The sequence below is a fragment of the Monomorium pharaonis genome, chromosome 1 (assembly GCF_013373865.1).
Source record: "Monomorium pharaonis isolate MP-MQ-018 chromosome 1, ASM1337386v2, whole genome shotgun sequence".
NCBI lineage: Eukaryota > Metazoa > Arthropoda > Insecta > Hymenoptera > Formicidae > Monomorium > Monomorium pharaonis.
The window spans coordinates 29,509,774-29,581,353 of NC_050467.1; the positions used below are offsets into that span (position 1 = coordinate 29,509,774).

The 71,580-nt window shown below is 42.3% G+C and overlaps 6 protein-coding genes and 1 long non-coding RNA gene across 7 annotated transcripts; 2 read left to right on the forward strand and 5 right to left on the reverse strand.

Moving 5' to 3' along the window:
* The first annotated feature begins 4,821 nt into the window (after nucleotides 1-4,821).
* LOC118648791 lies at nucleotides 4,822-6,976 on the forward strand. Its single transcript, XM_036295204.1, has 4 exons — nucleotides 4,822-5,052; nucleotides 5,375-5,554; nucleotides 5,983-6,201; nucleotides 6,416-6,976. Exons 1-4 carry the CDS (start codon nucleotides 4,965-4,967, stop codon nucleotides 6,925-6,927), a joined length of 999 nt encoding a protein of 332 aa, XP_036151097.1. The 5' UTR covers nucleotides 4,822-4,964; the 3' UTR covers nucleotides 6,928-6,976.
* Nucleotides 6,932-7,431, reverse strand: LOC105830155. Its single transcript, XR_001138546.3, has 3 exons — nucleotides 7,320-7,431; nucleotides 7,111-7,235; nucleotides 6,932-6,995 (listed from the first exon to the last, which is right to left on the reverse strand). It is a non-coding gene; the product is annotated as an uncharacterized LOC105830155 (long non-coding RNA).
* Nucleotides 7,432-7,804: 373 nt separating this feature from the next.
* Nucleotides 7,805-9,328, forward strand: LOC114255264. Its single transcript, XM_028193545.2, has 4 exons — nucleotides 7,805-8,124; nucleotides 8,241-8,483; nucleotides 8,564-8,727; nucleotides 8,800-9,328. Exons 1-4 carry the CDS (start codon nucleotides 8,077-8,079, stop codon nucleotides 8,969-8,971), a joined length of 627 nt encoding a protein of 208 aa, XP_028049346.1. The 5' UTR covers nucleotides 7,805-8,076; the 3' UTR covers nucleotides 8,972-9,328.
* An 18,987-nt stretch (nucleotides 9,329-28,315) lies between these two features.
* Nucleotides 28,316-29,290, reverse strand: LOC118646802. The gene has a single exon (XM_036290481.1). It carries the CDS (start codon nucleotides 29,288-29,290, stop codon nucleotides 28,316-28,318), a length of 975 nt encoding a protein of 324 aa, XP_036146374.1.
* Nucleotides 29,291-29,607: 317 nt separating this feature from the next.
* On the reverse strand, nucleotides 29,608-33,591 carry LOC118646804. Its single transcript, XM_036290487.1, has one exon. The coding sequence runs from the start codon at nucleotides 33,589-33,591 to the stop codon at nucleotides 29,608-29,610; it is 3,984 nt and encodes a 1,327-aa protein (XP_036146380.1).
* Nucleotides 33,592-34,854: 1,263 nt separating this feature from the next.
* On the reverse strand, nucleotides 34,855-35,829 carry LOC118646805. The gene has a single exon (XM_036290490.1). It carries the CDS (start codon nucleotides 35,827-35,829, stop codon nucleotides 34,855-34,857), a length of 975 nt encoding a protein of 324 aa, XP_036146383.1.
* A 317-nt stretch (nucleotides 35,830-36,146) lies between these two features.
* On the reverse strand, nucleotides 36,147-40,130 carry LOC118646806. Its single transcript, XM_036290501.1, has one exon. It carries the CDS (start codon nucleotides 40,128-40,130, stop codon nucleotides 36,147-36,149), a length of 3,984 nt encoding a protein of 1,327 aa, XP_036146394.1.
* Between the last annotated feature and the right edge of the window lie 31,450 nt (nucleotides 40,131-71,580).

Here is a 71,580-nt window from a genome sequence, read left to right on the forward strand (position 1 = left end):
TGAGTTTTGCCAAATAAGTAGCATCATTCGTAGGCAAAACAAATATTAGTAATTTGCAATAGTCTTACATGAAGTAGAAGTCTATCGTTAATAGTATGTGACGTGACGTTTTTCGTCAGTCACAAGGGCCGGATGGCCCGGCCGGGAAAAGGTCATTTGGGGCCGCTCATTACCCCGAACGGGGGAGGAGCGGCCTCTCCTTTTCTCAATAAGATTTTGTTAGTTTTTAAGGCACGTAGGTATCCGCCAAGCGGAAGTCGCGATCCGCGGGAGAGGTGGTGCGCCAAGATGACCTTTTGTGATTAACGGAGCAGCCGTCGAGGGAAGATGAATGAGAAGCATAGATGACCGAGCGGCGGGGCTCCGGACAGCCGGAGGACAGCGAGCAAGGGCAAGTAATTGCGTACAGTACTGAGGTACGTTGTAAAAGTCAGGGGACAGACACTGCCGTTATACTGTATTGTAGAGAAAGGAGCAGCAGTCCTGTGCAGCCGGAGGCGACGCCGGGGAGGAAGCATGCGCCCCTACATCCGACAACCAGGGTGGAGGAAGCCCCAGCCGGCGCAGTAGCCACGGCCCCGAGAAGTAGGCCGGACGGGGCCTGATCAACCCCGAGCCGGCTCAGCGGCAGCCGAGACAGCAAAGGACATTGTGGCGTGCAATCCGCGGCCTTCAAATTACGCGGCGTCATGACCAGAGGCGCCCTCGGACGCTGAGATCCTGCAGGACGGGTGTAGGACCCCCATCGACTAGCGATCGGTGTGCGCAAATCGAAGCGCGATCGATGCGCGGGCCGCTGCCGGCGTCCGCGGCGCCCCCGACCGCTCACGGTTCGTCACTGTTCGGCGAGATAGCAACGAGAGCGGTTCCACGACCATCGACGACGCTACCCTGCTTGTAAGGCCACCACTTCGACCACGCGGTAAGAGCGGAGACGGCCGGCCCGGCCTTTAGTGAGAATTAATTACCCTACCAAGCGTTCGGTAGGCGGATCTATTATTCTCGGGATACCGAGAGTCGAGTCACCGCGTAGCAGGGCCGTGTCGATCTTCGCCTCGTATAGAGTAGCTATTGCGCCTATTGTCTCCTCCCTCGGGGAATATGTCGAGCCGACAGTCGATCTTTGTATTTGCGTAAGAAGTAAAGTCTCGCGACGGGATAGCGCGTAAAGTAATATCCGCCGGGATTCATCTGCCGCATACCGAGAGTGTGAGTCGGTTGCGCGTATTGCGCGCTCGAGGCGGGCTTTCGCAGATGAGGATTTCTGTACGGAATGCGCAAGTTACGTAGCGGCCTATCCCGTTCATCGCCTATTAAGTATTGTTAACGTCGTGTGCCGTCATATTGAAGTAGATTGTATTCTGTGTAGAGTAAGCTTTGAGCTATTGTAAATGTTGAGTTAAGTACGCTATAGCCGTACCGGTCAGTGCGTTATAACGATTAGATTGTAATCGATGGCAACGCAGTTGCCATTCTAACTTCAATACATGCTTATTATATTTATTCAGTCGATCTAGTTATTCACGCGAGACCTCTCCTCTCCTATTCCGCGTACCGAGAAAGAACCTTGCCCCTCTGCCATTTCGTGTGGAGGCGGGCTAGCCGGCATTCGGCCGTCGTGCGAAGTACCGAGAGTATTGCGAGTTTTGTGCGGCGCGAATTACGCGCCTGGCGCCCAACCTTTTGTTGAGAAGCACGGCGAAGTTGCAGACGCGAAGAAAATTAACGTCGCAAGTATTATCCTTTGATCTATTTTCATGGAATAAATTATCATTGATAAGAAACGGTAATACATGTGCAGGACAAAGCATTTGAGCAGCTGTTTGTTTCAGATTTGTGTTAAGGTGACTAGTTTTGATTAATGACGGTTTATCCTTCTGTAAATGGCCATAGTTAAATGAAGCTGTGCGATTATTTAACGTCTCTAAGGTAATTTTTTTTTCTTGAATACAAAAATTAATAAAAAGCCTCGTTTCAACTTCTAAAACACCCTCACACAAAACATGTATTATGTCCTATACAAGACACGTTGGTATATCAAAATGTGGGATATCAATCAATTTACTTCTCATGTTAACTCCAAAAAATTTTTTCCAATATTCACGAGTACCTTGAAGCATATCAGATTCTTCAATTATTTCTAAATGATTTAAATGGCTCTCCATATTTCTTAAAGTAAAAGCTTTTTCTGTAAAATATATTTTCCACCTGTCTTGGTCAGTCATACATGTACGACATGGCTTATCTGCACTAACAGACATTTTAAATCCACCTAAAAATGCTGAAGCAGGCGTGTCATCTGTAACCATTAAGAGAGATTCTTTGTATCACTTTTCCGTCCCATTAACAAGTACAGTAATACCTTTATTCTGCATTATTTTTATTTCACTGACTAATTCATTTAGAATTTTATCGAGACCTCCGTTAACAATGTAATATGCAATAGCAAGAAGATTAATAACACGAAAAGAGGATCTCCATTCTGGATAGATGTTAGCAAGGGACCAATAAAACATACCAATTTTATGAGTATGTGATCCAAGTGGATTAGCTACTTCTAATTCATCATAATACAAGATAATTGCAAGAGAATTAGGAGTTTTATTGAAAAAATTATGTGATTTATAGTACTGACCGCGTCCAAGACAGATTTCATAACATCTCTATCATTTCTTAAGTTATCGACGCAATAACGCACTTGTACATTACCGAGTAATCTTTGTAAGCTAGAAAGCAGTGGCACATAATAGCCATAAGATATTTTCTCTACTAAATCAGATTTAGGTCTGTGTTTCCAAAATAGTTTGCGACTTAATTCTATTTTTTTCGGTGTAATCATATTTAGATTGTCCCTAAAAAATTTATTCATATAGTAATTGAGGAGTACCTCCTCGCCAAAGATTAGTTAGTGTTGACTTCGTTTTTAAAGAATATTTATTTCTCTACAATTGTTTTTAATTATTTTAGTGCGCCTTTCGGCGCGGAAAAAATGGGTTTCCTTATATTCTTCTCTCCCTGTAGGAGATATGTGGCTTCGTTAGGGTGACCAAAATTGGTCCGTATTTCTCTTCTGGAAGGTCTTCCTCTTCTGTTGAAGATTCGGATAGATCTGTTCGTGAAGAAGTCTCTAGCCTAGTCTTCTCAGCTGGAGGTTCTAGAAGATCTGTTTGTGTCGATATTTTCTGATGTGTCGTCTGGGTGAAGGCATCGACGAAGAATCTCGGTCTTGGGAAGTCAATCGGGATGAGCTTCTAGGGAAAGTATTCTGTATATCGCTCCGTCATCAGGAAAGTCTTCGCTTGAGAAGAAGCAAATACATTTGCCCGGAGAGAGCGAAGACATGTCATTTTGCTCCTTTATATATATAGTTTGATTTGTCATATTAATTTCGAGTTAATTCGTAATGCGACGTCTATCGGCAGGAATAATTTTTAATAACTGTATCTATTTGAAGTTGATTTCAGAATTTATGTGCGACTGTCAATTGTCGGTGATCATAGCCGACTTGTTAATACTCACAGTCGCCACAGTAATTATTATAACTTGTCCAAGATTTTGAATTATTGACAAGAGTTTATTCAATAACTTCAAAACATTTTTCAATTGTAATAACTCCCAATTCAGGATTAATATTTTGACGAAGTTTACTCTGAAAAAGAATATTACATATTTATAAAAACTCTTGCTTACTATTAAAATTAACGTTAAACTTACTATTAATACAAAAGAAAGTTGACTAATAAAATATTGCAATCCGCTGGCTATATTTTCCACAGCTGTTTGAGAGGTTTTACAGAGGTATCTCTAATAAAGAGAAGGAATTTCGCTATATGCCAATTAAGATCATCTGTCTCATTGATTACATTACCTGCTAGCTTTAAAATAAAAGATAATTAAAATACAATTAAAAAATTATACGAAATAGGTAAAATTAAAATTTATTTATACCTATGTTTTGTTGTAATATATTATTTTGATTTGGTAACATGTCATTATTTTCATAAACATTTGGTTTACATTGAAACGGAATATCTGTTAATAGTTCATCATGTTGTTACGATGCTTTCTTATAATGTGTTTTTTAAAGGAACACCATTTGATAAAAGTGGCTATACAATCTGCCACTACACATCTTACAGTAAAATTTGGATCAAATTTATAATTTCTTATGTAATGAGACATTAAACTTCTTGAAATTACAGTGAAAAGAAAACACATTGGACATTTTAAACGTGTCAATCTTCTCTCCATTTCAAAAAACTATAAAATGCACTCTAGAAAAGTAAAAGCATATTTTAATAACTACGTATTTTTTAAAACAAATGTTTAGAACAGAGCACATAATGCACATACATACAAGAATTGACATAAATGTAAAGGCAATTATACCGAACACAATTCACGCAGCTCGTTAACCTCTTATAACCTCTTGGCATGCTTTGAATCTAAAAACCTCCTTTGAATCGTGGCATACACTTTTCATAAGACGTAACAGCATAGCAAAGAAAATATACTAAGCAGCGTAGTAAAATTGGCAAACAGTCGGTTTTTCCGCGCACGACATACGCACACACAGCCAGAGACGCACACACAACGGCGCGACAATCCCACTTGCTATGCGCGCAGCACCCTCGCCTCGTGTGCTTACACTCATGTATGTACGCGCATGCGTCTCACGTTCCATGATTCTTCCTTGTTTATCGCCGTGAACGTGAACTCCGTGGGTGCGTTCGTTTATGCAGTAACTGCCGCAGTTGTCGTTCGTTTACTTCGTCTGCGAAAGTTACTGCGGCGCAGTTTGTCGTTCGTTTACGCAGTGATACATCTCATCTGAGCAGCTACCTCGAAGGTCCTGCTTTGGATGCTCTGCTCGCAGTACTGCATAAACAAACGCAGTATCACGCAGTATTTTCATCGTCGTATTTTCACTTATTTACGTGAGATTGTGCCTGAAAATTTAAAAAATGTCAAGTTACTTTATTAAAATTGAAAAACAAAAAGGTGGAGAACAACTCCTCAAGATTGATCCTACAAAACTAAAAATAATACCAGGTAAATTACATAATAAAAAGCTATAAAGTTTATTAATTTGTGTTTGTTTCGTAATCAAATAACCTAAAAATTTATATTTATTAAGAATGTAAATTGAAAATCAATCCGCAACATATTAAAAAAATTGATTATGTTCAGAAAACACAAGTGCTCAGTGAGCAGTCAGTGATTATTGATTCTTACTGTTATATCTCTAAATTTAGACAAATTATATAAGCAAATTACTCAATTGCTGTGTAACGGTTGTGTTTTCTGAACGTAACCATTTTAAACTTGCAGTAAACAAATTATAATTTTTTGTGGTTTTATAAATTTATCTTAGGTGCAGGTTCTACTGCAACTATTCCTAATAACACGACGTCGTCTACGATAAATATAGAAAAACAAGAGAAGCCTGAATTTGATAAGAATTTGGATCCGTCATTACTTTCTCAAAATGTCTTGTGTACACCGTCAATTTTTCCAAGGCTTTTATCCGAATCAACTTCACCAGTAGTCCAAGGTATAAATAAATAAATTTTTTATATATATACTTATTGTATTATAAAAAATTTATATTCATTATAATATGTATAAATATTATAATAAATAAATATATTTATGTGTATGTAATAAAATAGTTGCAAATATCACAGATTCCACCCAGCAAACACAGAACATTGCGGCAATGTTGCAATATTGCTGTAATGTTGCTACAATGTTACAACATTGTCGCAATGTTGCTGCAATGTTCTATGTCTGCTGGGTAATATAGATATAATAAATGCATACTGTAATATTACTTATAAAAATTGATCAATTTGTAATTATCTCATAACTCACATAGGATTGCATTAGTCAACCGTTTTGGTGTTAATATTTATTTGTTTTTATTATTTTTTTAAATACTGCCTATAACTGCATTTATGTTCCTGTGTATTATCATAATAGGTTTGGACAATTGTAAAGTTTTTCGTTTGGTCGATTTGAATACAACGACAACTTCGGGTCCTCAATCTGCTATTCCATCAACGATAACTTCTGAACTTCCATTTTTCACTGTTCCATCAACTGTCACACTTTCACAAAGTTCTACGGATGATATGGATAATATGGGAGGGTCATGTCCAAAAAAACTAAAAATGGAAAAATGTTCATCATCAGCGGAAGGTAAGTAACCAAGGATCTTAATTTCTGTTTATTGTTTTCTACTGTGCATAGTGGAAATCAAATTAATTGTCAAACTTCTATTTTATGGAATTTATTTTTGGAAAAATTGTTAGTATTATGACCAGTAAGAAAAAATATAAAGAAAATTTTGAAAGTGTTGATATTTTCAACATATTTATGTGTTCTATAAGTAATTTTTTTGTTTTAATTTTAGGTGTTTCTAAAGAAAACTGGACAGAAGCAGAGATACAGCTTTTACTTGAGCAACGACTCAATATGAATCATAAATTTGAAAACCCAAACACACGAAAGACACCATATTGGAATATAATAGTTAAAAGTTTTCAAGAAAAGGGTTACAATGTAAAAGCAAGTGATTTAATAAACAAATGGAAAAATCTCCAAGTTACTTACAATCGGAATGTAAGTAAACTGAAAAGAACGGGCGAAAGTGCTATTACTTGGAAATACTTTGAACAAATGCATGAAATTTTTGCGGAGAAGAAAAGTGTAAATCCTGTAGAAGCATCACTAGGTTCAACTTTCAAACCAAAGACACTTACCTTGTCAGAGGATGAATCAACTGATGTATGTAAGGAAAATATAGATGTTAAAGAAAATATTTTACCAAAAGAGAGAAAAAGAGAACAATCAAAGAAAACGCGATTTCAAGAAGAAATGTTACAACTCTTGAAAGAACCTCTCGTGAGACGAAAATGCGATTGAAATGTTTTTTCGTGCATTCTAAAAATTATACCGCAAAAATTTTCAACTTTCGGTACTTGTCTATGTTCCTATAAACAAAAAATAAACAAAAATATATACTTCTAGATTTATTATATATATTAATATTATTTATTTAAACTTGTAAAATTTTAATAAAACTAATAAATAAAATATACATAATACCACATCATTTAACAATAGTAGCTCTTCATCAGAACTATCTGTCCATAAATCAGAATCATCTGATGAGCTATCATTGATCAATTCTATTGCACTATGAATAATATTATTTGTATCCATTGTGATTTCTAAAAATAGAATTTTTTAAATAAATAAATTCAAATACTTAATTTAAAAATTAATTAATATTTAAATTTTAAACAAACTATAACCTAGTTTTCCTAGTCTTTTAACTGGAGAAGACAATCCGAGCAGTAGTTCACGCAGATATTCATTCGGTAAAATGTATCACGTGACTGGCAGATGAGATGCGCAGTGGATGCGCTAACCGCTGCGTAAACGAATGCACCCCGTGTGATCCCCGAAAAACGGTTAAATATTAACGGTTAAATATTTCACAATGGTTAAATATTTCACAATGGTTAAAAAAGAAATTTATTTGCAATTCGGAAATAAACGAAATAAATGTATTGAATTTGAAAGTAAATCATCAATGTCTGACTGGGACAGTTTGAGAGAAATTATGCAAAAAAAGCTGAGAAAGATGAAGATTTGAAAAGAAGACTGCAGAATTGCAATAATATTATATTTCAAAAATATAAAATAAAAAAAAGTGGAGAGAAAATATTAGTAGACGTAGACGAAGAGGAAGAGCCAGAAGTAGAAAATGAGACTGATTTGGCTGTAGTTTTTTGTTACGTAGACGATATAAAAAACGAAACATTGGAAAATGAAATCCAAATAGAAAATATTTTTAACAAGCCTTCTACTTCTACTTCTTTATTCATAGACTTATTAAATGATGTACCAAAATGTCATGAAATTTCATACAAAAAAGAAAATGATGTAAATATATCATTTGTTCATGATGAAAGTATTGCGACGTATGAAATAGAGAGAGAAAATAAGGAAAATGAGGAAAGCGAAATTGAATTACAAAAGATAAAAACTGAAAGTAATTTGAAGCCAATGGAAAATTTATTAAAAAGGAAGTCAAACATTAAAAAACTAGAAAAGGTAAAGTATTTATATATTTTTTAATAATATTAATGTAAAATAATATATGCATTTACAACATTATTATACTTATTAATATAAGATCGAGTATATATATATTTTTTTCCTACGTATAGAATACCAAGAAACCAAAAGGGTTGCCTTTTCATGTTCCTAATACGCTACCTCATTCTTTGTGTGAATATGAAAAATGTCCAAATGGAATTATAAAGCATTCCTCGGAATTTATTAGATATTACGCCACAATATTAAGAACTGAATTAAATAATGAAATCACCAGAAATCATTATAAAGAAATGGCAAAAATAATCGCGGACAGACATCCCGTGTTAGCAGATGAAGGAGAAGATGTACCTTATGTAAGATTTTTATAATTTTTTATTTATTTCTTCCTGTTTTTTATCATTGATGGTTTTTTACATTAATTTTTTTAACGCAGGGCAGTATTAAAAAAAGCTTAAGTGAATGCGTTAGAAATTTAAGAGCTCGGGAAAAGAGAAAAATTAAAGAATTTATTAAAGAAGCTGACTCTTCCTGCACTGACAAAAAAAAAATTCTTTCTGTGCCAAATCTTTCAATGGCATCAATTCATCCTACAGAAAAGTTAGTAATTATGTGATCATGTTATACATATTCTGTATATATATTTTTTCATTTTTATTGTCTTTATTTTAGTTATTTACAAGAAACAGACAAAGAGAAAAAAAAGCAGGAGGAGATGATAAAAGAGTTAAAAACCTTAACCGAAAAAGTTGGCCTGACTCCTCATGTAAAGGTTTTAATGAAAGAAACATTTATAAAGAGAAAAGGAATTATTGCACTGAGAAAAAAATTTACTGAAAAATAAAAAAATTTGTTTAATTTTAAAAAATCATGTGTTTGCATACGACTATGAGCATATTTTTTTTAATATAGCAAATGTATTTATTAAAATAAAGCAAATAAATCTTATATGAAGCAAATTATTTATTAAACTTAAGAAATATTTTCTATAATATACTTAATATTTATTAAGATATAACAATTATTTTTTACAAATAAGTAATGTACTAATTGTATTTGTTCAATTCAAGAAAATACTTATTTCAATTAAGCATATCATTAATTAAATGCAAGAAAGATTTGTTAAAATATATCTAATATTTCGTGCAATATAAATAATATTTTGTTTAAAGTAAACAAATAATTTTTCTATTAAGTAAATCATTTTTAACTTATAAAAAATATTTTGTATAAGATAGTCAATATTTATTAAGTTAGAATTTTTTATTGTTATAATGTAATTAATATTTACTGAAAAAGAAAAAATATTTTCTTTTAAGTAAGCAAACAATTTTTCTATTAAATAAATTATTCTTATATTGTAAAAAAAATTTTCTATAATATCACTAATATTTATTAAATTGCATTTTTTATTTTTTATTAGTTATTAATTTTGGATATCAAAATAAAAAAACATTACCTTAAATTCAAATAATAATTTTTATATGTAAACGGCAGGTTCAGAAATTTAAAAAACTTTTATTTAGTATAAATTAATATTTCGTTAAAGATAAAAACATGTTCTTGCATTTAAAGATGGTTATCTTAAATTAAAATACATGTCAATTATACTTAAAAAAAGCATTATTTGTACATACATATGTATCTAAAACTAAAAAAAATTTCTTCAAATCTAAATAATGACTTTTTACAAAAAGTTAAAGAATATATAATTGCTTTACTTAGAAACAATTTAAAATTATCAATAATAAAACCAATAAGAGCTAGATCGCGGTTGTCAGGTGCGATTGCAAAATTATAATACACGGATTTCGTTATTTGAACAAATCAAACGTACGCGCCGAATATTCACAAACTTTATCCCATAATTAAGAGTTCGTAGAATATTCGGCGCGTGAATTTAACAAATAGTATTTGAGATCCATGTATATTAATTTCGCAATCGCTTGGCAATTGTGATCTAGCTCTTTTTGGTCTTAACGTGACTTTAGTTGTTTCTAAGTAAAGCAATTATATATTCTTCAACTTTTTATACAAAGTTATTATTTAGATTTGAAGAAATGTTTTCAGTTTTAGATATATATATATATATATATATATGTCCGTACATGTCCGGGTACTGGTACTTTTATTTTAAATGTTGTCAAATAATTGGCATATTATAAAATAAATAAAAGACATAAAGATACATTATTATAATTTTATTGCACAAAAATTTTTTTACAGTTCAAACAAATTTTCGCAGAAAATATAATTATCATTTGTTATAAAATAAACATGGTAATCTATTAAGTCTTTTTGTTTAATACAAAAGAATTGGTCCTGTTCTATTATTTTGTATGCACTTTTGTGTCGATTAAAACTTGAAGTCGAAAGTTTTACTAACAAAAAAAATACTTCTTTGCTATTATTTAAAATAATATATCGTATCTTACCAAATGAACGATCGTAAATATTGGTACATACCACATTATTTACCTCGTAACGTGTACCATTTACTGTAGCCCAAGATATTGTATCTAAGTCATTATGCGTAATTTCTTGAGGCAAAACATTTTTTTAATCAAGGTATTCTAATATTTCAATAAATTTAATTACTTTAGCATCATGTTGTAAGCGATTTGAAAATCCTTCATTGCAAACGAATCGATTACAAAGTTCTAACTGATGCCTCAGAGCAAGAGTGTAGGAAGGATTTATCCGTGAAGTAGTAACTTTAGCGTAATGTTTCAACTGTTTATGTTTTGCCTCAAAACGGATAGTCGACATTGTATTTAATGGCCCGTACTGCAGAATAATTCGTACGTAATGCAACAAAAAATGGTATTAGGTTTGAATGCAATATTAAATATTTTTTTATGCAAAGACAAATATTTAGTTACAACATGACGAAATAAATTTACACATTCTAATGTAAGAAAATGCAAACATGAGATATTAACAATCTTCTTTAACAGTAAATACAGTTGCCAAATTAAATTGTTTTCTGGTACAAGATCACAAACTATTAACGACAAATTATTCACCAAGTAATACATTTCGGAAGCCGTTATAATAATTTTTCCTGTTTTAATTGCTTCACAATTAAGTGGTGGTGGCACATTATGATTAAATGCATTATTATTATTTAATAATCTGTCATTGAAAACTTCTAAACTAAAAAAGTTCTCCACATAAATAAAATTATTTAATATTTTAGCTATGTCATATCTGCATATGCCTTCCAACAAATCATGCATTGGATCTATGGAAAAATTTTGCAATACATGAAAATTTGGAATCTTATTGAAAATGCACTCTTCCTTTATTCCTAGCGTCGAGTTTATAACATGATTACAATAATCATTTGGTGTTCTAATAAATTTCTCCTCTTCATTAACGAAATTTTGTGCATCTTTTTTAGTAGCTGTACAAATGCGACAATAATATTGACTGTTAAATCCCTTTGAAAAACCGAGAATTACATTTAAGCCTAAATTATCTCCAGCAATAAACATTAAACGAAATAATACCTTTTGTTCTTTATTGACATTAATAATTATTCCATTAACACAAAGTCAATTATTTGATCAACAACATGTGAGAAAATTTTATTTCCTAATCTTTTGTGATCTTGGTAATTATGTAACTGCATAAGTAGAATATTATCTAGAGTGCTGCAATATTGAGGAGGTAAACCTAATAATATAGTAGGTAAAATAATAATAGTTTATTTGATATTAAATTCATTTTCTTATAATAGCATATATTAACCTTAAGCTAGTTCATAACGGCAAGACCGTAACAGTTTATATTCAATATTTTATTATATTTCTCTTAATATTATAACGTTAGGCATGCGTTAGCGGCAAGTCCGCATAAGTTTTGTAAAGTTTATTATACCCTTATTAAGGTTGTTACTGCGACAGCGAAAACCGCGTCGCGTATATATTTTATAAAGATTTACACACCCGTGTTAACCGATACTCATATATTTGTATTAGACAAGCGTCGCGACAGTAAGCGACGCATCGCGAGCGCAACAGCGCATAAATTACATATTATATTTGTCGTGCATGTGAATAAACGCGTTATAGCCCAACAAAGACACTCGATCCGCGATACGCTGAGCCGTGCGAGCATGCGTGAGAGCGAGAGAGTGAATGGCGTGCGTGCATGCATAAATAACTATAAATACATATTTGCGTTAAACGGCAATGCCGTAAATAAAGTTTTATTTAATTATATATCATATATTATTTGTCACGTTCCGAGAAGCGCCAATAGTAAACTCCTGTACTCCTCCTAAACAGAGACAGACATAGCCGAGGACCGCGAGCGGCTTAAGACCCATGAGGATCAGGCAGCCGGCGATTTGACAGGTCGAGGTTGCCCATGGTCATACACACGCGACACGATAATCATGCACGCGAGGCGAATCAATCGCGAGATTACGCTCGAGATTCCCCAAACAGTAGTCCTCTACTTTAATATTTAATGGTGGAATACGATTTACCACTTATTTATAACGATAACAATATCGGAAGGACCGAAGGGAATCGCGACCGTTCTCTGGCAGGTTTACGACGCTACGACAAGCGTAACAGAACATTTTACATAGCAAACGCATAATTCTGCGTTAATTATTAATTTACATTAAATATTAAGTGACGCTTAAAGCGCGTTCACTTGGGAAGTAACGCAGGTCCATGATTTTGCATGACGCGCATATCGCTTGACGCGAGCGCTTATTCTCTTATTATTTCATATTGTTTAATGCCAATTTAGGCAATACATTTAATTTAAACGATAATTAATCGTTTTCGGACCTTAAGCCATTAAGGCAGTCCGTGTGGACGGACCTGTGTTACCAATAGCGTTGTAGCATGGCTCGCTCGACGCTGTGGATTTCTTACGCAATGCGCATGCGGTGCCACAGCATCCGAGCGAGAACAAGAGTGAGTATGAGTGAGATACCATTCAATGCTCACCGATTGGCGACAAACTACAGCCTGACGACAACAAGCCAATCGGGGTGCACCGAGTGGTAGGGATGCATGGGAACAAGCGGCTCAGCGTCCCGACGCTAAAAAAGTCTGCAACGAGACGTCTTGGGAGACGGACGTGCGTGCGTGTTCGTTTTCCCGCGCGATCTTGTTAACGTATAATTACGTGACTAGTGCACAGGCAGTAACGGGCGCGGCTAATTATTGTACGCGACACCACCCGCGAGCCTTGCCAGCAGATTCTTTCCGCGCTGTAATTAATCGCGAGCGCGTAATAAAATCGCGAGATCTGCGTGCGCTGTGCGAGAGGCGACGCGTAGACAAATGAATCGCGACACACGCGTGGGCGATTACAAGCCGCAGTGTGAGTGTGTGCGCGAATGTGTTAATAAATCGAGTTGTGTGAAAACCCTGAAGCCTTTAATTATTCGTGCGATCCAAAATTCCCATCCTGGGCGAGCATCCGTTAGTGACGGGAGATTGCGTCATCCGACGCGTACCACATAGCGAGACGTCGCAGAGGATTCTATTAACGCGGGGGTCCCAGCCAAGTCTGGGCGGACGTAAACAACGAGGACTTCCGCATTCTAAAGCCGTGTAGACGTATTACATCATCCGGCCGACAAGACGAGAGGGCCGTGACCACACCCTGGCGGCGGGGCTGTACACCGACCTGGCGACCGTGTAAAGTAAGGAATCTTCGGAAATACTAAGATTCTCTAAGAATTTATTTATTCTGTGAGCATGTTCGGTCACAACCTAACCCTAACGCTTTTCGAGCGCACCTTCGTTAAGACTTTTTAATTAATAACTTAATAATTACTGCAATTTCTGGAAAATGGTACATGGATTTTTATTTTATTTTGACCCCCTCTCTTTACCAGGAGCTTAAGTTACAGGACATTCTGTATATAAACTTGACTAAAATGTAATTTTTTGTATTTTGTAGATTCCAAAGTTGCAGTTATTATACAATTTCTTTCCTACATGATACCTCCAAAACAGAAGGTTGAACAAAAAGGAACAAAGAAGCACTATATTAAAGCATCCATTGCGTTATCAAGAGATAGCATGATAAAATATGCAGCTGTAAGTATATTTATATGTAAATTTTTTGCTGAAACAATTACATGTAAAATGTTTTAGCAAGTTAGAAATTTTAATATTTGTTCCAGACTTCTGCTAATATAACAAAGATTCGTCAAGAAGTCTGTAATAAAGCAAAAGAATTACAAACGTCAGTTCAACCTTACGTAATAGTTGTGGGATCACATGAAAGTGTTTTACATTCGTACGTCACAATCGATGAAATTCTGTATATGACAGAATCTACGTTAGAAGCTTTAGATATTTGTTTTAAAGCTTTTCACGTCTTAAAAGTTAACTATCCGGATGCCAGTAAACATTTATGGATGCTTATACAAAAGGGATTGTATAAGTTTCGTACAGAGTGGGACATGTCATTTCCAAATACAGAATATTTTCTAAAGAAGCTTACAACAATCTAAAATCTATTATATTACGGCCAAGCGTATAACGAATAACAAAGTGAGTTACACTTTTTTAAATCTAAGTAATAATATTGTTTTTATTTATACAACTGCTTTGTCTTTAAATAATACTATTACAATATATATATATATATATATTATATTTTCATTTATATAGTTTATATATAGATATATGTATAATGTAGATTAAGTGTGGAGTACACATTAATAGTTTTAAAAGATTTTTTTTTCTAAACTATATATTTTTGAAAAGTATATATTAAACAAAAATACGTCACTTACAATTACAAAGTTATATATTCAAAATTTTTTATTGTCTGTTTTGTAATGCGACGTTTTTATATTTAAAATATCTTAAATGCCATGTTAAACTTAAACATATAGAGCATTTATATTCAGATGTAAAATGTAATTTTTCGAATTGCTTAAAGTCATACAGTACTGTATATTCTCTATTTCGACACATATCTACAGCCCATGATATTGAATCAAGTGCAGAGTATAAAATAAACGCTACAGAATGCACATTGTCAAACGAATCGAAACTAAAAATAACAAAGTCTCAGAATGTCAATTTCACATAGTATAAGTGAAGATCCTACATCAAATGAAGATCCTACATCAAGTAAAGAAAAAAATAATTATTTGTTTCTTGAAAAGTTTTGCTGTAAAATATTAAATCAAACGTTATCTTTAATTACAAGACTATATTCTTTGAAAATTTAAATAGGAAGAATGTTCATAAAATTGTTAATAATATTTTTCATACCTATCTGTCTGAAAGTTTTATTATGTTAGAAAACGAAAATTTCAATACAAATGATATCTGTAATTATTTAAACATTATAAAAAACATTATTAAAACAATTTAAAAGTGAGCATTTTACATTAAAATATTTAGTCAATACGAACTGTTTAATCAAACCATCATTAATAACAATTCATTTTTTCTTAGCTCCAAGAAGAAAAAAATTAAAGAAACAATTGATTATTATTATTATTATTATTATTATTCTTTTATTTTGTTTGATTTGTACAATCTTTACAAAAGTTTGTTTTCAGAAACACTAGAGTTCGTTCTCTTCACACTATTCTCTCTCTTCCTTCTCCTTGCTTGCATTCTGTCCTCCTCTCTTCCGAGCCATTTCCGCTACACTCCTCCTCCCTCAGATCTGGCCTCTGTGTCCTTCCTCCTTGCTTCTCTCCTTAACCGTTCCAGCTGCCATAATCTGGGTCTCCTTTCTTCTATTTTTTCCATCGTCTCCTCCCAATTCTCCTGATATCCGACTCCACTTATTTCGCAATCCTCCATTATGTGCTTTATTGTCTCCTCCTCCTTTCCGCATAATCTGCATCTCCTATTTTCTTCCTTTTCCCAATATCTGTTCGCTCTTGCTTCGTTTCCCATTCTGTGCCTTGCTATTTTAATCACTTCTTTCCTACTCAGGTTGTTGTCCTCCCTCAGGTATCCCGGTGTCTCTTCCTGGTTGTTTAATATCCATCTTATCTCCTTGCAGTATTTCGAGTTCATTAACATTGTTTCGCTTTCCAATCTGTTCCTTGCTCTTTCTCTTGTTATTATTTCTTTCACTACTTCCTCTCTCTCTCCTATCTGGTCTTCATATTCATTCTTCGTCCAACCTAATTCCATTAGTCTTCCACTTCTCTCTTCTTCGTGTTTTCCTTTTACATTTCTCCTCGTCCATTTCCAGCATTCTTTCAGTAAAGTTCCTTCTTCTTCTTTCTTGATCCTCTCTTCAAACCTTATTATCCTTTCTAATGCCTTCACACCCAGTTTTTCCCTTCCTGTTTCCCTTCTAATTAGATAACCTGGTGTCTCTCTATCTAGCTTTAGCGTCCATCTCAGATATCTTTCTTGCAAAGCCTCTATATCTTTCTGTTCTTTCCATCCCCATATTTCTACTCCATAGAAAACTATGCTTCTTACCATAGCCTCAAAAAGTTTCATCCTCTTCTCCCAGCTGTTTCTGAATATTCTTTCTCCGAGACTCCATACCTTTCCCATAGCTCTCTTTGCCTTTCCTATTTGTGCCTTTATGTGTTCTTCATTTCCATTATTCCTTTTCATTGCAAAATCCTAGATACTTGAATGTATTCACCTCCTCTATCTCTCCTTCTCCCCATTTCCAAGTTCTTCTTTTTTCCCTTCCTCCTGCCTTCTTGAATACCATTATTTTCGATTTTTCTTTACTCAGGATCAGCTTCCTTTTCTCTAGATATTTTTGTAATTTAATCATCATTTCCTTCAACACTTCTTCCTTCGTTGCCAGAAGCACTATGTCATCCGCGTAGGTAATCACACTCATCCTTTTCTGACCTATCATGACTCCCGCTCCTTGTATTTTCCCTAGTTGTTCATTTAGATCTGCTAAACACAAATTGAAGATAATGGGACTTAGTGGGCATCCTTGTCTTATTCCTTCTTCCGTCCAGAACTCACCCCCTTCCATACTACCAATTCTTATCCTGCTTTTGGTTTCTTTATATATCTCCAGGATCCTGTTTACTAACCTTCCTTTTATTTTTTTTTCTCTATCATCCTTTTTATTTCCTCTCTTCCTAGCGTGTCAAATGCCGCCTTCAAATCCGCGAAGAATGCAAACACTTTACCTGCCTCTCTTCCTATCTTCTTCTCTATCGCCTTCTTCACTAAGTATATTGTATCCACTGTGCCTCTCTTTTTTCTAAAACCTTGCTGCGTTTCTTCCAGCATTTTCTCTCCTTCTAATTTCTTCTCTAATTTCCTTCTTATAATTTCTGTGTAAATCTTGTATCCCGTGTCCATCAGTGTGATTCCTCTATAGTTCTTCACCTCATCTTTTTCGCCTTTTTTAAAGATCGGTACTATATCTCCCGTTTTCCATTCCTCCGGGTAGCCGTTTTCTTTCCATATTTCATTCAGGATTTTTTTCAAACTTTTTCTAAGTCCTGCTGTCGCGAACTTCCACGCTTCGTTCGGGATTCCGTCTGGTCCTGATGCTTTCTTCTTTTTTCCCTTCTTGATTGCCTCCTTTATTTCTTGTTCTGTTATGTCCTCTTCTTCCTCTTCTTTAACTTTCTCCCATTCTCTGATTCTTCTTTGTCTCTTTCCGTCCAGTACATCTCTAAAGTGTTTTTCCCATGTCTGTGTGTCTATCTTTTTACTTATCAGTTCTCTCCTTTTCCTCCTCTTGTTCACTTCCTCCCAGAACTCTTTACCTTCTTTTATTTTCTCTAATCTCGTCAGCAGTTCTTCTCCCCACACTTCCTTCTTTTTCTTCACCAATTCTTTGTATTTTTTCCTCCTCTCTATGTATTCCTTGCTTCCAATCTTGCCTTTTTTTAGCCTCCTTAGCTGTTTTCTCAGTTCTTTTTTCCTAAATTTGCATTCTTGATCGTACCATTCCTCTCCTCTTCTTGTTTTCCCCTTTATCTTTATTCTTTTCGTGACCATGCTCTTCTTAACAATCTCCTTCAACTCGCTCCATTTAATTTTCTCTCCTTTGTTCTCTAGTTCTTTCTCTAAATTTACCTGGTATCTTTTTATGCTTTCTTCATCCCACTTGTATTTGACAATCCATTCTTCTTCCTTTAATTCTTCCTCTTCCTCACTCCATCCTATTGTTATTGGGAGGTGGTCCGACTCCACTCTTTCCTCTATCTTGCATGTTTCTACCTTCTCCCATCCTTCTTCATTTGTTATTACGTAATCTATCACTGAGCACCCTCTGCTGCTGATGTACGTAAAGCTTCCTTCTTCATCTCCTTCCGTTCTCCCATTCACTATGTTTAGGCCTTTATTCTCCAGCCACTCTAGTAGTTCTTCTCCCTCCTCATTTATCACTTTGTCCTTTGAGCGTCTTCTTTTTTCCTTGTATAACTCGCATCCCATCTTTTCCCCTGTTCTTGCATTGTAGTCACCTCCAAACAAAACCATTTCACTTCTTGCCAAATCCGTCATTTCTTCCATCATTTCTCTATTTTCTTTCCTACACTCTCTCATATACGCAACTCCTACATACAGTCTTTTTTCTTTTCTTCTTACCTCTTTACCTATGAATTCTTTCCCTTTCCAACTTTTTGCATTTGTATCCTCTTCGTATATTCCTTTTCTTGTGGCCAGAATTATTCCTCCTTTTGGTCTTCCTTTTCTTGTATCTTTTCTAGCTGCTACCATTTCCACTTTAAAATCATCTTCCAGTTTTTTTCTTACGAACGCTTCCTCTTTATCCTTAAGCCATGTTTCCGTGAGTCCTATAACCTCGTATTCTTTTATGAAATTCCAAAAATCCTCTTCTTTTCCTTTAACTCCTGCCACATTCCAAAAGATTATTCTTCCTTCTCCCCTCCTTCCCGTCTGTTCTTTCCTCCTTCTTCCCTTCTCTCCTAAATCATTAAACTTCTGCTTGCTCTTTATTCCTTTACTGCCCGTCAATCCTTTAACTTCTTCTTCAATCCTTCTTGTCCCAATCCATTTTGCTTTCTCTTTTTTCTCGAAATGTCGAATCCTCTTCCAGTTCTTCCTTTGTTTCATTCCATTTATACCATTTATCTTCAATCCTTAGCTTCCAGAATTTTATCTGTACTTTTTTATTCTCCATTCTGTATCTTTTCGCATGGGCTACTATATTTTTCTGTACCTCTCTTTCTTTCTTCGTCCTGTCATTGTCTATGTAAATCTTCTTTTCTCCCAACTTATTCTTATTATGCACGATCTTATTTCTATCTTCCCATTTTCTGAGTTTGACTTGAATCATTCTCCCTCCATTTATTGCTCTTGCTGTCTCAACTTCTATGTTCGTCTCTATGTTGTCTCTTAAGAATTTTTCTATTTCACTTTCTAGATTCTTACCTTGACTACTTGTCTCTAAACCTTTCATTATCACGTTTAGCTTCCTTTCCTCTCTTTCTTTCCTTTCCATGATCTTCCTTATTTCCTGTATCTCCTTTTCTGCTTCACTCTGGTCTGTTCTGGCTTTCGGTATTCCTCCTCTTGTCCTTGCTTCTAATATTTCTAGTCTGTTCTTTACTTCCTCTTTATTCGTGGCTCTTTCGCTATTTTCTATCCTTTCCTCCAGTTTATCCAGTCTCCTCTTCGTTTCTTCCCGGTATCTCCTATCCTCTTCCCTCATATAGTTTATTTCCTTTAATAGTTCTTCCTTCATTTTTTCCATCTCTCTTTTCTTATTATCTTTTTCTTCGTTAAACCTTTTCAACAACTCTAACATTATTTCCTTTTCGCTCTTTCCCATTGTTCCCCCATCTTCTCTGCGTTTGTGTCTTCCACTTCTCTCTCCACCTCTACCGAACAGACCTCTCTCTCTACCTCCACCGAACAAACCTCTCTCTCTACCTCCACCGAACAGACCTCTCTCTCCAAATCGATCTGCCGCGCACCTTCCAATACGCTTCTCTTATTTTGAGCTTTTTGTTCTTCACTTTCCGGAGAGATCTCTCCTCTTTTCCTCTTTACACTAATGTAATCTAAAATTGAGCCGTAACTTTGCGCTCTATCTCTCACCAGTCTTTCGGCGTTGGTTGGTCTTCCCTTTCTCTCTTCTTTTCCTTGCTCTTTCACCGTCCTCTGAAACAATTGATTATACATTACAAAAAAATTGCTCTAATTCCTATAAAAGATGTCCTTAAAAAATTTTTAAAACTTCCTAATATTTTTATTAGTATTGTAAAATATATGAACGAATGTAAAAATAGCAATAGATTGCTAACTTCAGTTTACCATGGTCAAATGTGGAACTCTATACAATAAAAAAAAAATGCTATTATTTTACCAATAGCATTATTTTTTGATGATTTTGAGATTAATAATCCATTGGGATCACACAAATCAATTCATAAATTAGGTGCGGTTTATATAAGTTTATTAGGTTTTATTATTATTACCTAGTAATATAATGAATAATGTAATTATTTAAACGAATTTATCGTTAAGTAAACCATATGCGGTTCTTTCCGCTATGACAATACTGGATATGAAAATGTTATCATAGTTACAATGTGAACTCATAATTAATATGAAATATAATGTTAAATATCACGTGCGGTCTTTGCCGCTGCAAATACTATTAGTAAATATAATAATAATATTGAATATAATAATATAGAAGAATATAGTGCGGATTTAACGCAATTAACTACACGCGGTTTCGCCGCTGCGAGTGTTCTTAATAATAATATATAAAATATATCTTAAATCTAATTAGCACACTGTATACCTATATATATATACTAAACAACTAATGACTTATGTGTCTAAGCTTATAACTAAATTGCACGGATCACTGTCTCTACGCGCACTAAGTTCAGTCTTTGCTGAGTCACAGCGTGACGTAACGCGATGCAGGGGGTACGCCGGGATCCTCCTCGTCCCCTTCATCGAACTGAGCTGCCGGCTGAGTTGGCGGAACCAGTGAGTCATCCTCCCTCGGCTCGTCCGTCGGTGCCTGGCTTGCTAGTTGTATTGATATGTCCGAGTCGGGCGTCGAACTCGGCGTCGGCGTCGGCGTCGGCGTTGTCCTCGGCGTCGGTGTCGGCCTTGGTGTCGGCGTCGGCCTCGGTGTCAGCGTTTATTTCGGCGCCTCGTCCATCCTCGCCACGTTGATTCGGAGGTCTCGGATCGGTGCAGCGTCGGCTCCTGCTAGCGGCTGCAAGGTTAGGTTAAGTTGGACGTCCCTCTCGTTGTGCGCCACCTTGTCGTGGTGAGAGGGCTCCCCCGGTGGCTCTGGGCCCCGATCCCGGGCGGACTTGTCCGCTTGGGAGACGGACCGCGGGCCGCTGGGGGTCTAAGAGCGCACGGTGCGGGGCCCGCCTGGGTCTCCGACCCGGATGGTTCCCGCACAAGAGGAGGCCAGCGACTCCCTCAGGGCTCCCCGCTAGAAAGGATAAGTCCCATCGCTGGTAGGGGATGGGGACCCCGACTTCAAACCCCCGGGGACCCGGCACCGTTAGGGGAGAATTTCTATCCTCCCTCCGGGTCGGGGAGTCCCGATCCTTGGGTGGGGGCCTAAGGAGAGGGTACCCGGGAGGGAGCGCCGGAGAGGGGGGGGGGGCTCCACTTGGAGAACCCCGCTTCCTCTGACGCGTGGGGATGGGATGGGGTGGCGGTGGTGGGGTGGGGGGGCTACGCTCCGCGGGGCCCCCCCTCTTTCCTCCTCCGCCTCCCTTCCCTCCCCCGGGGTGGGGATGGGAGTGTGTTCTGGGGAGGTCGCCGGGGCCGCCCGGGCGTTCCCGGGGTCGGGGCCCGGCGACAAAAGATGGGACGGCCCCCGGGGCCGCTCGGACTTATTCCGAGGTCGGGGCCCGGGGGCTGGGCCGCCGGGGCCGCTCGGGGGTAACCCGAGGTCTGGGCCTGGCGGCGACGCGGGACGAGTAACCCGACGGGACGGCTCCTGCGTCCCTTCGAAGTCGTCCTGTCGAGTAGGCGGAGCCCCCTCTCCGTGGAGGGCATTGCCCCGCGGAGGGGTGGCGTGCTGGTCGCCACGGCGGGCAAGTCCCTGGAGGAAGCGCAGCCTCCTGGAACCCATCCGTCCGTGGGGCCCCTCGGGTGGTGCCACCCATCACGGTGCCCGGGACGTCGAAGACCCGGGACCCCTAAAAGCCCGCGGCGCCGTGGGCCTTGATGCCCCGGTCCGCGGGTCAGTAAGGGGCAGGAGCCCAGTGCCGGGGATGATTATTCCCCCGGCCCGAGGCATATGCCGGCCCCCCGGGGGAACTCGGGGCCCCGTCCAGGGGCCAATTTATTGGTCCCCGTGCGGGTGAGGGCACGCCCGGTCGGTGGAGCCGTGATGGGGAGTGGGATCTTCAGCATTTCTTTTTATCATGTCTTTGGGTTCGGGAAAGGGGAAGCGCTATAAGCGTATAGCGGAGATGGCCGGGGACTCAGGGTCGGAGGACGAGTCCCGGGCCGACGAGGGCCTCTCCAGAAAGTCGGCTCGGGTTGAGGCTGCCGAGGGAGGTAGGGAGGGAGGCGCTTCACCCGCACCGTCGTTTGTCTCCACGGTGGTTGAGATATCGGACATCGTGTCGGACAGCGGCGGCGAGCCGTCTGTGAGCGGGGAAGGCCCCGTCGAGGGAGAGAAGAAGAGGAGGGGGGGGGAAGCCGGCCACCACGGGCGACTATGTCCAACTGGCACAGGCCAAGGAGCGCCTGGTGGAGGCCTCCCGAAAGGAGATGGCCCTGGAGGAGGAAAGGGCCATATTGGACCCTATGACCGGGCTTTCGGAAAAGCTCCGGAAACAGGGGTCCAGTACGATGGAAAAATTTGCCGAGGAGTATCGGAGGGCCCCGGTGAATGATTTGGCGGCGGCTGTCGCTACGAGTGCTGAGGCGGTGCTGAAATGCACCAGCATATCCAGAGGCCTCAAAAGCACCGTAGCGAAGCGTATACGGGAGGAGACCTGCAGGGCGGCGGCGTGTGCTACGCTGCTGTCGCTGCAGGCCCAGAAGCCGCCGGAGGAAGGGGCGGCCGAAGAGATGGCCGCCCTAAGAAGAGAGCTGGAGGCCGCTCGGAGGGAGAGCGGCCAGCTCAAGGAGGAAATCCGGGCCCTCCGAGACAGGGCGGCCGAGCTGCCGCCCCTGGAACGGCGACAGGCGGCCGCCAGAATAAGGTCGCCGTCCCCCCACGGGGGGACCAGAGAGACGAGACTCTCCCTGCCGAGCGCCGGAGGGCGCTCGGAAATGGATGTGGACCCGCCCCCCACCCCACCGCGGTCGGCGAGGGGGGGTGATGGCGGGCCCGTCCCGGACAGGGGGGCTCGTGGGGTAGGAGGGGGACCGGGCGGCGGAGGCGACGACGGGTTGGTCGTGCTCCCCCCGCTCGTACCTCCCACACTGGGAGGGAAGATGAGGGATATCCCGGACGAGAGGACCGTGAACGCCCAGATTGGGCGCAGGCTCGCCGGGGTAGACCTCGAGGCGGCCGTCATGGCCCGGCTAGATGCCATCTTCGAAGGGTGGCTGGCCGGGAAGCCTGAGATGGCGGCCGCCGTCGCGGGTCGGGGGGCCCGCCGGCCCGGCGGCGTCGGGGAGGGGTGGGCCGCCCGCGGTTTGTCCGCGGGGCGGCCCCTCACAACCCGCCGCCGGCGGGGCGGTTTGGGCGCCCTCCCCTCCCGTAAGTGGGGGCGGCGACGGCGACAGCGGCGGCGGCGGCGGGAGCCGCAAGAAGAAAAAGAAGAGAAAGAAGGGGGGTGGGGGACCGGGGGGCCCGGGCGCGGGTGCCCCCGGGCCCGCCGCGCTGGTCGGGGCCGCCGCTTGGGACACGCGGGCCGTTGGGCCGGCGGGCCCGGGCGGGGCGGCCTCCGACGCGGACCGGGGATGGTCCGTGGCTTTGCGCTGGCGGGGGCGGTGTCGTGCCTCTAGGCCCGTTCCGGCCCCCGCCCCGGTTCCGCAGGGGGGCGGCGGGGCGGTTCGCTCGTACGCGAGCGTCGCCTCTGCCGCCCCCTCGGGGGCCCGGGGTGGCGCTGCTCGGCGGGGCGGTAGTGGCGCTGCCGGGGGGGGGCGGGTGCTCCGGTGCCCCCCGCTCCTCCGGCGGCTGCCGCCGGCGTGGAGGAGGTCGCCGGCTACCCGGGCGGTCACCATCACGTGTGAGGATGGGGCCTATGCCGAGACCTTGAGGGAGGCCAGGTCTAAGATAGACCTGGCGTCCCTCGGGGTCTCCGAGGTCAAACCTAGGAGGGCGCAGACGGGGGCCCTGCTCCTGGAGGTCCCGAACAGCGACGGCCAGGGCGGGGCCGACCGCCTGGCCGAAAAGCTCCGCCAAGTACTGGAGGGGAAGGAGGGAGTTAGGGTCGCCCAGCCGGTCAAGATGGCCGAACTTAGGCTGGGTGGCCTCGAGGAGTCGGTCACGCCCGATGAGATCAGGCGGGCGGTGGCCGACAGGGGCGGGTGTCCCATGGGGGACATTAAGCTGGGTAAGTCTAGGAGGGCCCCGGGCGGCCTCTTCACCGTCTGGGCGCGATGCCCTTTGGCGGCGGCTAACCGGATTGTCGCTGTCGGTGGAGGACGCCTGACGGTTGGGGGTTGGTTCCGGATGAGGGCGGAGCTCCTGGACGTGCGCCCCCTGCAGTGCTTCAGGTGCCTGCAGAGGGGACACGTCAGGAGCATGTGCGGTAGCAGGGTGGACAGGAGCGATACCTGCTACCGCTGCGGGAGGGCGGGGCACCGGGCGGCCGGGTGTACGGCGCCCGCGAGGTGCCCCGTGTGCGCGGAGGCGGGCCGCCTCAGCGGTCACCGAGTGGGCGGTCCGCTCTGCGGCGCCCCGGTGGTCCGGGGCGGCCTGCTTCCGGGGCGTGGAGCGCGCGCGGGCGTGACTGCGCCGGTGGGCGCGGGGGGTCGCGTGCTCTCCGGGGGGGCCAGCCTGGTCCTGGGTGGGGTCGCCGCCGCCGCTGCTGTTGCGGTGGCGGCTGGCGAGCCTATGGAGGCGGATCCCCTCCCGGAGGGGGTTGGGGGACCGCCTCTGCCGCAGAGGGCGTCGCGGACTGACCCTGGGGGCGCGGAGAACGCCCGATTGAGCGTCCATAATGCGCCTTAAGTTCGTCCAGGCAAATCTCAACCACGCCCGCCACGCCCAGGACTTGCTCATGCAGCGACTTCTGGAGCGCGGCGGGGCGATAGGGGTGATTGCGGCCGGGTCCCGTCGGGAGACCCCGTTTGGCTCCGCAATGGCGGCGGCACCGTGGCGGTAACGTGGCCGCGCAGTGCTGCTGTCTCATTCCGGATGGGGTTCAGGGAGCCTCTTACGTGTGGGCCCGGGGGAGGGAGGTGGACATCGTGGCGGTGTACCTTCCTCTCTCTTGGCCTCTTCGGCGGGTTCAGCAACAACTGGACGAGCTGGGGGCTCGCATTCGAGCTTCCCTGGGACGGCCGACCCTGGTGGCGGGGGACTTCAACGCGAAATCCGCGTCTTAAGGTTCCCCGCGCACCGATGTCAGAGGGGAGGTCGTCGAGCACTGAGCGGCGGAGCTTGGCCTCGTCCTGGTCAACGACGGCGGAGTCCCGACGTGCGTAGCGTGGAGGGGGGAGTCCATCGTGGATCTCACGTGGGCTTCCCCCTCCGCGCGTCCCTGGATTAGGGACTGGCGCGTCGCGGACGACGTCGAAACGCTGTCGGACCACCGGTATATCAAGATGGATATAACGGTGAGCGGGGGGGGGTGCCCCCGGGGGACGGACGGACCGGCGCCGGGGCGCGCCCGGACCGTTTAAGAAGTGGGCCGTGGGAAGGCTGGACGAGGACCGGCTCCACGGCTTCCTCGCGGCCGGGACGTGGGCGGACGCCGGGTGTTCTCCCCTTGGGGCGGACCGTGCGGAGGACGGGGCGCGGGCCTGTCGGGCCTCCTCACCCGGGCGTGCGACTTCGCGATGCCCAGGGTGGGGCGACAGGTCCGGCGGTCGGTGTACTGGTGGTCCGACGAGCTGGCCGGACTGCGGAGGGCCGCGGTTCGGGCCAGGAGGGGCTGGACGAGAGCCAAAAGGAGGAGAGGTTCCTCCCCGTCGCCCGGGCTCCTCGCCGCCGCCGAGGAGGCATGAAACGGATATAGGGCCGCTAGGAGGCTCCTTGGCCGCGCAATTGCCGCGGCCAAGAACAAGGCTTGGGGGGAGCTCCTCCGCACCATCGACGACGATCCGTGGGGGAGACCCTATCGGATCGTCATGGGTAAGATGGTGTGGGGGAGCGGGACTCTCCCTCCCCCGCGGGACCGGGGGGAGGAGACCCTGAAACCGCCTCCAGGAGGTGAAATAACGAAAAGATCACCTACACCATCGACGTCCAAGAGCCAGGATGAACAGGAGATAGCAGCGACGAACGTGGAGGACAGCGGAGAGCGGAGCGCGACCAAACAATCTTGTGTAAGACTGGAGAGGTTAGAGGAGCGCGGAAAATGAATAATCGCGTGTTAAAAAGACGAAAAGACGCGAGTTAAGGTTTTTAGTTTTCAGGATTCTGTTCTGTTAAATTTTATCTTTTCTGTTGAATAGATATATATTTTTTATTATTATTATTATATATACAAGATAAAGTTTCTTTATGATTTTATTATTATTTCAAGTCTATTTTTTAATAGCATGTAAGTTTGCGTTGAGCGAAAGCTGCGATATTATTAACGCATTAGATAAAGCGAGAAATTCGTTAAAAAATTCATACTAATTTCTTTTATAATTTTTTCACAGAATTATTATTATTATTAAAAATATATGCATGTTTTATAACATTTACTAGCAGTAAGTTTTATAGCATTAAGGATAGTGTTAGCAAAACCGAGCTGACAGATAACTGTCAGATAGATATACGAAGATTTCGTGATATTAATTATACAAGCGTTGAAAAAACGTAACGTGATTTTTCACGTATGAAAAATTTTTATTATTTTATTTTAATTCGCTGAAAGAACGAAAAGAATAAAGTCACGCGAGAATTTACTTTAAATGTTAAACTGTCAAATATTTTGCGTTAGCATGAATCAGCTGTTAGAGCAGATACTTGATTACTATTTGAATGCGAGAGCGCCGTTTATATCGGCGCGAGTGCCGGAACCGCCCAGCGCTGAGCGCGGAGTGCGTGTCGGGTGACTTCGGAAAGTCACTCGAGGATGAAACTGGATGAGGTGGATTAGAAATGACACACTGAGGTCAACTTAACAAATTTTATTGAATATTTCACCTCTCACTGAACAAACACAGAGTGCACGCTCGCGCGGAAATGAGATTGAGATTTGAGCGTACGCGAAGACGACGGGATGTAAGCGATCGGAAATCTTCCTAGCACGATGATAGGCTGCCGAAGAGAAAAGCGCGTCGGAAATCTTGTGAAGCGTGGGAAGCACGCTTTCGCGACGGAAATCTTGCAAGCGCGATCGACGGATATCTTGTCGCGCAGCAGCCGTGCAATCACGAACGCGACGTCGTCAACCGTGGTTAATGATATGATCGTGCTATCGATATCTCTGCGTGATCTCTCAATCCGCGATTGCGCGCATGAATGTAACACTCAATGAACAGTTAATTGAGATACAAAGCGAACTTCGACGGACTTTAACGCACTCGCGATCCCGAGATAGAGAGAAAAGGCGCGAGATCGCAAACACTTGAATTTTGATTGAATTGCGCGAAGCGCGAAGAGTGATCTTGGCGGGCGGTAGCAGGCACAAGACTGGCTGCGGAGGAATGCTCCGGGAAGTCGGGCGCCTCCACACCATCCGATCAAACGCTTAGTGCGTGGCGATCACTCACCACGCAGCTGATCTGCGGAGGACCACGCGATCCTCCATCGAGAGAATCACGCGGTCCTCCACCGAGGAGCATGACGCTCAGAAACTGCGGTTCGAGACGGCCGGCGTGATATTATTGTGTCCCCGATTGTCCGCTGCTAAATCTGATTGGCATGCTGTGAACACGCCGTCAGCAAGCGCGACGAATTCGAGGGACGGAAAATTTGAAGGGAAAAATCAAATCCCGAACATACCGGCCGCCTTGAAACGTTTGTTTCAAAATTTCGCGAAACAAATCTCGATCAATGAGAATCGGCGGATTAGACAATCGCATAGTACTTAAAACTAAAGCACAAGGAAGCGCAACTAATTCTAGACTTAAGCTATCGGAAATGAACGTTATGATAAACAATGTTAATGACAATGCGAAAAAGAACATAAAGGAAAAATCTTGCTCGTGAAACGCACCTATTCAACGTCGGCTTGCGCGGCGCTTGTGATCGGCAAGGGGCATAGCTGTACGATCGGGCGCTTGTATTCCGAGGTCGCGGTCCGCACGGTGACGACCCGCGTTAGCCCATCCGAACCGGGGTGACAGCGGATGACTCGGCCGAGCTCCCACTTGCAGGGAGGCAAGGTAGAGTTACGTAGAAGAACGAGTTGCCCGAGTTCTACTGACGCCGTCGGATGCCGCCATTTGCCGCGCTGCTGAAGCGTATTAACGTAGTCGCTTGCCCACAGTTTCCAAAACCGTTCGGTGATTTGGCGAATAAGTTGCCAACGAGACAAGCGATTCTCGTTGAGCTTCAGCAGCGACGGTTTCGGGGGCACGGTGATCGCGGATCCGATCAGAAAGTGGCCCGGCGTCAGACTCTCGTAGTCCTCAAGAGAATCCGACAACGGTGCGATTGGACGCGAGTTTAGGCACGCCTCGATTTTACAAAGAAGAGTCGCAAACTCCTCGAACGATAGAGTAGCCTCCCCTAAAACCCGACGGAGGTGATGTTCCACGCTGCGGACGCCTGATTCCCACAGTCCTCCGAAATGAGGAGCAGAGGGGGGGATAAAATGCCACGACACATTATCGTCCGCGGTTTTGTTTAAGAACTCGGGATCGCGAATCGACGACTGATAGGCGATCCGGAGCTCTCGATCAGCGCCGACGAAAGTCGTTCCATTATCTGAATACATCGATTGCGGCAGACCTCGACGCGAACAGAATCTCAGATACGCGTTGAGGAATGACGGAGTGGAGTAGTCCCCGACTAATTCGAGGTGAATGGCTCGAGTAGCCATACAAATGAATAAGGCAATATATGCCTTTCGTGACTGAATTCCGCGACCGGCGGATGCGCGGACTTTAACAGGCCCGGCGTAATCGATTCCGCAATGCGCGAAGCCGCGAGGCGGAGGCGACACACGCACCTTAGGGAGATCACCCATCAACTGCACCGGAGTTGCGGCTCGTTCGCGACAACATTTTATGCACGCGTGTATGACCGCCTTCACTAAACTTCGAGCGCGCACCACTCAAAATTCTTGACGGATAATAGTCATTGTGAGCTGCGGGCCCCCGTGCAAGGCTCGCATATGAGCTTGCAAGATAATGAGTTGCACGAGAGGATGGGAAGCTAATAATATAGGATGTCGCACCCGGTGTGGGAGGGGAGCGTGGCGCAAACGACCCCCCACACGAAGGATTCCTTCCTCGTCGAGAAACGGCCCAAGAGCGACAATCGAACTTTTCGAACATCGAACTTTCACGACAATCGTGAGATGGTCTGACCTTTGTTTAGCAGACGCATCTCGTCCGTGAATAGCTCCGCCTGGATTCGTTTTATCCAGAACGTTCTGGCGAAATGGCAATCGTTTGACGAGAGAGCGACACCCGTGAGAGCTACCGGGTGATTCGAAGCGTTCCGAACGCGACAGGCGGTTATAAATTTAAAAATGTACGCCGTTACGTGAATTAATTTAGGCCACGACGAGTATCGGGAAGCAAGATCCCATTGATCTGCGGGCTCAGAAATAAGAAGTGCAGTAATTCGCTCTTCGGTAAGAGCGTCAGCAGAGCGAGGGACAGGCTCCGGAGGCCAATTCTCCCTGTTGAATTGAAGCCAGGGTGGTCCCTGCCACCACAACGAATGATCGCGAAGCTCGTTGCCGGGTAGTCCTCGCGACGCGCAATCCGCGGGGTTGTCTAGCGTAGGCACGTACCGCCACTCAGCGTCTGGCAATCGCGATTGAATGTCTTGAACTCGGTTGGCGACAAACGTTTTCCACCGAGATGGGTGAGCGCGTACCCAGGCGAGAACGATCGTCGAATCAGTCCAGCAAATACAAGGAGTAGCCCGGTCAGCGAGAGATTTGCGAACGAACTGCATGAGACGAACCAGAAGTACGGCAGCCGACAATTCAAGTCGCGGGATAGTAAGAGGGGCAATCGGCGCCACCCTTGATTTGCCAGCAAGCAAAGAAAGCGTAGTATCGCCAGAGACGGTAACGACCTTCAGATATACGGAAGCCGCGTATGCGAGACTAGACGCGTCGGCGAAACCGTGGAGCTCCGCATGTACGATATCCGCGTGGACGCCCGACCACCGCGGAATTTGAATATCGTTAAGTTTTGAAAATTGAGCGTAGAGTACCTTCCACTGTCCGAGTAGAGGCTCCGGAATGTCCCCATCCCACGAGGTTTGGAGACGCCAAAGTTGCTGCATAAGAATTTTAGCGGTAATGGTGACAGGCGTAACCCAGCCTAATGAATCGTACAGCTTAGCGATCGTGGAAAGAATCGCGCGTTTACTTCGAGGCAACGGATCTGCGAGAGTTACCTTGAACTGAAAAACATCGCGCGAGGGATTCCAAACGATACCGAGGATTTTAACCCTGTCATCGATCGCGATTTGTTTGTCGCAGGCCAAACCATGATCCTCAGGATCAATGTCGGCGAGGAGCGCAGGAGAATTACTCGACCATTTACGCAACTCAAAACGACCGCACCGCAACAAAGATACGAGCTGATCGCGGACCGTCCGCAGATGAGTGAGGTCATCCCCGCCGAATAATACATCGTCGATGTAAATTTGATCGCGCAAAATCGGAGCCGCGAGCGGGAACCGATGCCCCTCGTCGTCGACCAGGCATTTGATTACGCGCAGCGCGAGAAACGGAGCGCATTTCATCCCGTAAGTGACAGTCAGCAGCTGATAGTCGAGGGGCTCCGCGAGATCGTCATTCCACAAGACGCGCTGATAATCGACGTCGCGTGGATCAACCAAGATCTGGCGATACATCTTAGCGATGTCCGCCGAATAGACGTATTTAAAATGACGCCATTGCAATATGACGATAGGCAAGTCCGTCTGCAGTTTCGGCCCGGCAAGCAAAAATTCATTCAGCGACGATCCGTTCGATGTACGGCTCGACGCATTGAAAACGACGCGCAAGTGTGTCGTGGCACTATCCGCCCGGAATACCGGATGATGCGGGATGTACACGCGTTGATCAGGTGAGCCCTCAGGGGCGGACGCCCGACGCATGTGCCCGAGCTCTTCATACGCGCGCATGAATTCTTCGTACTCGCGCCTGAGTGCGGGCTGCGAGCGGAGCCGCCGCGATAACGAGTGATACAGGCGTTCGGCAGAAGGGCGCGAACGGCCGATATCAATCGGAGGGCCCTGTCTGAAGGGCAGTCGTACAATATACCTGCCGTCCGAACATCGCGAATGAGTAGCGCGAAAATGAGATTCGCATTGATTGTCTTGCGGAGTGAGGGTATGAGATTGAGGGAGTTCCTCGATCTCCCAAAACCGTCGTAGCTCTTCATCGAGAGACGGAGAGGGCGAGCAATGATGCGCCGCGACGTGAAAAGAAGAGAGCGAAACGTTTGAACTGTTGGTCGTTTCGCGGGGCGAATGCGAATCGGGCGCGAGCGGCCCGGAGACTATCCACCCGAGAATTGAGTTCTGCGCGACGGGTTGCCCGCGCTCTCCTCTCCGAATTCCTTCCTGAATTAAGTCGCCGTATACGTCCGCACCGATTATAACGTTAATCGGGTCGGAGCTTGTCGGGTCAGCATCCGCCCATTTAATTCCGGACAGGTGCCTAATCGCCGCAAGATCCGACATGCGTTTTGGCGCGTATGAAGTGAGAGAACTCAAAATGAGCGCGGTCGTCGACAGCGACGGCGAATCCGAATCCCGGGGAGAGATAAGAATGGAGGTAGCATGTCGAACCGTGCCGACGTCGATGCCACCGACGGCCGAAATTGCGACCGACATTCGGATCCGCTTCGCACGCAATAGTTGAGCAAGATTTTCTGATATGAATGTGGCTTCGGAACCCTGGTCGACCAGAGCTCTTACTGTGACGGAACGGCCAGACACGGTCCGAATCCTGACCCACGCGGTCGCCAAAAGAATTTGCGATTTAAGGCTCGACGTTGTAGACGCGAGCATAGAGTGTACTTCGCCCGCGGCGGCGGACGAAGTCGAAGGTTGCGCCTTGCGCGCGGCGACGGCGTTAGAGTCAGAACTCGAATCCGCGTCACTATGTAGCATCGAATGGTGTCGCTGAGCGCATGACCGACAACTATATTTACTATTGCAGTCCGGAGCTGCGTGACGGCTGCTTAAACAATTAAAGCAGCGTTTGAAGCGCTTGACCATTTCGCGTCGCTGATTGACATTTTTTGATATGAAGTCAGGGCACGCATTCAAATAATGACGGGCCTTGCACAACGGGCAAGCAGACGTTGCGCCGTCGGACGCGGTCGCGACGTGAACGCGCGAAGACGCCGCAGGCTTCGACGACTTCGTAGCGGAACTCAGCGAACATTCTTCCAACGCGCGGATGCGATACGTCAGAAATTGATTTAACGCCTCGTAAGTTGGCGGCGCGTCGACGCCACTCGTGTGAAGCGTCCACGCCTTACGCGTGACCGGATCCAAGCGATTCGACATAAGATGGACAAGCATGTCATCCCATAGATCGCTCGCAGAGCGATCGAGTTTTTCTAATGACGCGAGCGCGAGATTTACTTTGTCGCATTGCGATTGGAGGTCGGACGCGGACTCACGAGTCAGAGTCGGCAGGCCGAGTAACGTCGATAGAAGAGACGAAAGCGTTCGTCTTTTACTCTCGAATCGCGCCGTTAGCGTCTTCCACGCAGTATTGAAATTATTCGCAGTAATTTTAATTTTACTAATACACTCGAGCGCGGAACCCTTTAATGACGACGAAAGATAATGCATGCGGGCAAAATCCGTAATATCTTTATTATGAATTATAAGCGAAGTGAAACGATCGCGGAAAGTTTCCCATTCCGCGTAATTGCCGTCGAACGGTGGCAATCGAATGGTCGGCAAACTCAAAATAGACAACGCGGACGCGTCAGAAGACGCGGTCATATGTGTGCTCTCGATGGATTGGTTGTGACTCACGACCGGCTCGAGCTCCTCCAAGCACTCCGTCATGTATTCCAGCGCCAGATTGTATGCCTCCTCAGTCTTGTCGAAATGACCTTTGACGAAATATTCCGTGGAAGCCTGGGTGGAAGCCGGAATCGCTTGCAGGAGTATTCCATGGTTTTCTCGATACGGCCGCCAATTGTCCTTGAGAGTAGCGATTCGTGAGCGAATCTTTGCCGCTGTCAGATTTCCCTTGCCAAGCCTTTTGAAGTTGTCCAGTGCTCTCTGGATCGAGTGCTGCAGCACCAACTGATTGGAGAGTATCTCCGACATGATGTGAGCGCGAGTTGCCCCTCACCAATTTCAAATAACACTAAACACACACTCACGATCCGGCTCGAAGGACCAGCAAATGAATGCGAGAGCGCCGTTTATATCGGCGCGAGTGCCGGAACCGCCCAGCGCTGAGCGCGGAGTGCGTGTCGGGTGACTTCGGAAAGTCACTCGAGGATGAAACTGGATGAGGTGGATTAGAAATGACACACTGAGGTCAACTTAACAAATTTTATTGAATATTTCACCTCTCACTGAACAAACACAGAGTGCACGCTCGCGCGGAAATGAGATTGAGATTCGAGCGTACGCGAAGACGACGGGATGTAAGCGATCGGAAATCTTCCTAGCACGATGATAGGCTGCCGAAGAGAAAAGCGCGTCGGAAATCTTGTGAAGCGTGGGAAGCACGCTTTCGCGACGGAAATCTTGCAAGCGCGATCGACGGATATCTTGTCGCGCAGCAGCCGTGCAATCACGAACGCGACGTCGTCAACCGTGGTTAATGATATGATCGTGCTATCGATATCTCTGCGTGATCTCTCAATCCGCGATTGCGCGCATGAATGTAACACTCAATGAACAGTTAATTGAGATACAAAGCGAACTTCGACGGACTTTAACGCACTCGCGATCCCGAGATAGAGAGAAAAGGCGCGAGATCGCAAACACTTGAATTTTGATTGAATTGCGCGAAGCGCGAAGAGTGATCTTGGCGGGCGGTAGCAGGCACAAGACTGGCTGCGGAGGAATGCTCCGGGAAGTCGGGCGCCTCCACACCATCCGATCAAACGCTTAGTGCGTGGCGATCACTCACCACGCAGCTGATCTGCGGAGGACCACGCGATCCTCCATCGAGAGAATCACGCGGTCCTCCACCGAGGAGCATGACGCTCAGAAACTGCGGTTCGAGACGGCCGGCGTGATATTATTGTGTCCCCGATTGTCCGCTGCTAAATCTGATTGGCATGCTGTGAACACGCCGTCAGCAAGCGCGACGAATTCGAGGGACGGAAAATTTGAAGGGAAAAATCAAATCCCGAACATACCGGCCGCCTTGAAACGTTTGTTTCAAAATTTCGCGAAACAAATCTCGATCAATGAGAATCGGCGGATTAGACAATCGCATAGTACTTAAAACTAAAGCACAAGGAAGCGCAACTAATTCTAGACTTAAGCTATCGGAAATGAACGTTATGATAAACAATGTTAATGACAATGCGAAAAAGAACATAAAGGAAAAATCTTGCTCGTGAAACGCACCTATTCAACGTCGGCTTGCGCGGCGCTTGTGATCGGCAAGGGGCATAGCTGTACGATCGGGCGCTTGTATTCCGAGGTCGCGGTCCGCACGGTGACGACCCGCGTTAGCCCATCCGAACCGGGGTGACAGCGGATGACTCGGCCGAGCTCCCACTTGCAGGGAGGCAAGGTAGAGTTACGTAGAAGAACGAGTTGCCCGAGTTCTACTGACGCCGTCGGATGCCGCCATTTGCCGCGCTGCTGAAGCGTATTAACGTAGTCGCTTGCCCACAGTTTCCAAAACCGTTCGGTGATTTGGCGAATAAGTTGCCAACGAGACAAGCGATTCTCGTTGAGCTTCAGCAGCGACGGTTTCGGGGGCACGGTGATCGCGGATCCGATCAGAAAGTGGCCCGGCGTCAGACTCTCGTAGTCCTCAAGAGAATCCGACAACGGTGCGATTGGACGCGAGTTTAGGCACGCCTCGATTTTACAAAGAAGAGTCGCAAACTCCTCGAACGATAGAGTAGCCTCCCCTAAAACCCGACGGAGGTGATGTTCCACGCTGCGGACGCCTGATTCCCACAGTCCTCCGAAATGAGGAGCAGAGGGGGGGATAAAATGCCACGACACATTATCGTCCGCGGTTTTGTTTAAGAACTCGGGATCGCGAATCGACGACTGATAGGCGATCCGGAGCTCTCGATCAGCGCCGACGAAAGTCGTTCCATTATCTGAATACATCGATTGCGGCAGACCTCGACGCGAACAGAATCTCAGATACGCGTTGAGGAATGACGGAGTGGAGTAGTCCCCGACTAATTCGAGGTGAATGGCTCGAGTAGCCATACAAATGAATAAGGCAATATATGCCTTTCGTGACTGAATTCCGCGACCGGCGGATGCGCGGACTTTAACAGGCCCGGCGTAATCGATTCCGCAATGCGCGAAGCCGCGAGGCGGAGGCGACACACGCACCTTAGGGAGATCACCCATCAACTGCACCGGAGTTGCGGCTCGTTCGCGACAACATTTTATGCACGCGTGTATGACCGCCTTCACTAAACTTCGAGCGCGCACCACTCAAAATTCTTGACGGATAATAGTCATTGTGAGCTGCGGGCCCCCGTGCAAGGCTCGCATATGAGCTTGCAAGATAATGAGTTGCACGAGAGGATGGGAAGCTAATAATATAGGATGTCGCACCCGGTGTGGGAGGGGAGCGTGGCGCAAACGACCCCCCACACGAAGGATTCCTTCCTCGTCGAGAAACGGCCCAAGAGCGACAATCGAACTTTTCGAACATCGAACTTTCACGACAATCGTGAGATGGTCTGACCTTTGTTTAGCAGACGCATCTCGTCCGTGAATAGCTCCGCCTGGATTCGTTTTATCCAGAACGTTCTGGCGAAATGGCAATCGTTTGACGAGAGAGCGACACCCGTGAGAGCTACCGGGTGATTCGAAGCGTTCCGAACGCGACAGGCGGTTATAAATTTAAAAATGTACGCCGTTACGTGAATTAATTTAGGCCACGACGAGTATCGGGAAGCAAGATCCCATTGATCTGCGGGCTCAGAAATAAGAAGTGCAGTAATTCGCTCTTCGGTAAGAGCGTCAGCAGAGCGAGGGACAGGCTCCGGAGGCCAATTCTCCCTGTTGAATTGAAGCCAGGGTGGTCCCTGCCACCACAACGAATGATCGCGAAGCTCGTTGCCGGGTAGTCCTCGCGACGCGCAATCCGCGGGGTTGTCTAGCGTAGGCACGTACCGCCACTCAGCGTCTGGCAATCGCGATTGAATGTCTTGAACTCGGTTGGCGACAAACGTTTTCCACCGAGATGGGTGAGCGCGTACCCAGGCGAGAACGATCGTCGAATCAGTCCAGCAAATACAAGGAGTAGCCCGGTCAGCGAGAGATTTGCGAACGAACTGCATGAGACGAACCAGAAGTACGGCAGCCGACAATTCAAGTCGCGGGATAGTAAGAGGGGCAATCGGCGCCACCCTTGATTTGCCAGCAAGCAAAGAAAGCGTAGTATCGCCAGAGACGGTAACGACCTTCAGATATACGGAAGCCGCGTATGCGAGACTAGACGCGTCGGCGAAACCGTGGAGCTCCGCATGTACGATATCCGCGTGGACGCCCGACCACCGCGGAATTTGAATATCGTTAAGTTTTGAAAATTGAGCGTAGAGTACCTTCCACTGTCCGAGTAGAGGCTCCGGAATGTCCCCATCCCACGAGGTTTGGAGACGCCAAAGTTGCTGCATAAGAATTTTAGCGGTAATGGTGACAGGCGTAACCCAGCCTAATGAATCGTACAGCTTAGCGATCGTGGAAAGAATCGCGCGTTTACTTCGAGGCAACGGATCTGCGAGAGTTACCTTGAACTGAAAAACATCGCGCGAGGGATTCCAAACGATACCGAGGATTTTAACCCTGTCATCGATCGCGATTTGTTTGTCGCAGGCCAAACCATGATCCTCAGGATCAATGTCGGCGAGGAGCGCAGGAGAATTACTCGACCATTTACGCAACTCAAAACGACCGCACCGCAACAAAGATACGAGCTGATCGCGGACCGTCCGCAGATGAGTGAGGTCATCCCCGCCGAATAATACATCGTCGATGTAAATTTGATCGCGCAAAATCGGAGCCGCGAGCGGGAACCGATGCCCCTCGTCGTCGACCAGGCATTTGATTACGCGCAGCGCGAGAAACGGAGCGCATTTCATCCCGTAAGTGACAGTCAGCAGCTGATAGTCGAGGGGCTCCGCGAGATCGTCATTCCACAAGACGCGCTGATAATCGACGTCGCGTGGATCAACCAAGATCTGGCGATACATCTTAGCGATGTCCGCCGAATAGACGTATTTAAAATGACGCCATTGCAATATGACGATAGGCAAGTCCGTCTGCAGTTTCGGCCCGGCAAGCAAAAATTCATTCAGCGACGATCCGTTCGATGTACGGCTCGACGCATTGAAAACGACGCGCAAGTGTGTCGTGGCACTATCCGCCCGGAATACCGGATGATGCGGGATGTACACGCGTTGATCAGGTGAGCCCTCAGGGGCGGACGCCCGACGCATGTGCCCGAGCTCTTCATACGCGCGCATGAATTCTTCGTACTCGCGCCTGAGTGCGGGCTGCGAGCGGAGCCGCCGCGATAACGAGTGATACAGGCGTTCGGCAGAAGGGCGCGAACGGCCGATATCAATCGGAGGGCCCTGTCTGAAGGGCAGTCGTACAATATACCTGCCGTCCGAACATCGCGAATGAGTAGCGCGAAAATGAGATTCGCATTGATTGTCTTGCGGAGTGAGGGTATGAGATTGAGGGAGTTCCTCGATCTCCCAAAACCGTCGTAGCTCTTCATCGAGAGACGGAGAGGGCGAGCAATGATGCGCCGCGACGTGAAAAGAAGAGAGCGAAACGTTTGAACTGTTGGTCGTTTCGCGGGGCGAATGCGAATCGGGCGCGAGCGGCCCGGAGACTATCCACCCGAGAATTGAGTTCTGCGCGACGGGTTGCCCGCGCTCTCCTCTCCGAATTCCTTCCTGAATTAAGTCGCCGTATACGTCCGCACCGATTATAACGTTAATCGGGTCGGAGCTTGTCGGGTCAGCATCCGCCCATTTAATTCCGGACAGGTGCCTAATCGCCGCAAGATCCGACATGCGTTTTGGCGCGTATGAAGTGAGAGAACTCAAAATGAGCGCGGTCGTCGACAGCGACGGCGAATCCGAATCCCGGGGAGAGATAAGAATGGAGGTAGCATGTCGAACCGTGCCGACGTCGATGCCACCGACGGCCGAAATTGCGACCGACATTCGGATCCGCTTCGCACGCAATAGTTGAGCAAGATTTTCTGATATGAATGTGGCTTCGGAACCCTGGTCGACCAGAGCTCTTACTGTGACGGAACGGCCAGACACGGTCCGAATCCTGACCCACGCGGTCGCCAAAAGAATTTGCGATTTAAGGCTCGACGTTGTAGACGCGAGCATAGAGTGTACTTCGCCCGCGGCGGCGGACGAAGTCGAAGGTTGCGCCTTGCGCGCGGCGACGGCGTTAGAGTCAGAACTCGAATCCGCGTCACTATGTAGCATCGAATGGTGTCGCTGAGCGCATGACCGACAACTATATTTACTATTGCAGTCCGGAGCTGCGTGACGGCTGCTTAAACAATTAAAGCAGCGTTTGAAGCGCTTGACCATTTCGCGTCGCTGATTGACATTTTTTGATATGAAGTCAGGGCACGCATTCAAATAATGACGGGCCTTGCACAACGGGCAAGCAGACGTTGCGCCGTCGGACGCGGTCGCGACGTGAACGCGCGAAGACGCCGCAGGCTTCGACGACTTCGTAGCGGAACTCAGCGAACATTCTTCCAACGCGCGGATGCGATACGTCAGAAATTGATTTAACGCCTCGTAAGTTGGCGGCGCGTCGACGCCACTCGTGTGAAGCGTCCACGCCTTACGCGTGACCGGATCCAAGCGATTCGACATAAGATGGACAAGCATGTCATCCCATAGATCGCTCGCAGAGCGATCGAGTTTTTCTAATGACGCGAGCGCGAGATTTACTTTGTCGCATTGCGATTGGAGGTCGGACGCGGACTCACGAGTCAGAGTCGGCAGGCCGAGTAACGTCGATAGAAGAGACGAAAGCGTTCGTCTTTTACTCTCGAATCGCGCCGTTAGCGTCTTCCACGCAGTATTGAAATTATTCGCAGTAATTTTAATTTTACTAATACACTCGAGCGCGGAACCCTTTAATGACGACGAAAGATAATGCATGCGGGCAAAATCCGTAATATCTTTATTATGAATTATAAGCGAAGTGAAACGATCGCGGAAAGTTTCCCATTCCGCGTAATTGCCGTCGAACGGTGGCAATCGAATGGTCGGCAAACTCAAAATAGACAACGCGGACGCGTCAGAAGACGCGGTCATATGTGTGCTCTCGATGGATTGGTTGTGACTCACGACCGGCTCGAGCTCCTCCAAGCACTCCGTCATGTATTCCAGCGCCAGATTGTATGCCTCCTCAGTCTTGTCGAAATGACCTTTGACGAAATATTCCGTGGAAGCCTGGGTGGAAGCCGGAATCGCTTGCAGGAGTATTCCATGGTTTTCTCGATACGGCCGCCAATTGTCCTTGAGAGTAGCGATTCGTGAGCGAATCTTTGCCGCTGTCAGATTTCCCTTGCCAAGCCTTTTGAAGTTGTCCAGTGCTCTCTGGATCGAGTGCTGCAGCACCAACTGATTGGAGAGTATCTCCGACATGATGTGAGCGCGAGTTGCCCCTCACCAATTTCAAATAACACTAAACACACACTCACGATCCGGCTCGAAGGACCAGCAAATGAATGCGAGAGCGCCGTTTATATCGGCGCGAGTGCCGGAACCGCCCAGCGCTGAGCGCGGAGTGCGTGTCGGGTGACTTCGGAAAGTCACTCGAGGATGAAACTGGATGAGGTGGATTAGAAATGACACACTGAGGTCAACTTAACAAATTTTATTGAATATTTCACCTCTCACTGAACAAACACAGAGTGCACGCTCGCGCGGAAATGAGATTGAGATTCGAGCGTACGCGAAGACGACGGGATGTAAGCGATCGGAAATCTTCCTAGCACGATGATAGGCTGCCGAAGAGAAAAGCGCGTCGGAAATCTTGTGAAGCGTGGGAAGCACGCTTTCGCGACGGAAATCTTGCAAGCGCGATCGACGGATATCTTGTCGCGCAGCAGCCGTGCAATCACGAACGCGACGTCGTCAACCGTGGTTAATGATATGATCGTGCTATCGATATCTCTGCGTGATCTCTCAATCCGCGATTGCGCGCATGAATGTAACACTCAATGAACAGTTAATTGAGATACAAAGCGAACTTCGACGGACTTTAACGCACTCGCGATCCCGAGATAGAGAGAAAAGGCGCGAGATCGCAAACACTTGAATTTTGATTGAATTGCGCGAAGCGCGAAGAGTGATCTTGGCGGGCGGTAGCAGGCACAAGACTGGCTGCGGAGGAATGCTCCGGGAAGTCGGGCGCCTCCACACCATCCGATCAAACGCTTACAGTGCGTGGCGATCACTCACCACGCAGCTGATCTGCGGAGGACCACGCGATCCTCCATCGAGAGAATCACGCGGTCCTCCACCGAGGAGCATGACGCTCAGAAACTGCGGTTCGAGACGGCCGGCGTGATATTATTGTGTCCCCGATCGTCCGCTGCTAAATCTGATTGGCATGCTGTGAACACGCCGTCAGCAAGCGCGACGAATTCGAGGGACGGAAAATTTGAAGGGAAAAATCAAATCCCGAACACTATTTAATTTTAGTTATCATTATTATTTTGTGTCTATGGACAACTTTCATAGTGGCATATGCGTACTGCATGCTAATAACGATTTCGTAATTTTATGTTATGATAAATAAAGTTGATTTTATGTTTAAAATCATTTTATTTCATTGATTATTATAAGTTAAGATTAAGTGCAAGCCGGTGGCACCGAAAAGTGCAGCCGCGACGTGCAGACATATACGTTTGCACGAATAACGTTATAACATCGGCACTTCTTAGTGCCAAGCGCTACACGCACATTCCCGTACGACAGCACGAGCGAGAATAACATCATTGGTCCTAAGCTTCGTGGAGGGGAGCATCGCAGACACAGTAGCTGCGCATTGGACGAGGATACTATCTTGCGCTGAGCGTCTCTCGCATGGCGTGGGATAGGACGAAGAATCCGAGAGGGAGACGAAAGAGCTCGGATTGGTCGGCGAGGGAACTGCGGCGGCGGCGGCGCGTGCCAGTATAAAATACGACGACACGGCGTCGCAGAGGGAGAGAGTGACGCGAATCTTCAGACGGGCAACACCTACGTGCCGAGAAGATAAACCACGCGTACCTAAGAACGACTTTCGCGCCTAAAGTCTTAGCGTGCGTAGCAACAAGTCGAGTCTTTTGTTCTTTCCCGCGGAAGGCATACCGCGACAACAAATTGTTATTGGTGATACGTGCGTGCGTGACAGGCTTTCGCGAGTTTTCTTGCGACTTAACAAAAAGCTAAAACGACGTGCGATAATATCAGTTAACGCGAACACGCGTAATATTTTGATAAATTCGTTGAATGCGAGTAAGCGAATTTTGTACACGGAATCGAAGAAATTTCCGTTGACAGGTTTCATAACCTCAATTCACGAACACGTTTGTGAACGAAGCGACGCGTTCGGGACATGTAAATATTTTCTGTGAACAAGTGCGAGGAAGGAGAAGCGGACACGTATGTGAATTAAAGCGACGCGTTCGGGATATTGTTAATAAATAATATTGTTGTGTTTAATAAACATTTATTTGAGTTACACAAAAATTAATACACTGAGTGATTAATACAAACCTGCTACGTACCATGCATGAAATCCAACGTGGAAATAAATCATCGTAGTTTGTGAACTGAAATAAAGAGTGAATTAATTATTTACCATACCTTTGGGATTACTGGAAGATTTTTTAACTTACCTGCGGCGACGATCCTGACGAAGGCGGAGATCCTGAAGTCCAGAGACGATCCGACGGCAGCGGGAAACCTGGAAATAAAGAAAAGCTATTAATACAATAAAAAATCCTTGCTCTTAGGAGGGTAAAAGAGCTGGCGACCGGTGCAGAGACACGAGCGGCACTACATAAAGGTTTGATTAAATATATAATTGGTAGCGAGATTTGTTATCCAACTTCCGAGATCGGTTACAACCCAACGAGGAGGATCGTAGAGGCCCTCTTCCCGACGGACCCGGCGGAGACCGGGCCGTCGTCACCTGGGTGGGGCCGACGGGGTTCCCCCCCGGGCGGCGAGGGGTGGAGGGTCTCCACGAGCGAGATCCGCGAGGCCGTCGGGCGGCTCCAAGGCGGGGGGGGTGAAAGCCCCCGGTCCGGTATCCCTGGGCGGGTGATCGCCTGCTCGGGCGGCCTGCTGGAGGGCTCCCTCCTCCGGGTGTACGACGCATGCCTGGAGGGAGGGGGTCTTCCCCGAGGTGTGGAAGGAGGCGCGCCTCGTGCTCCTTCCGAAGGAGGGCAGGCCGCCCAGGGACCCCTCGAGCTACCGCCCGATCTGCCTCCTGGGCGAGTTCGGGAAGGTGCTCGAGAGGGTGTTGGCCTCGCGGATCACGCGGTGCCTGGAGGCCGACGGGACTCGTGGAATACACGAGTCCCAGTTCGGCTTCAGGCGGGGTAGGTCCACCATCAACGCCATCGTGGAGGTGGAGTCGATGGTGGCCCGCGGCGCGGAGGAGGGGGGGTTGATCGCGGTGTGCCTAGACATTAAGAATGCGTTCAACTCCCTCCCATGGCGCCACATCAGGGGGGCCCTGAGGAGGGGAGGGGTGCCTCCGTACCTCCGTAGGATGGTGCGGAGCTACCTCTCCAATAGGTGGCTGTTGGTGGGGGCGGGGCCCGGGGAGCCGATTTTCCGGGTCCCGGTGACGCGCGGGGTTCCGCAGGGGTCGGTGTTGGAGCCGCTCCTGTGGATCCTCGCGTTTGACAGCGTCCTCAGGGTCTCCCTGCCCCCCGGTTGCCGGGTCGTGTGTTACGCGGACGACACACTGGTCCTGGCGACCGGGGGAAAGAGATGGGTGGCGGAGGCGCGGGCGGGCGATGCGGTGGCCGCCGTGGTCGGACGCATCGGGGCCTTGGGCCTTCGCGTGTCGGTCGACAAAAATGAGGCGATGGCCTTCGGCCCGGGGAGGGCGAGGCCCGGGTTCGTCCGGGTGGGGGGCGGCCGCGTGGAGATGGGCCGCTCCATCCGGTACCTGGGCCTGGTGCTGGACGACCGCGGGCGGTACCGCGAGCACTTCGCCCGCCTCGCGCTTCGCTTGGAGAGGGCTGCGGCGGCGTTGTCGCGGCTACTCCCCAACGTGGGAAGCCCAGGGGGGGGGGACCCGACGGCTGTACGCGTCGGTGGTCCTCTCCATGGCTCTCTACGGAGCGCCAATCTGGGCCCGCGAGGGGAGGGACGGCGGCCTGGATCGGGCGATGGCCCCCCTGCGCTCGGTCGAGCGCAGGGTGGCCGTTCACCTGTCCAGGTCGTATCGCACAGTGGCGGTAACGGCGGGTGCCGTCCTCGCGTGTGTCCCGCCCTGGGACCTGGTCGCGCGGGCTAGGGTCCTGGGCCCTCAGGGCGGCGAGGCTGCGCGAGGACGGGGAGGTGACGGCGAGGACCGTCAACGGGGTGAAGAAAGCCGCCCGCCGGGAGATGATGGCGCGGTGGAAGCGCCGGCTCCTGGCGGGGGACCTCCGGTACGGTCGAGGCGGTCGGCCCACTACTGGACGAGTGGGTCGACGTCGCGAAGGGGGGGTCACCTTTCATGTGGCGCAGGTGGTCTCCGGGCACGGGTGCTTCGGGGACTACCTGTGCCGCATAGGTAGGGAGGATGGCGCGGGCTGCCACCAGTGCGGGGACGCGGCCGACTCGGCGCAGCACGCCCTGTCGGCGTGTCCCGCGCACGGGACGAAGCGAGACGGGCGATGGTGGAGACTATTCGCCCGTCGGACCTCTTCCTGGGGGCGATCACGAGGGCGGCGACTGCCTCCCGGGAAAACTGGAGGGCGTTCGCCTCCTTCTGCTCCGTGATCGTGGAGCGGAGGGAGGCGGACGAGAGGGCGAGGAGGGGGGAGGTGAGTCCGCCCTCCTCGCCGTCTGTAAGTGGGCGGGACGGCGGCGAGGGTCGCCGCCGCCGCCGTTACCTCCGGGGGGTCCCGGCGCATCTTAGGGATGCCGGGATCACCCGGAGAGGAGAGGGATGACGGCACGGGGGGGCTGCGGGGGGGACTGCCGGGCGCGATTAGCGTCGGGCTCCCCCCATCGTTTGCCCCCCCCCTTTTCCGGTCGGATGGTTGGGGCGGGGCCCTCGTTATGCGAACGGGGGCCTGTGTTCGGGATGGTCGGTGGGGGGGGGGGGAGCGGGAGCATCTGGCGCCTGGGCTCGCGCGCCTCCTCTGCGAGAGGCGGGTTCCGTGCCTTTCTCCTTCCTCTCCTCACCGAGGACGCGCCGCTTTGGGATGGGAGCGGTGACGTCGAGAGGCGGAACGGGCGGGGCGGCGCCGCGTCGATAGCGTCGACGACGGCGGCGTCGCCCCGCCCCCCCCCCCCGGCCCGCGTCGTTGATCGACGCCGGCCGAGGTGTGTAGGCGGGTGAACGGGCTAGCGCAGCGTGCGGCGCCGCCCGTTCGCCCGCCCCCCTCCGCCCGGTCCCAGTGGAGTTTGGGACGCGGGCGAGAGGCCTGTAGTCGCGCGCCCCCTCTTTCCTTCCCTCACAGGTGGGCGGCGGGGGGGGGGTGCGCGACCGGGGGAGGCGGCCCTCGCTGCTAGTTCGGGGCGAGGACCGGGATCCCCGCTCGGCCGACCTCCCCCGACGCGAGGTAGACCCCCGGGGGGTAGATGGCCCCCCTCGGGTTGGGGGAAGCGGGAGGGGGTTCTGTCCCCCCTCCCGTTCCCCCACGGGACGGAGGGTCGTACGACCCGTAGGGCGCGGGTTCCCCGGAAGTAATGCTACAGCGGTTCCCGGGGAGCTCGACGAAAAACGCCTAGACGGCCATCCGGAGTGGTTTTAGTCGGTAGGTCCGCCCGTTGCACTCCGAGGGTGCGAGACCGCACAGGTCCGATTCGCACCCGAGGGGGCGGGAGTCCGACATACCCCGGGCTATTCCTGGAGGCCCGGGGATCCATGAGGATTTCCACTCCGTGAAAAAAAAAAGGTTAAGTTGGATGTGAGAGAAAAGTAAAATGACTTACTTTTTAGATACTCCTAGCAACAATAATGATGAACTGATAGCAGAAGGCAAAGCAACGTACAATATGAACGTTGTTTGACACGGCTGTACGCCGTGACACGATAGCGGTCGACTGTTATTGTTAATAATCTAATTTAAACAGTAAGTCATTTTTCTTCTCTCGTCCAATCTACCGTTTCCCATGTGCATAATCGCTGAGATCTTTGAATTATTAGCTCAATAATTAAAAGCAATTCTTGGAAAATTAAACATAACTTTTTTTATTCTAACTGTCTATTTCTTCCCTATGTCGAGAGCTGACGTTAAAAGACACTGTATATTAAATACAATACAATTTAATAATGTAAACGTAATAATTAGAAAACTGTTTAACTTTCGGATATATCCAAATTTAATTTTTCCGTCAAATCTGTGAAATCATCGTTTTTATGCGTAATTTGTATACTTGTTTTTATTATATTGAAAAAATTGTTCCAATATTGAAAAGTTAAACAGAAATCTGTTAATTGCATTTCGTCAAAATCATGTCTGATGAATTTGTATCCATACGGATGTTTTAAAAGTGGCCATTCCTCATAAATGTTATTCAATATCTTATCAAACGATTTTGCAAACAATTGTAACCGATATTTGGATGTAAAACGCCATTTTTCTATAACTATCTCCCAAGGCGCTTGATTTACTTTTAACCAATCCAAAGCTTTTTTAATATCTTCATCATTTACTGAAAAATAATTTATTGTTTACTGAATAATAATTACACAATATTTGCATAATAAATTTACAAATAGAATATTAATAAAACTAAATAATAATTTTAATAAAAAACCAACTATTATTGTCATCTTCACAATCACTGCTGGAAAAATGATCAGTGACTTCAACTGCTTGTAATTTTTTTAGTTTTGTAAGCGCATGCTTTCTATTACGCCAACATGACAAAAGTTTGCCTTTTGCAACTATTGACTTCTTCTCAGTAATACTCTTTCTTTTTCCTTCAATAAAATATGTTCCTTCTGCTTCAAAAGGAAATACCTTACAATTTTGTTTGCAATGCTTCTAGCGATTTCATTTGTCATACTGCAAAAATAATGATGTTCTGATTTTAACATAATTATTAAATAATATTTGATATCGTAAAATAGGGTAACTTTGATTCGTCAGGATAACTTTGTTCTAGTATCAGAAAAATGTTTATTTATCATGTAGCAGCTGTATATATTGCTTCAGTCAATTAATTTTTACGTTAAAAAGTAAACTGAAAGGTTCAACTGAATCAAGCAATATATATAGACGCTGTATGGAAAATATTCTAGCCAAAGTTACCCCAGTTTATGGTGTTATAAAAAAATTATTGACGACATACACAATATTATGATCTTCCATATAAGTAACGATAATGTTACATAATTTATTTCGCATAGATGCATTTAATTCTTTATTTTTAGCACTGATGATTATTTTACCGGTTTTTGATTGTTCTAATAAATCGCTAATCCTGGGCATTTTTTCGCTTGCTAACATTTCTTGTAAAACATCTTCTTTGCATAGTTTTTCTTTTTTACTTGTTCCTAGACCTGTATTTTCAAATTTCTCATTAATATTTGCCAAACTTTGGTTGTTTTCTATATTTTAAAAAATATACAAAATTTTTAATATTTCATGTTATAGAGAAAAAAATGTCTGCTGTTCTGTTCAAGTTTATTATTGTTATATTACACATAGTGTCTCAGATTGATTTCATATTCTCTCGTGAAAGTGTAAAGCGAATTGAAATGAACACGAAAGTCTCATATCGATTTACAATATTTGAATTTATTATCAAAATATTAATTTAAAAAAATTGGCGAATAATCACACGTATAGTATGTTAAATAAGCTGTAATGCCAATGTCTTCTGTCGTATGCTTGTGCATTAGATCAAACTAAATGAATACTGAAAATGTTTTTATAAAAAAATTTAGATTTTTATCATTATTTTTTATTCACATTTTATTAAAGCACATTTTTAAGTAAATAACTTCTAAGTAAGTTAGAGAATCAAATTCGATTTTACATATGTGTTCAGATAATAAATAGAAACAATTTATATTAAATTTTTTAGATATTCTTAATATTAGAACTCTTAGCGTCAGTACATCCTTAAATACACATAAAATACTTAAACGTTCAGGTATTTATATATTTAACTTAAATACATAAAAATACTTAAACTGAAAATTTTTTATCTAATTAAAAGATTTAATCAAGTTAACAACTTTTTTTCTCAATATAGTTTGAGCAGCCTTTAAATATTAATTTTTTTAACAAAATTTTATTTTATTAGTTATCAGAAAAGGAATCAAAATAACCCTAAGACAAAAAAAATTTTTTTTTTAATTTTGTTATTGTTACCCTTATATATATATATATGTATATGCCGCACGTCCACATGAGATCACTGGAAATTCTATACCGTTCAGTTAAATTATAATACCCGTTTTACGCAAACTACAAAAAGCACTTTTACAACGGCACTCACAAATACTATTAATATTTATATATTATTTTGTAGTGACTTGGTTAGGAGGAGTGAGTGTGTGCGGACGCATGGTGTAGAGCGTGAATATAAAGCGGCAAGCAGAGCGAAAATAGATAGGAAATAGGAAGTGTTTGCGGATAGGTGAATAGAGAAGTGGCCTAGGAAGTAGAATAATTGGAGGGAAGTTCGAGAGGTAAGGCGTAGAGAACTAGGAGACGAAAAATAGACGGAGAGGTTAGGAGGTTAGGTAGGCGTATAGAAAATCGCGGGAAAATGTCTAGGGAGACGAGGGAGAGAGGAATAAGAGGTAAGGGAATAGAAGAAGGTCAGAGGAAATTGGTAATAGAAGGCAATAAACAGGCAAAGAAGGTAAGCTTTAAAGATCAAGACGAGGTTGGAAAGGAAAATATAGATAGGGATGGCGTAGGTAAAATCAAAAAAGAGGTTAAGGCTTTAGCCACTGAACTAAAAGAATTCAAGGAGGAAATAAAGCAAGATCTAAAAGTATTAAAACTAGAACATGAAATATGGGACAAAAGATTTAAGGAATTAGAAATAAAATGTATAGGGATGGAGAAAGAAGTCTTAGAGCTAGGCGAGTTAATGAAGAGGGGTGATTTGGAAGAGGGGTTTACTAGTAAGGAAGAGGACGGTTGTAGTATAGAGAGTATGGCAATGGGTAGCAGGAGGAGTGAGAGCAGATGTAGCAGAACAAGCTCTAGATTCAGTCTGGAGAGTAGTAGCGGAGGATTAAGTGACAGGGAAGTAGGTAAGCTTAAGAAATGGGTAGAGGAGAAAGATAAAGAAGAGAGGAGAAATAATATAATGATAAGAGGATTAAGAAAAGAGGATCTAGATAGGGTACATGAGGGATGGATTGAGGTCATGATAAAGGAAAAGTTAGATTTAGAAATAAAGGTAACGAAGTGGTGGGTAAGTGGTTCGGTAATAATAGGTTGTCTGGAAAACGAGAAAATGAAAAGGGACGTTATGATAAATAAAAGTAAACTTAGAGGGGAGCAGATATTTATAGAGCAGGATTTGACGTGGGAAGAGAGAAATACTCAGAGGGACATAGCTAAGTGGGTAAAAGAAGAGAAAAATAAAGGTAGGATAATCAAGATTGGCGTAGGTAAAGTAAAAATAAATGGAATTTGGGTAAAATGGAAAAATGTGGAGTTAGGAAAGGATAACAGAGTTACAAAGAGTAGACTAGGAGAGGGGGAGAAGAAGGTAGAGGTAGAAACAGACAAGGAGGAAGATAGTGTTAATAAAGATAGAATTAAAAAAGATGATAAAGGGAGAAAAGAGGGAAGTCTAGGAGAAAGGGAAAACTAAATAGTTGCCAAGGAGGGAAAAAAGTAAAAAGCAGAAGTAGAAGTAGAAATGGAAATAAGAAACAAAATAAAAACTTAATATCGGTATTAGTAGGAGGACACATAGGATAAAGATTGACAGGAAGGTTTTATTCTGGAACGTAGCGGGCTTAGGAAGACAGGATAGGGATTTCTGGGAATATGTGAAGGATTTTGATTATATAGGTTTAGTGAAAACTTGGGTAGAGGAAAAGGGTTGGAATAAAATAAGGGATATGTTACCAGGCTCACATATATGGGAATGTCTTTACGCAGAAAGAGATAAAAAGAGAGGTAGAGCGAAGGAAGGATTTATAATAGAAAAAAAGAAAGACTGGGGGAGCAACGATAGGAAATTAACTAGTATGAGGGGAGAAGGGTGGATAGCATCTAGATTAGAAAAAGTGTTTAGAGGAAAGTGTCTATGGATAACAGTATATAATCAAGGTAACTGGGAAACTGTAAAAAAGTCTATTATGGAAATAGTAGAAGGAAATAGGAATGAAGCGTTCATAATAAGAGGAGATTTTAATATAAGAATAGGAGAATTAGGTATAGAAGAAGAAGCGACAGGTATCAGCAGAAAAAGTAAGGATAAAATAATAGGTAATAACGGGAAAGATCTGGTAGAATTTGTAAATGATATAGGAGGTTTTATATTGAATGGAACTACTGAAGGTGATAGGGAAGGCGAATTTACGTACGTAGGGGCTAGAGGTAATACCGTTATTGACTATGTTATTGCAAGCGATGAATGTACTAATAGAATTATTAAGTTTAGTGTTCAGGAAAGGGTGGACTCAGATCACATGCCCCTGTCAGTAAGGATAAACCTGGAACGACGGCAGCAGTGGGAAGAAGAGATACAGCAACAGACAACGGAAAAGAGGACAAGAACACTTTGGGATGTGGAATCAAGAGCCAGATATAAAGAAAGGACAGAAGTAGCGGAGTGGACAGAAAATCTGGAAAATGAAACAACGGAGGAAATCTGGAAAAATCTAAAGGAAACGGTATCAGAGGCTATGATTAAAAAAGAGGTAGCCTGGAAGAAGAAAGAAATAGGACACAAGGAATGGTGGGACAGAAGTTGCACCAGAGAAAAAAGGAAGGTACATAAAAGCTTAAGAAAATGGAGGGAAGGAAGGACCACAAGAGAGGCATATTTAGGAGACAAGAATAATCCAAGAAATTTCCTGGAACAAAAATATGCGGAATGGAAAGAAAAAGAAGAAATAGAACTCAGATATCTGAAAAATGCTACAGAGGTATGGAAGTATATTAACAAAAGGACAGGAAAAGGAAGGAAACTTCGCACGCACGCACGCACACACACACACACTACATACTAAATTTTCTTGAATTAAATAAATATTGTTTATAAGTTTTCAAACATTTAATAAATTTATATATTTGTAAATCTACACGGAGAAAATTTTATAGTAAAATTATGTATGATTTATTATTTATGATAGTAACCACGAACTGTAAGAAGAAATTTCAGAGAATTATATCATATAAATAATGTAAATATTATCGTAATTTGATGAAAAACATAATAAAAATTTTCATAATTTCTCCTTGTCACGCGTTTACTCCTTGTACTCTATCTGCTACGCCAATTTGACTCATCGATATGGATACTTGTTATTGTCTACATATACCTATATGTTATAAACTGACGCAACTATATTATTTTTTATGAAAGCAATTAAATTTCGCAAAACATATTAAAAATAAATAGCATTAATATATTTACTTATTAATTTCATTGTTAAATTTATCTTTTTCCATAACCTTAATAATTTGATGGAAATTGCGATCTATTTAGCACTAATCTTTAAGCGTTCAAATGATTAATTAAATGGTTAACTATATAGATCATAATTCTAAGAAAAATTGAATAGCATACATTTATTATTCTGTTTTTGTTCAGCACATGATGAATTTAGATTTTGTGCATTTTTTGTGCGCAGTAATTGTAGACAAACCGTTATTTTTGAAAACATTATCTTTATAATAATTTTTTTTATTATCAAATAAATCTGTCATTCAGGATGTTATAATGTTGTCTGATTTCTGAGTCAACTACGACGCATCGTTCCGTAATAACATTGATACGAACGTGTTATGTTACGATTATACAATTTTTGTTGAATAACTGTAACGCCAAAACGATGTATAACAGCTATATCACTTGCGTATAACAAATATTACGTAACAGGTTATTTCCATGTCATATAGCACCTACATATCACAAGAATAACAATGTTAAATTACATGTAACTTCCATGTTATATTGCCGCTATAAAATGTGTTCACTGGGTAAGGTTATGATTATAACACATTATTAAATTTTGATTTGTCTTGATTTTATTATCTTGATTTACTGTTTTATTTACTTGCATACGTATGTACCTAAGTTAAAAATTTTATTTTTTTAATAATTATTGGACATAGCTAAATTCTATCTATACGATTTGTAATACATTTTTTGCTCTTACAGTTTTATTGTGTTTAGCTTAGCTTAAATTCATATCAAAGCTATATTTTTCTGTACACTTTTTTAATATCTTTTCAGTTACCTTTATATTGTTTGTTTATTCTCTTTTTGTCATTCTTTCTAATTTTATTGCTTGTAGATACTGCTTTTGCAACATCTTTATTAAATTATGCACGTGAGAATGCGAATCAAAATGGTGAGAGTTTAATCAGAATTATTTTAATAATTTTTGTGCATGGCAATGAATTAATTTATTCTAATAATAAAAAATATAAAAATAATTAGTATCAATACTAATACTAATCCTTTTTCTAGAAATCCAAAATGTAGAAAAAAACACAACAGATGATGACAGTGTACAAAAAGACGAAGCGTTAGTAGAAGGTAAATTTTAGATTATTATTAGAATATTATTTGTAATTGTAATACTTTATTTATTAGCACAATATATTATATTGTAATATATTTATTTTGTATGTAGGTTTTAGATGGTCTCACGAAGCAGTTTTGCTTTTGTTAGAAAAATATAGGCAGTGGGAATGGGACATGCATACTGGAAAAATTAGCCATAAAAAAGCATGGAATTAGCAATCAAATTGCTAAGGTGATGAATAGCAAAGGTTATATGGTCACAGGCAGACAGTGCACTACTCGAGTGAATACAATGAAGAGAACATATAAAACTATAAAAGACCATAATGGAAAGTCGGGCAACAATCGTGGCAATATTTCGAGGCAAGTCTACATTAGTGTATAGAAGCAAGTGCAAGCTCTACATCGAGCTTGTCTAGTAGTTTTGTCTGTAATGACGACAAAGTAATCGATGACGACAAAAAGAACAAATGCTTCAATGTATCTAGCAAATCAGCATGTAAGTATAATATCTCAAAATTTGAATCAGGACATTCTAATCTGAAATGTAATTAAAAATACAAATCTTTAAAAAATAAGCTCAAAAAATATGTATGTTTTTTTTAAGTAAACGTGAGACTGACGAGATTGCACAAGCAATTTTTTAGAAAAACACAGAATTACTGAAGAAAACAAACAGAAAAGACACAAGGAAAAGATGGAGGTGAAAGAAAAGTTAATGATGAAACTAGATAAAATTTTGGAAAAACTGTAAAAATTAAAACGTTTATAATTTGCTTAAGTTTTTTACAAAAAAAATATTAAGTTTATAAAATAATGTTTATTATAATGTTATTATAATGTTACGCGATTATTTTTTTTAACGTTAACGTTTAATTGTATACAATTTACGTGTAACTATATAAAATACGTGTAACTATATAAAATATTAATAAAACTAAAATATTTAGTTGCATTTGAAATAATATATTTTGTTCACAGATTAAAATTTAATATCGTTGGTTAAAGTTTATAATGAATTTGCAATAAAAATTAAACAGAACAAACCCAATTATATGTTTTATGTATCATGTAAAAAGATCAATATCAATGTTACGTAATAATTAAGCAGTAAAAAATTTATTGAAACGCGTTTTGGTTTTTTTGTGTTTTACTTTAAATTGCTACTCTCCACAAATTTTTTACTCATTATTATTATAATAAAAGATAGGGAGAAATTCGTAGAATTAGTTTTGTTGCATAACTACAAAAAAGGCATCAAACAACTAAATTAAGTCATAAAAAACAAGAAAAACTCAGATAAACTAAGTCAGAAAAAACTCGATTAAATGTACTGTTTAAAAAAAAAAGTGCAAAATTAAAGAACATTAGAAAGTAATTTATACATGTCTTAATACAAGTCTTTGACACATTAAATCTCTTTTTATAACACCAGCATTATTAGCATTACAAAGTTCAACATTTGCTTCTTCATTAATCATTTCTTCGTTCTGATTAATATCTATTGCCAATTCATCACCTCTCATTAAACAAACATTATGTAATACGCAATGATTCAGGCAATGATCATAACAGGCAATGATGTGCTTTGGAATGAAACTTGTTTTGTTCATGGCCAGTGTAGTTAGAAGATTTCTAAATCTTCCTTTTAACAGCCCAAAGGCTCTTTCTATAATTATTTTCGCTGATGAATGGCAGAAGTTGTAATTACGTTCACGTTCTGTTAAATGTCCATTATCTCTATACGGTACTAATAAATTTTCATGATGTTTATAGGCACAGTCTCCAACTAAATGACAATCTTCTAGAAATTTTGATTCATCTCCTAAGTAAGAATGAACCTCCGATAAACGAAATACTCGCTGATCGTGTACCGATCCTACATGCCCAACGTAGCAATGAGTAAACTGAGCATTGTGATCACATACGGCCTAAGAAAATAAACATACAATCTATATTTATAAGTAAACAGTAATTATAAAGCTTTATACATATTTTATAAGCATTTTTATGATATTTACGATAAATTTTTATGATCTGTTTAATCTAATTATAGAAATAAAATATTCAAATAATAATTATAAATATTTTGTAATTCTTTTATAAATATTGCGTGCGCGCGCTCGCATGTGTGTGTGCGTGCGCGCGCGTATTATGAATATATCAATTAGTATATTTGTATTGACAATTTGTATCTACAATAAAAGTAGTAAGCAATCCATAAGGAATTGACCAATTATTTTTCTCACATTTAACTGTAATTGGTCAATTTCTTATGGTTTATTACATCTATTATAGATTCGGCTATACTCAACTATTTTTTTTTTGACGTAGCCAATGGGCGCATTCAGCAGACTCAACAATTGAGCGACATTACTAGATTTTCCGCTGAATAATGCTGTTGATTTGTTGGTTCTATTAATTAGAACTAATCATGTTCGATTGCTACTTAGCTATTGAGTCTGCTGAATGCACTCAATGGCTGCATTCAGCGCAGAATGTAACGGTGGAACTGTTGTTAAATTCTTTTATATGATTGGGTTATACATTTAGATCAAACAAAAATTAAGAGCAAGAACCAATCGTGTTGGGATTACTACACCTATTGTAAACCTGGCCGGATTTACCTGTGGTTGAATAGAATAATGGCCTTTTCGGTTAATGTAAGTTTCGGGATTGTGCTTAAGTGATGGAATACAAATATGTGTACCATCAATGGCACCAATTATTTTTGGAAAACCACTGATAGTTTTAAATTTGACCCATATTTGTCGAACTTTTTCATCTGTAGGCCATTGAATTATATAAGGTGCCAGCGTAATTAATGCATTTATAACGTGTCTTGTTACATAAAGCGCTGTACTTCTGCCAACATCAAACCTCTCACAAATTGATCTAAGAATTTAAAAATAAAAGTATGTACAAATTATGTTAAGGTGAGTTCTCAATGAAGGCATCCACGCGTCGCGTCATTCGTACATGTCACGACTTACCAATCAAAACGTTCTATTCTATTGTATTTCTATTGTATTGTACCGCTAGAATAAAATAAAATGTTGTGATTGGTGACATGCAATGCTTTTTACCTGCTGGATTGCTTGCTTTTATTTGTGCAGTTTTAAAAAATATATTTTAATATATGTATAACAAATATACTAAAGAATGCTAGCAATTTGATAAACATTTTAGAAAAACACACCTTGTTACTTTAATAAAAAATAATAAAACTCTTTTAATGTTGTTGGCAGTGCAAGATAAACTATTTATGAAGCTACATTTTCTTACTGCATATAGTTATATAAAATAATTTTATATGTGTAATATATATTATACCTTAATGAGTCCGGAGTAGCTAATCTCCACAACGCTAACAATAACTGTTTGCGTGGAGAAATCATTGGTGTTCCAATTGTCTGTCTTTGTAATTTTTCAACAATAAGAGATAATATATAATCAAAAGTTGCACAAGACATTCTAAATATAATATTGTTCATTCATTACATGTAATATTACACATTTAAAACAAATTTTTAAATATAATACAAAGTTTAATTTTAGTAATTGTTACGTCCAGCCTTATGGGATTTTACTCTTTATTCGGTAGGAAGGATATTTCAGGGAGAACAGGTAAGGCAGGGAAGAACGTAACAAAACGTATAGAATTCCCGTAGGCACACAGTTTAAGAGAGGGTATGTGCCTCGGGTCGAACGCACTTTTTATGACTCAAAAATATAGGTCAACGTGCCGATAGGCCCGCTATAACCCGTTTCGAGTCGTACGTTCGTCGGTCCAAGTTTCGAGTCAACGAATTGAATCGCTTTAACTCGGGATCGGACCAGGTGCAGTCTTTGTTCGGGATGAGGAGGGGTAGTTATAGATTTAAATAAATGATAAAATTTATGTAACAGAAAAAAAAAACAAAGTATTTATTCTAAATTTTCCAAAATGTTATAAGAATATAAATAGGCGCTAAAGTCGTGATTTAACATAATTTGTTGGCTATGAATTTATAAAGATTAAATTATAAGAATGGTTCTAAATAAATTTCGCAAGAGTTTACAAAGTTTAAAAATACGCAAAGGGTTATAAAAATAGATTTTCGATTGAGTTTACAAAAGTTTTAAAAGTTTAACAAAGGGTTATTAATAAAATTAAAAAAAAAACCACAAAGGTTATTAATATAAATTTCGGAAGTGTAAAACTAATGGGCAGCTTTTTGTTTGTGAGTTACATTATATCTTAAGTAATTCGGAGAGAGAAGGTTAGGAAAGTGCAGACTCTTGAAAATTAAAACCGTGAATTGTTGTTTGGACTTTCGAACACTAAGGGCGGAATTCGCATACCGGAACGCCTGGTCGGACTCTCGAGCAACAGCCTCTGAATCCGCGCACCGGAACGGCCGGTCGGATTCTCGAGCAACAGTCTCTGAATCCGCGCACCGGAACGGCCGGTCGGACTCTCGAATGACCGTCTCTGAATCCGCGCACCGGAACGACCGGTCGGACTCTCGAGCTGCCAGGCTCGCATCCGCAAACCGAGTAAAGAAGGGGGACGAAAAACTCTAAGAGAGAATTATTTATAAATAATAGGAGGGTGTCTTAAAGAATTAAAATGGAAGGAAGATGTTACCATGAGTAACGTAAAAACCAAAGAAATTATGATTGTGGGACTTACTCATTGTTGGTTCTCGAGCAAATTTGTCGGAATCGAATAGATTTCTTGCCCGGATGGAACGGCACTAAAGTCTACTTGCGCACTGATTCTACATGATTACTAACTAACTAACTAACTCTAAAAACGTAATTCTAAAACTTTACTCTCCATTACTATTACTGACTATCCATTACTGACTGCTAAACTCTTATTACTGATACTTTCATTACTGACTACTATTGCCTACTATTACTAACTGGTATAAAGACAACTGACTCCCTTCAAGATTTGGTATTATATATATATATATATATATATATATATATATAGAGTCTTACAAGGGGAGGATCCAGAGATAGGTGGTTCAAATATTCTAATTGGTAGGATTCTTTTTCAAGATTGTGTGGTGGGTGAATTCTAAGTTTTCTTATTGGAGAAATAGTTTTTCCTTTTTGCCCAATCATACGTTAAGTAATCTGTCGAAAGTTTTTCTGTTTCCTCCCACATTCTTTCAATTTTATCGAAGGGATCCGACCTATCGCGTAGGTTATCTTCCCTTTGGGTTTAAGAGATAAATATTTTTTCTATTGTGCTAGACGCGCTACGGTATGGGTTGCAGATGGAGGAAACGGTTATTTATTTTTCGCTTATGTTTAGATACTTTATTGCTCATTTTTTGTGAGCAAACGTGAAACTTTGCTTAGATCCCATGGTTGTTTTTTGAATTTCTATCTTCAGAATTTATTATTTGTTGACTCAATATTCAAAGGAGTCGGAATTATCTACTTGGTCGTTTCGTCCATCTATGTTTGTTATTACGTTTCTAACAGACTAATCCTAGACACATAAAAATTATCGGAGACCGTTGAAACGGAATTTCTTTTGTAAAATTATTTGTTCCTCTGACGAAGGGAAATCGTGGAGTCTGCCGGACGTAACACTCCCCGCCTTAGACAAATGTTGGGGGCGTATGAACACAACATTTGCAGAATTTAATAGGCTGAGCAACGATTTCTCTTTTTCATGGATTATTATATTTATTTTGTATCGCATTAATATCCTATTTTTCCTTCGTTTAGGTATTTATTTATATCAACGCTTGTCTCTTAAGAAAGAGGAAGGAAAAGGCAATCTTTAAAATCCTTTCTTGCTCTTTCGTCTTCCTTTACACGTGTATGTTTTATTTTAATTTCTAAATTAGATTATTCGTATGTACGCACATTTTTACGCAGTAGATAATGATTATAATTCACTTAATAAGTTGTTTTACGCATGTATACGCGCTTTTAATTTATAAATTTTCTTAATTAAAAAAAATTTGTATTAAATATATTTCAAAGCTTTCCCTTTTTTTTCTAAAATTATTATTACCGTTATGTTTTTTTTCTCTTGTTTTTTCTAAAAATATTTTAGAATCACGTGAGTGTCAACTAGGTTTTTCTATTCTCCCTTTTTCCTTGGTTTTTTTCATTAAGAACGGATTTTGTCCAGAGACAATTGAGTGTTTCTCGATCCTGTGCATCGCATTCCACAGGCATATCAACATTTGTTGATATAGGTGTGTCGCCAATTTTATCACTGTTATACTTTTTATATTGCATCAAATAAAATTCTTTTATATTAATTTCAGGAGGGCGACAAATAATCAATTCATCCTGCCGATATCTTCGCGCAGGGTTAGAGTAGTTATGATTTTGCAGAAGATGAGTTCTCAAACAGAGCAACACATCTGAACGGCATCAAGTGCCGGAATTGGATCAAATAATCAATTAGCGAGGTTTCATTCTTCGCTTAAAATTTGTAAGAGTAAAGCGGCATTTTGCCGGATTTGTTTTTTTGACACTCAGGTGATCTATTTAAATTGTTATTATTCAAATAATTTTATTTTAATTTATTCTTTTATCTAAGCATTTATTATATTATATTCATATATCTCCTCTTAATAGAAAAGAAAAACTTCTGAAACACTATGATTAATTTGTCTTATAGTAACATTTAAATTCTAAAATTGCCTTATTTTGGCAATATGGAACAATGTTATGTAACAAGTTTTCGTAACATTATATCTTATTCAAATATGCAATATAAATTTGAACCTTAAATTAATGTTTAGTATAAAACAATGAAGATATAAAATTATTAATATATGTAACTTTAATGTCGATGAAAATATTGATAGAGAGAAAAGGTATCTTAAATATGAATTCCAATATTCATTAATGTCTGATTCGCTTAAGTTATATTATATTTCTTGGTTATTTTTCTACTTCGTTTTATAATTTAACTTGGTTTATATATGAAGAAAAGACGCAATTGCAGCGTGGACAATTATTGTATATCATTCATTCGACTTGTCACGCGAAATTTCTAAACGGAATATTTTGTTTTGACGCAATAATAACGATTACTTAGATTATAGAATCTTATCAAACTAAGATTTTATTAGGCTTATAAACAAGATTGAATATTGAGTTAAAGCTTGTAGCTTAGTTAAAACCTTTGAATATATTGATTCTTTAACACAATTATTTTTCTTTTACAAATTTTAGGAATATTTTTAAATTTAAAAAAAATATTAAAGATTCTTAGTTTTTTTTTTTATCTATATATATTTTTTTTATTATTCAATCTTGGTTACGTAATTATTATTCTATTTGTTATTCTTTCAATTATAAGCTAAAATTATATGTTATTTTTGTCGCGAAAATAAAGGTATTATAAGAATAAAACTAACAATTGACATTATTAAAGAATTTTACAATTATCTATTCCTTATCTACTATAAATTTATATTTCATATGCTGCTATCCTTTGTGATGTGCTGGATGTCTTTTATCTTGATTCCAGCCAATAATTATTTGTTTGTCTTCGCTCTCGCCATGATGCTTGAGCTTAGATTATTGTTGCATTTATTGTCCCCTTTTTTCCTAAGGATTCGTATCTATTCTTCTCGGGTTCCTTTTTGTGTGGCGGGATAATTGTTTAGAAATGATGAAGAAGGATGTAGTGTATAAATTTTCCTACATGACGTAGCATGTGATTCAAGGATCCATTAAATGGATAGAGATACATGTCGCAGCATGTGATTTGAAAGTGAGGTAATATAACTTATTATTTTGCAAAATATTTTCATGGTTTTAGAGGCTTTTTAAGGATTCCAAATATTGTCAATTTGTAGCCTTTTGTTATCTCTTGCTGATGAGTAGGCTGTATAATTTTTTAAATTTTATTTTTAGTTTATTCAATGTAAGAAAACTTAGAATTAGAATCTTGTTGTTTTTTTTTTTTCATAGGCTGGGATCTAAAGATTTCTCGTCGATATAGTTGAAGTGCGTATATTATTTTTTATAATATTAACAGATTGTGGATATTGATTGTAATATTTTTAAATAGTTGTATATTACTAGTGGAGGATTTATTCGTAACTTGCTTAGAATTTGGTTTTGTTCATCCTTTTTTAGTTCTTCGTCCTTGTCGCGTGTTCTTCCATCATCCTTGATATCATTTATTTTGTCTGGAGGATCATTTCTATCTTCAATTTTAATTTTTTGTTTTTGCGAATCTAGTTGTTTCTTGTCTTTTATGTCTTCATCGTAGGTAAGGTATCCTTTGTCCGGGGGATCATTTCTGTCCTCGATTTCCTCAGGTTCGTATTTATATTTCTTCAAGCTCTTAAATAATTTTGACAAATGTTGACAAATGTAATGATAAACGTATAACAATGTAGTAATCATACTAATAATGTAGTATAAAATAGTAATAAATTTATAATTTCTTCGGTCTTGAAATTGTATTTTGTTAGATTTAAGAGACTCATGGACTGAGATCTTCTCTTTAATTTGTAATTTTAGCGGTTGATACATTTCCTCGTATGTAGATAACATTTGGTTAGAGTTCTTAACAGATACATCGTTAGATAATGAATCTTCCATTTTTTCATCAGAGAAGTTGAAGTCTTCGTAGCCTTCGTCCTTTTCATTGGAGTCCTTCAGTATCGTGGAAATTAATTTCGCATTTTCCGGATCATTAAAGTTAAGAATTTCATCGTCATTAATTTCATTGCCGTTTATTTCTTCTTTATGTTTCGATTTTCTTCTTCGCATGAATTTTTCTATTATCTTCTGTGATTGGACTTGCATTGATACAAGGATTTTTAAAAGTGGTTTATTTTTCTTCTTGGAATCATATAATTTTCTTGCATTATAAAACTTAGTTCTTTTTATAGGCTCTTTGATAGCAATATGAGAAATGTTATTTTTATTATATTTATTTTTTATATTTATTCCAATTCTTGGGAATTTTAATTTTTTTAGATAAACTAAGGAGCTCTTTGTTTTTGACTCCTTTAAGAAAAATCGTGTCGTGTTACATAGTGAGGTTTGGTTGCTTCCCTCCTTGCAATCGACTGAAGAATACATTATAGAATTTTGGAGATCTTCCTTTATTGTATCATAATTTTTAAGGGGGATTTGATATTCCTTTCCCTTTAAGATTTCAGAATTATTTATTGATTTACGAGGGGTTTGGTAACTTCCCCCTCCAAGGATTTCTGGATCATCAATTAAAACAGGAGAGGTTTGGTAACTTCCCCCTCCAAGGATTTCTGGATCCCTGGGCAGCCCGAGGAATGTTTGAAAATCTCCTCCCTCATGGATTTTTGGATCTCTGGTCAATTCAAGAGAGGTTTGGTAACTTCCCTCCTCAAGAATTCTTGGATCTCTGGGCAATCCAGGAGAGATATGGAAATCCTCATTTCCAAGGACTTTTGGATCACTACTTAATTCACGAGGGGTTTGGTAATTTCCCCCTCCAATTCGGGAATCTAGAACTTCGGGAGAGGCATAGGAGCCTGATTTTTGTTCTAGAATAGATTTTTCCTTCAAATTTTTATTTTTTTGTGTTAGTGTATGTTTATCTTTTTCTTTAATTTCAATTTCGTCTTTGGATTTGTTTTCAATTATCCCTTCTTTTTTATTTAACATCTGAATTTCTTTATTTATTGTTTTATTCTCTTCTTCTATTATGTTTTTATTTTCATTTATAATTTTGTCTTCATCGTTTTTCAAATTTACGTTACAATTGTTGTTCGTTTTATCTTTATTGTTAATATTTTCTTTTATTTCTTCCTCATTAATTTTATTAGAGACTTCTTGATCAACAATTGAGAAAGATCTAAGACGTAGGGTTGGTACCTGGACTTCTATTTCTTCGTCCAAGTTACTTACAACATCTATATACGCCTTTCCTGAGCTAACTTCCGCTAGAGTTTCTATCGCATAAATTCCATGCGCTATTTTTAATCTAGGTATATCCCCGATTCTTATTTCAGGGTTCTCTACTCTAATATAAAATGGTGATTTTAATCGCGGTGCTACTATAATCATTTCAGGTGAAAAGAAGGGTAGATTAATTCCAAAAACGTCTAAATGTCTTTTTGCATAATTTATTCTTGCGGAAGTTTGATAAAAAAAATCATTGCCTAATATACTTGGTTGTAAGATCGGAAAGTCGTTAGTTACAATGTGAAAAGTTATTTCCTTTCCGTAAAGAAGTAAATTAATTTCTCCTAGAGTGTAAGTTGGATAATCGTAAATACCATTTAATTCTAATATGTTGTCGTAATTGATTGTTTTATTTTTGGGCACAAAATTTTCTTTAATTAAATTTATTTCATAACCTGTATCTAACGCGAAAGTTATAGGAGAAGTTGATTCACAAATTTTTATCTGAACAGTAGGCGGACGACTGTGTTTGTCGAGGTTTATCATTACGGGTCGGGGTTCCCAAGCGTTTTGGTTAACATTTTCTGTGACGCCCATGGATGTGGAACTCGTTCGGTCTCCAATTGTATACCTGACTTCGAAGAAGCCATCGGAGTTTTCCGGCTCATTCATATAATTATTACTTGTGATACGTAGTTTACATTTCTTAAGAAGATGCCCTCGTTTTTTACAATAGTGACAGAATAATGAATCTACAGATACTGCGGTTTGCTCTAATTTAGATCGACAATCTTTAGCTATATGCCCAAAGTTATAACAAATTTGGCATGCAATTTTTGATTTTTTATTTATGTTATACTGTTTATTTTGCTTTTTCCAACAATTATTAGCCGTGTGACCCGGTTTATCACACCATTGACAGATTACGTAAGGCTTATTTTGTTCATTAGTTTTATAAATTTTACAAAATTTAGCATGGTGACCGGGTTTAGAACATAACTGGCAAATGACGTAATTTTCTTGTACTACATTAACGGGTTGTTGAGATTGAGCATCGCGGAAGTAACACTTGTCGGCTGCATGCCCGTGGATTTTACAAATTTGACATTGGATTTGCGTTCTACAATTAGAGGCTAAATGCCCCTTCTTATAACAGAACTGGCAATTTTCCCATAACCGGTTAATACTTTGATTTCTACCTGAAATATCATTCTGTCCTGGTCGTAAATATGCCATTGTGCGAAGCTCTCTTTCTATTTACGAGATATCGGCTATGGTTATTCAAGCGTCTAAAATTTTTTTATTTCTGGTTTAATTTTTAACTTTAATTTTTTAATAAAACATTCATTCACGACGTTTTAATATTTTGAGGAAAAGAACATTTTTGAAATTTTATATGATAGTTTTACTGTTTGCGTGATTTTTACTCGATTTACGAAGATAATGTTTTTTTTTTTATAAATGCAACCTAGTTTTCTTTGTAAAAAGTTTTTAGATAAACCGTTATTTAGCTCTAAATATTTTGTTATTTGGGCGAGTTATCGAAATTTTCATTTTGGATAACACGCACTTTGCTTATAATTCTTTTGTTCTACTAATTTTGTGTAAATTAAAATTTGACCTCTACAGCCGGGATAGATTTTACCCCTTTTTCCGGTAAAATTTGATTATATATTTTGGCCGATAAATAAAGGAATGGCCATCACAATGAATTACAATATAGCAAAAAATTTGAATTCGATATTATTTTAATTTGTTTACGCTCATAAATATATCTAGTTTCATGCACTGACTGAATCATTACTCTTTCAAGGTTGTCGAAAATATACATATTAATAAAAATTCAGTTTAATGCAATTTTCACATGCAATTTTGTCTACTGAAAAAAGAAAATAATTAATTCAGGGAATTATTTATTAGGAACGAAAGTATATAGTTGGATATTGTCTGGGTTTAATTTTCTAAAGTGATTTTATATAAATTATCGACTTCAGCATTATTTCAAAATTGACCTCATCTTATTCCTTCTCAAAGACAACACCTATTTATCCCGGACGAGCCCCCAAAAATTTTAATTGTTCTGTTACGTCCAGCCTTATGGGATTTTACTCTTTATTCGGTAGGAAGGATATTTCAGGGAGAACAGGTAAGGCAGGGAAGAACGTAACAAAACGTATAGAATTCCCGTAGGCACACAGTTTAAGAGAGGGTATGTGCCTCGGGTCGAACGCACTTTTTATGACTCAAAAATATAGGTCAACGTGCCGATAGGCCCGCTATAACCCGTTTCGAGTCGTACGTTCGTCGGTCCAAGTTTCGAGTCAACGAATTGAATCGCTTTAACTCGGGATCGGACCAGGTGCAGTCTTTGTTCGGGATGAGGAGGGGTAGTTATAGATTTAAATAAATGATAAAATTTATGTAACAGAAAAAAAAAACAAAGTATTTATTCTAAATTTTCCAAAATGTTATAAGAATATAAATAGGCGCTAAAGTCGTGATTTAACATAATTTGTTGGCTATGAATTTATAAAGATTAAATTATAAGAATGGTTCTAAATAAATTTCGCAAGAGTTTACAAAGTTTAAAAATACGCAAAGGGTTATAAAAATAGATTTTCGATTGAGTTTACAAAAGTTTTAAAAGTTTAACAAAGGGTTATTAATAAAATTAAAAAAAAAACCACAAAGGTTATTAATATAAATTTCGGAAGTGTAAAACTAATGGGCAGCTTTTTGTTTGTGAGTTACATTATATCTTAAGTAATTCGGAGAGAGAAGGTTAGGAAAGTGCAGACTCTTGAAAATTAAAACCGTGAATTGTTGTTTGGACTTTCGAACACTAAGGGCGGAATTCGCATACCGGAACGCCTGGTCGGACTCTCGAGCAACAGCCTCTGAATCCGCGCACCGGAACGGCCGGTCGGATTCTCGAGCAACAGTCTCTGAATCCGCGCACCGGAACGGCCGGTCGGACTCTCGAATGACCGTCTCTGAATCCGCGCACCGGAACGACCGGTCGGACTCTCGAGCTGCCAGGCTCGCATCCGCAAACCGAGTAAAGAAGGGGGACGAAAAACTCTAAGAGAGAATTATTTATAAATAATAGGAGGGTGTCTTAAAGAATTAAAATGGAAGGAAGATGTTACCATGAGTAACGTAAAAACCAAAGAAATTATGATTGTGGGACTTACTCATTGTTGGTTCTCGAGCAAATTTGTCGGAATCGAATAGATTTCTTGCCCGGATGGAACGGCACTAAAGTCTACTTGCGCACTGATTCTACATGATTACTAACTAACTAACTAACTCTAAAAACGTAATTCTAAAACTTTACTCTCCATTACTATTACTGACTATCCATTACTGACTGCTAAACTCTTATTACTGATACTTTCATTACTGACTACTATTGCCTACTATTACTAACTGGTATAAAGACAACTGACTCCCTTCAAGATTTGGTATTATATATATATATATATATATATATATATATATAGAGTCTTACAAGGGGAGGATCCAGAGATAGGTGGTTCAAATATTCTAATTGGTAGGATTCTTTTTCAAGATTGTGTGGTGGGTGAATTCTAAGTTTTCTTATTGGAGAAATAGTTTTTCCTTTTTGCCCAATCATACGTTAAGTAATCTGTCGAAAGTTTTTCTGTTTCCTCCCACATTCTTTCAATTTTATCGAAGGGATCCGACCTATCGCGTAGGTTATCTTCCCTTTGGGTTTAAGAGATAAATATTTTTTCTATTGTGCTAGACGCGCTACGGTATGGGTTGCAGATGGAGGAAACGGTTATTTATTTTTCGCTTATGTTTAGATACTTTATTGCTCATTTTTTGTGAGCAAACGTGAAACTTTGCTTAGATCCCATGGTTGTTTTTTGAATTTCTATCTTCAGAATTTATTATTTGTTGACTCAATATTCAAAGGAGTCGGAATTATCTACTTGGTCGTTTCGTCCATCTATGTTTGTTATTACGTTTCTAACAGACTAATCCTAGACACATAAAAATTATCGGAGACCGTTGAAACGGAATTTCTTTTGTAAAATTATTTGTTCCTCTGACGAAGGGAAATCGTGGAGTCTGCCGGACGTAACATAATCAATATTCTTTATAAAATAAAATAAAAATTTATTTATATTGTTGTTTGTATTATAATACCTGAAATGAGCTTTAAATTGCTGATCAGTTAGTTTTGTTACTATTAATTCTACATAATTTTTTATTCTTGGTACTTTTTTACGTTTTCTATGCATTTCTAAAATTTCCATTTCATCACTTTCAGATGAGGATGACGATGATGAAATTAATTCGCGTACTATGCATGCCAAAGTTAATATTAAGTTTCTTTTATTGGTATTTTCTTCTTCCATTTTTGGTCAAATTTAGTTTAATTAAATTTGATTAATTTAATTTAAATTAAGTACCAGTTACGTTAAACTTTTCGCGCTTGGTTATGACAGCTGTATGACGTACGTGGCGTGTAGCGCTATTGCTGTTCATGGAGCTCACTATCACTGCCGCGCCATTGGCTCTATGAACATCATCAGTAGCGTTGGTAGCGCGATAGTGAGCTCCCCGAATATACCTCTCGCCTCTCGCTCGCACATCATGGGATCGCATGCGCACTTCGCGCCCATGGTGTCGCGTACCTTATGCTTCATTTGTACGCTTTCCTAAAGCCTCAGGTCCGTTCGAAATTGTCCCTATGAGACATAAAATTTTGTATTCTTACGCGTTGTTATTTCCAGCGTTTAGTATGTAATGTTGTAACTGAAATAATATATTTAATGTATAGATTATGAGTTCTAGACTCGTTTTGCAAAATGATGACTTTAACTTGGCATGGACCTGAGCCTTTATGGAATCGGCTTAAGACTTGAATTATTAATGCACAAACAATTAAATATGCGTAAATACAATATAATATTAATATAAATTATCCCGTGTAACTCACGGTTGCTTCGTACACCTCCCAAACAATCATCGCTATCCCACATCCCCTTTCCGAAATTGTAATTGTTACTAAGACATGATAAATAATATGCAGCCATTGTATTCTAAAATACAGGGTAACAGAACTCGGGATTTCGATAATTATTTGTTCTGTGATACGTCTATGGAACATCTTGTACTGCCCGATTCTCGTCCCTGGGCGTCCTAACCTGCATCTGTCAGTTTAGGTATCGGCCGGGTTGCCTGTACGCTAGAAGCCCTCCGCGCTCTGGCACGCGACTTGGTCGTTCTCGACGCGTCGGCTTTCTCGTTTGCCTGCGGATTGAACTTTTGTCGGGATCTCTTTATAGCTTAAATAATTTATTTGTAATAACATTTTTTTAATAACAAAATACTATCATGCTGAATACATATGTCTATATACTTTTTAATATTGGTTAATATAATGCTTTCTCGCGTTTCTGACATTACAAAAATAAATAAATATCTTATCGTCGCGCAATTGCTTCTGCGTTTTCGCACGCGGTCTCTCACACACATGTACACTCGCTTTGGCTCCATGCGTCTTCGCACGTTTCGCCCGTTCGAGTAACACAAATGAAAATAACATAAAATCTTTATAAACTCATAACAATAATAATCTCGCTTGTTTCGCGCGGCTTTATATAACGCTATTTGCATTGTCCTTTTATTTATATTTCCATGTATTGTGACGCGGTCGGAATCCGATCTTCCTCGTCACTTTCGTTTTCCCCTCGGGTGGCTCTCGGGTCGGTGTCTCGCCTCGGTGAGTCATCTGGTTCGGCTACTACCTGCGCCGTCGACGCATTCGCTATTGGCTGTCGGATCGGCGTCGGCTCATCCAGTCCCGGTCTCGGTAATCTCGGTGTTGGTCCTGACTCCCGCTTGTCCCTCGTCTCTCGGCCGCTGTGGTCAGTCGGTTGCCTCGGCTCCATCCTCGTTATCGCTACGGATAAGTCTCAGACTGGTGCAGCTATGGTAACGCCAGTCGGCTACAAGGTTAGGTTGTGACCGAACTCAATGTCAAAATTACGAAAATCCCGGAAAATTTAGGAATAACTTACGTTTTCTTGTTAACACGGTCGCCAGTTCGGTGAATATCTCCGCCGCTAGGGTGTGGATTCGGCCTTCTGTATCGGATCGGCCGGAAACGTATAATGGTCTTATAATCTGGAAGTCCCTCGCTTGTCTCGATGCCCTGAGCTTGTCTGCAACCTCTCAATATGCAATAATCCATTGGGAAGACTTCCTGTCTGGTTCGTTCCAGGATAATGTAATCTCCCACCAAATAATGGACTTACCCGGGATGGAATTTAGGGTCTTACGAATAATTTGTAGGCTTTCACAATTATCACCAAACACTGTTTATTTACATTTCGCATTCACACACATTCGCGCTACGGCTCGCGCTCTTACACGCATGTGTCGCAATTCTCTTTGTCTTAGCACGCCTCTCGCACAACGTGCCTCGACATCGCGATATTTTACGCGATCGCGATATAATTACTACGCGGAATAGCCTGCAAGCGAAAGCTCGCGGGTTGTTTCGCTAACACCTGGATATTGCGCCCGTTACTGTCTACACGAACTATCTTGGATCATTGGGCGATCCTATTATCGCGCGGGAGACGGATTTCTCGCACGTCCGCTCTCTACGCGATCTCGATGCAGACTTTTTTGGTAACGCTCTTCGCGTGCCGTTTCCCCATGCATTCCCTCTCTCGAAGTCCTCCGATTGGCTCGTTGTTGCTATCTCGCGGTGTTTCGCCAATCAGCGGACTTCGAGTGGTTGTCTCATTCACTCGTGTTCCCGTCTCGCTTGCTCACGATGATTCGCATGCGTGGTGCGACGGGGCTTCCATATTCCCCATGGCGACAAGCCGCGTTTTCAAATGCATGGTTAAGTTTCAGGTCTATTTGTCCTGCCTATCAAATGAGGCTTAATATTAATGAATTTATCGTGCGCTTGTTAATTACTCACGCGCATCAAAGATTTAGAGTTATTCTACTCTAACATAATATTGTAACGTGCGCGCCGCGGAAATAAAAGACACTTTTGAACTTAAAAACCAAGCAGCTTTATTAACGCGTCCGACAAGGCTCGAGAGCGAGATTAGACTTGTTGTTGACAAGCGTTGCCAAGAGCATGACAATTGACACCGCTCTTGGTAAAATCAATATATCGATCGGCTTCGGAACAGCTGAGTCGCAGTCGCGGAGTATACCGGGCGACGCTCGTAACACTGCTCCCTCTCTTCAAGATTGTCGTCCGGGGAGCAGTTTTCCTGTTACTCCAAGAAGGCCCCTTCGGCTTCCAGGACGATTTCCTTGTCCTTAATCGGACCACGTCCAACCGAGACGACCCTCTCAGCAAGGGCTTCTCCGGGCACTCTTCCTTGCAGAGCTAGCCAGACTCCCACGCGGAATTTTTCTGCGTTGGCTCCCTTTTCCGTCCCCGTGCTCCTCTCCTGCCGTGAAGCTTCCTCTTCGCCCGATCTTGTGCGCTTCTCGTTTCTTTTTTCGGGATCAGGGGGAGAATTTACTTCCACGGACCCAACGCTCTAAGAGGTCCCTGCCCCCTGCCTCGGCATTTGCCCAATGTCCCACGGAAAAACCGTGGTCAAAAAACCGTGGACGAGGCAGTCTTCTTAATAAAACTTTCCTCCTCACCTCGAGAAGCAGCCCTTATGCGTCCGCACCTCTCGGCAAAATTACTAAAAATAAAACAAAACAAGCAGAACAAGAACACACACAAAAAATGGAAAGAACTTTTTTTTTCCTTCTTTAAGCAAAAACGATAGTTGCGTCCCAACGTACTCAATCAAAAGAAAACAATTCCTTGACATTCGGGCTCGGATTTATGTTGTCTCCCCCCCTTCTTTCTACGTAAAGAGCTAAACGATTAGCATGCACAATTTTATTTTTTGAACGAGGACATTTTTGTATACAATATAAAACCTCACTTATTTTCCTAATAACTTTCCATGGTCCTTCCCAAGGACTCTGCAACTTGGGTGCTCTTCCTGGAATCCGCCGAGGATTATAAAACCAAACTTGCTGTCCAGGCTCAAAGTTTTTTCGCCTTGCTCGTTGATCATACCAAAATTTGGCATTCTTTGAACTAATCGAAAGACGTTGTCGAGCGAAATGATGAATGGAATCTAGTCTCTGTCTTAACTTGGAAACAAAACCCGCACTATCCTTCTCCTCCTTCGTAGAAGGGGAAACTCCTCTAAGCAGATCCAGAGGTAAATGAAGATCTTGTCCCAAATACATTTCAGCAGGAGACATTCCAATAGCTTCTTGTTTCGAAGAACGATAAGCTAAAAGATATAACGAAATCCAACGATCCCATGAAACCGCCTCTAGGAGGTGGTAGAAGGGCTACGTCGCCAACGCCATCGACAAGCAAACAGCCTGATGTTCGGGGTGCAGCGGAAGGTGCAGCTGACAGCGGCGCCGAGCGAGCGGAGACGAGGAAGACGTCCGTCAGGTTGGAGCGTCTGAGCGAGCGCGCAAACAAGCGCTAAGTTATTATTTCATTTAAAATACGCGAAAAACGCGGAGAAATTACTTTGATAAAATTATTATTTTATTTTTCAATTTTTAATTTTCTTTATATGTTGCAAATTCGATAGTAAAATCCCTTTTCGTTAATTCGTGCAATACGACGTTTTCGTAGTTAGATAATAAAAAACGTGTTTGACAGGCGCGGATGCGAAAACTGCACGATACATTTAATATTAAGTATTTTTATTTGGCGATTAGTATAAGTATTATGCTTACGTTCGAAAGTCAAGCTGAATGCGAGCGTTAAATTTTAAGCATGATACAGCTCGAGGAGCAGTTAAAAGATTATTATTATTTTCTGATTATTTTGATTTTTCTAAAATTAAATATATCTTTCCTTTTAGCATACTCGTGATGTATGTACGTCACAGTGACGTGACTCAAGTTTCTTTAATACAAATACATTCGAGTCAATTTTGCTATTCAATTAATATATTTTCAAAAAATAGGTTGCATGTCATTATTAATTTTATATTGCAAGTTTAATTATTTTCGTTATTTTTGATATTCTAGGTTTTGTTAGATTTAAGTTAATTATAAGTATATTGCGTGTCTATGACACGAAAAAGTGCATAGAATGCACGCGGGAATTGATTCCTGCAAAAATACATACGTTAGAAATAACGGCACTTTTCAGTGCCCCTTTCTACACTCTGCTTCGTGCTACGAGGGCTCGAGCTCGAATGAGCTCATTGGTCGTTTCCCCGGTGGAGGGGAGAACTGTACACGGAGACTGCAGCGACTGGCTGAG

What these genes read in the sequence shown, in the direction of transcription:
- LOC118648791 (XM_036295204.1), top strand. Translation starts at nt 4,965, where the DNA reads ATGTCAAGTTACTTTATTAAAATTGAAAAACAAAAAGGTGGAGAACAA. An exon ending in AAAACTAAAAATAATACCAG is followed by an intron (nt 5,053 to 5,374) that starts GTAAATTACATA and finishes AATTTATCTTAG; the next exon opens with GTGCAGGTTCTACTGCAACT. An exon ending in ATGTTCATCATCAGCGGAAG is followed by an intron (nt 6,202 to 6,415) that starts GTAAGTAACCAA and finishes TTTTAATTTTAG; the next exon opens with GTGTTTCTAAAGAAAACTGG.
- LOC114255264 (XM_028193545.2), top strand. Translation starts at nt 8,077, where the DNA reads ATGGAAAATTTATTAAAAAGGAAGTCAAACATTAAAAAACTAGAAAAG. An exon ending in AAGGAGAAGATGTACCTTAT is followed by an intron (nt 8,484 to 8,563) that starts GTAAGATTTTTA and finishes TTTTTAACGCAG; the next exon opens with GGCAGTATTAAAAAAAGCTT. An exon ending in TCAATTCATCCTACAGAAAA is followed by an intron (nt 8,728 to 8,799) that starts GTTAGTAATTAT and finishes TCTTTATTTTAG; the next exon opens with TTATTTACAAGAAACAGACA.
- LOC118646802 (XM_036290481.1), bottom strand. Translation starts at nt 29,290, where the DNA reads ATGGGTGATCTCCCTAAGGTGCGTGTGTCGCCTCCGCCTCGCGGCTTC.
- LOC118646804 (XM_036290487.1), bottom strand. Translation starts at nt 33,591, where the DNA reads ATGTCGGAGATACTCTCCAATCAGTTGGTGCTGCAGCACTCGATCCAG.
- LOC118646805 (XM_036290490.1), bottom strand. Translation starts at nt 35,829, where the DNA reads ATGGGTGATCTCCCTAAGGTGCGTGTGTCGCCTCCGCCTCGCGGCTTC.
- LOC118646806 (XM_036290501.1), bottom strand. Translation starts at nt 40,130, where the DNA reads ATGTCGGAGATACTCTCCAATCAGTTGGTGCTGCAGCACTCGATCCAG.